The sequence below is a fragment of the Spermophilus citellus genome (genome assembly GCF_964194105.1).
Source record: "Spermophilus citellus genome assembly, chromosome: 2".
In the NCBI taxonomy this organism is placed as follows: Eukaryota; Metazoa; Chordata; class Mammalia; order Rodentia; family Sciuridae; genus Spermophilus; species Spermophilus citellus.
This window is the reverse complement of record NC_138183.1, coordinates 136001582-136062529: the sequence shown is the minus strand read 5'-3', so window position 1 is coordinate 136062529 and position 60948 is coordinate 136001582. Positions and strand designations below refer to the sequence as shown.

General features: G+C 42.7%; 3 pseudogenes across 3 annotated transcripts; all 3 read left to right on the top strand.

Moving 5' to 3' along the window:
• Nucleotides 1–6257: 6257 nt before the first annotated feature.
• On the top strand, nucleotides 6258–37290 carry LOC308641592 (von Willebrand factor A domain-containing protein 5A-like; annotated as a pseudogene). The gene is made up of 14 exons: nucleotides 6258–6294; nucleotides 23287–23364; nucleotides 23947–24185; nucleotides 24484–24688; nucleotides 24800–24975; nucleotides 25260–25374; nucleotides 28901–29055; nucleotides 29298–29386; nucleotides 29572–29715; nucleotides 30087–30166; nucleotides 31231–31363; nucleotides 32204–32368; nucleotides 32610–32710; nucleotides 37284–37290. The product of its transcript is annotated as a von Willebrand factor A domain-containing protein 5A-like (transcript).
• Nucleotides 37291–37648: 358 nt separating this feature from the next.
• LOC308641322 (olfactory receptor 10D1B-like) lies at nucleotides 37649–38556 on the top strand (annotated as a pseudogene). The gene has a single exon. The product of its transcript is annotated as an olfactory receptor 10D1B-like (transcript).
• Nucleotides 38557–42940: 4384 nt separating this feature from the next.
• On the top strand, nucleotides 42941–43871 carry LOC308632971 (olfactory receptor 8G50-like; annotated as a pseudogene). The gene has a single exon. The product of its transcript is annotated as an olfactory receptor 8G50-like (transcript).
• The last annotated feature ends 17077 nt before the right edge of the window (nucleotides 43872–60948 follow it).

The following is a 60948-nucleotide window of genomic DNA, read 5'->3' as shown; positions in this document are numbered from 1 at the left end:
TCATTTACGTTTATAGAGTACCTTTTAGTGAGATGGACCCCCAGAGTTTGCCAAGAATTCTGGACAGATGAACAGACAGGCATGAAGGGCTAGGCACTGATCCCTTCCTCCCACAGTTCTTAGACGGGGCCTCCCTTGGGCCCTCTTTGACGTTTGGCATAAAGATGGAAATCAGGCAATTTTTCTATCCAGTCCTCTGCTTCCAAACACAGTTAAGAAAATAGTGGATGGAAACACATCCTGCTGGTAAAATTCCATGAACTATCTTGGAAATGGTTAATTCCTTTATGATACACCCTAGCAAGCTCTACCAATGAATTCCTAGTTGTCTGATATTTTATTAGATTGTGTTAAATGCCCATTACTGGGACTCTAGCTATTGATAGTGATCCATGTGTGGTAGAGATTTCTGACCTGCAATTTGAAGGGTGTCATGGTGGAGAATCTTTCCCCAAAATCTAAATAAAACTCTCCTCCCGGGGCTGGGGATGTGGCTCAAGCGGTAGCGCGCTCGCCTGGCATGCGTGCGGCCCGGGTTCGATCCTCAGCGCCACATACCAACAAAGATGTTGTGTCCGCCAAGAGCTAAAAAATAAATATTAAAAAAAAAAATTCTCTCTCTCTCTCTCTCTCTCTCTCTCTCTCTCTCTCTCTCTCTCTTTAAAAAAAAAAAAAACTCTCCTCCTGCTTCACTGCAGCCCTATGGGTCTGAGGGAGAGGGATGGAGAGCACCAACATCTCTTATCCTGAGCACCCTGGCATAGGAGGAGTAGAGATGAGCCCATGTGGAAAGTTTGGAAAGGCCAGCTATGCCACACACCACCTACCTTGACAGCCAGGTTGGGTACCACCCATAGAATTGGACTGAGCCAGAGAAACATACACAAGATGAGTTTTGAGACCACTGGGGTAACATATCCAAAAAAGAGGAAGGTGATCATCTGAGAATCCAGAAAAAAAGAGGAACAGCTCTCAGAAAGAGTGAACTTTGACAAATTCCAGGGACGGGCAAGAAAAGAAAGATAGGAATTGGCCACACCGTGTAGAGCTGTGCAGAATCTAGATCTGGCAGCAAAGAGACGAGAGCCCCAATCCCTTACTTCCAGAACCCCAACCTCCACACTCCCTCCTACTACCTGAATTGTGCTACCAGGTTCATGTTTATTGTCTGTTTTCCTTGCTCAAGCACACAGCCCAAGCCTGCAAGCATGCACCGGTACCCTGACCGCAACCACCGTGTTGAATTTCTCAAATTTCACTCACGAGGACGGCTTTGTGGCAGATACATCATCTCATTTTCTTGGAGGTCCTGAGGGGCAGCCACCAGATTGTACACGCTGAATGTCAGCTACATTAAGCTAACACATTCACATCCTTGAAAAACCCTATTTACACATAATAAACATGGGGATAGATGCTGTGGAGGAAATAATATAGTATTGATTAAAACAATGTCCTGTAATGCCTTGTGAAAGGCGGCAGCCACCAGCGGCTTCATGGCGGCTCCAGACAGGCAGCCTCCCTACCTGGCAGCCTGAGGCCTGCCATCAGCTGTCACTCTCCAAATTGAGAAGACAGGTGGTGATTCCACAGGCCACAGGAGCCTCTGTTGATGGAGCCCTCTCTGCGTGCCAGGTACTGTGCTTGTTCAGTTTGGTCCCATAGCAACATCTTGAGGTGAGTGGCATTACTGTTTCCATTTCACAAAGAAGGAAGTAGGCTTAGTGAGGACTCAGATGTCTTGCCCAGGGTGACACAATTAGTAAGTCCTGGAGCTGGGATAAACTTATGTCTGTCTAACTCCAGAGCACATACAATACTGTACTCATCATGCTAGACACCTTTGTGTATTCAGTTTCTATCTAAATATGTAAATAGATGAAGAGGAAGAGAAGCTCTATGAGCTACACTGTGTATGTGGTGCTGGGGTCCGGGATGGGTTGTCATCTCTGGTTTGGTGGAGTTAGCCAAGAGGGGACTCTAAGCAGTTCAACCTTGGCTATAATCCCAGGCATCCTGAACCAGGAAGGACTGCAGTTTGGCAGACATGGAGTTTCCAGAGTCTCTAAAATGGAAAACCTCATTTTAGAAAGATAGCTTATTGCCCTAGAGCTGCAGGCAAGCCTAGAGCCAGGGCACCTTTTTCCTGGTAACTGCCCGATCTCTTCAGTTGGGAAGGAGACCAAACAGTCAACTGAGGACAGCAGGAGGGACCACAGATCAGGTGTATCAGATGGAGGAGGCTCCAGAAGCACACAAGAGTGTGGGCCCCGGCAGCAGGCTGACTATATCCAGGTAATTTTCCACGATGCCAGGTAACTAGTATGATCTAGGGGACACAGAGGAGAGCCTGGCTGTCAAGGATAGATAGTGGTGTCCCCTGTCAGCCTTAAGCAGCTCTGTTCTGCTCTGCCATTGACTGATTGTGTGACTTTGGGCAAGTCATTTAGGCTGAGCCTCACACCAAAATTAAGGATGATCCTGCTTCTTGTGTCAATGGTGTGAGGACTTAATAGGAAAATGTGCCGAGCTGCGCTAGCACGTCCTGGCAGCCGGCAGCTGCAGGCAGGGAGCGAGGGAGCTGGCTCTGCTCTGACCCTGGCCAGCCAGGAGGACTGGCCCTATGCAGGACCCAATGAGACAGCAAAGAGACGCCCAGGGAGGTTCAAGGATTTGCTCAAGATCACTGAGTAAAGCCAGACCATTCCCACAGGCAGAATCAGGGTTAAGTCAAGGGGAGGAGCCTGATTGGGGTTGGTGGGCCTGGTTTCCAACCCCTTGGTCATTTAACTGTGTGACCTTGGGCAGTCTGCTTAAGTCCCAGGAGTCTCTGTTTATCCTCTGTGAAATGGAACTATAAATACCTGCCTCATAGGAACAGGGATGCATAAGGCCAGGTCTGGTCTCTTATGGGGACTCAGCAGGTGGACGATTCCTTTCCAGCACCCTCCTCTCGGCCCCTGAGGTTCTTTTCTCCCAGTTACTGGGACCCCAAGGCTCTCCATGCCAGGAACTTAGTCTCCCACTCTCTGCTTATACCTGATCCTTGCTCAAGAGGAGTCTCCTGCCTACTGTACAACAGCCTGATTGTAGATAAGTAATAACCATGGATTATATCATTGAAAATTGCTAGGAGAGTAGATTTGTTCTCCACACCCCCCCAAAAAAAAAATTTATATGTGAGTATGTGAGGTAATGGAGACATTGATTTAGTTGTCCCTCAATGTATACATCTTTTAAATATATACAACTTCTGGCTAATAATTTTAAAAAATAAATGAAAGCCTTCAAAAACAAATATAACATGACCAGCTCTAAACTCTCAAACCATAGCAAAATTATTTTTATAACCTAATTAGTGAGTGGATGACCCAGCATTATCACTGAGCCTTGTCTCTAAGGTCATTGTCCTTCCTGTGCAAACTGTAAACTCTCACTGGAGTCACAGTCTGAGAAAGACTCTCAGACTTATTCAGGAGCTAGGGTATGGTGTATATATTCATATCTACCTAAAAAAAGGATGCAGATCTTCACAGATTTATTTATTAGGAACATGCAAAGATTGATAGGAGGGACCACTGAAGGACAAGTGAAACTAAGTAACTATAAGGAAGAAGGAAGGGAGGGAGAGAGGAAAAGAAGGAGGGAGGGAGGAAGAGGAAGGAAGAAAGGATTGATTCTCCTCGTATAGGCAGGGTCAGGCAGAGGTTCCCTCAGAAGAGTCCACACCTGGTACTCCCTTCTTGGGCTCAGAAGGGCAGAACAGTCCTAGGCCACACATGGCCAAGTTTGTCCTGGGTACACAAAAATCATGCCACCTACCACAGGATACTCATGGGGAGGGCAATGAAGGAATGTCCCTGACACGGGGTTTGGCCTAGGTAAGCTGGAGACTCTCCATCATGAAGGAGGAGAAATTCCAGGCTCTACCCTCTGCAGCAAAGTCCTCCACAGTGTGCCTGAACCTGCCTTTTTTTTTCCTAGAGACAAAGTGCCTGCCTTCCTGCCACATGCAGTACCTCCCTTTGCCCATTTCTACCCAAACCCTAGCTCAATCCATTCCTCCTGGCTACAGTGCCACCCCCTCTGTAGCTGACATTCTAGGTGGCCCAGTCTATTCCCACCTTCTCCATGAAGACTTCCTGGCCAGACCAGCTCTGGTGGTTTGGGTTGCCCTTTGAATATGCATCATGTCACCCAACTAGGGTGGGGGACCCTGGAGAGGCTGAGATGGAATCCAGCGCATTTTTATTCTTTCAGTTTTTCTCTGCAACTGGCCCGTTTCAGCAAATAGATATTAAACTCCTATTGTGAACCAGGCACTGTGACAAGTATAGAAAGACAACTTGGCTTCTGCTCTTAAAGATGTTACAACCCAAGGAGACAGACACACAAACAGATAAATGTAGCACAGTACTGGAGAGAGGCAGGGGGATTAAAGGGGCAGTGAGGAGGTTTGAGGACAATGGTAACCAGCAGTGGTAACTTGTAAGAACTGTCCAGATTCCAGGTACAAATCTGAATGTGGAGAATGACATAAATGCTACCCCACTCAGCAAGCTGACCCTTTGGTCCACCTCCCGTGAGCCTGTCCTGTGCTCTCCAAGAATGAAAAGCACATATTGGAAGGTAATGAGCTCCCTGTCTTTAGAAGGATCCCAGGGAAAACACATGACTATATCTCATAGCTGCCATAGAGGGACTCCTGCACTGGGTGTGAGGGTAGGACTGAGTGACCTTGAGGCCCCCTTATATGTGAAGAACTTAGAACTAGAAAGTTGTCACTCAATCCCTCTCCCTGAAATGCCCCCTGACAAGGATTGCCAGAACAATTTCTTGGATACTAGTTGCCAGCTAGGACCTGGATCCCACCCAGGTTAATGGACTCTCACAGGTCCAACAGGTGTCCCCGACCTACTTCCCAAGTAGGCATTCCCCAGGTTCTGCCTGCATCCTCGGCCATTGACCTGACCTACGTGCAGAAGCCCAGAGACTAAATTTGCTTCAGGTGACATTTTGATGAATTTAGATCCAAACTCACTCGGCTTATTGATCCCAGAGAAAATGTTCATCCTTTAAAGACCACCCAACTGCATACTTAATCCGTGTGCCACACACCAGGTCGATATGAAACACTGCCAAGACAAACATGTTGCTGAGACCTTTATTGAAAGAGGGCTCGTGACATTCTGTTTCTCTCTTCTTTCCATGCAATTGGGAGCCCCCACTGACATGTGGAGAAGTGTCCCACAGAGACTGGCTGTCCACCATTCCTTTGCTTACTAACTGTGGGACTTGCACACCTAGTAAAACTCAGCTTCTCTGCGCCTTCACTTTCTCATCGGAGAAGTAGGGAGACGACGCCTGCCTCTCCAGTTACAGGGTAGTGTAAGGCATCACCAAAAGTGTGTAATGGCCCCAAGCACTTGGCAGCTGCCCAGTGATGCTGGTCCCCTGTCCCTTCTGCATTCCAGCCCAGAGAACTTCACTGCTGCTCAGGAATCCTTTGTTCCTCAGCAGATTAAAAAGGGTCTTTTCAATATACCTCCAAAAACAAAGCACCAGGAAGACAGGAAACAAATGAATTAGCTCTCACGTGTTTTACATCCAAACCAACTGATGTTACCAAGTCCCAGCCACAGGCCAAGGCATGGAGAGTGACACATGCCACCCCTTGAAGCAGGCATTAATGAGAGCATTTTGCAGATGGAGATACTGCAGCCCGAGCACATTAGAAACTTGTCCAAGCTCACAGGAAACTTCTCACCAGAAAGTTATATGCATGAGGATAGATGCTGTCTAAAAGGGAAGCTCAGGAAAGCAAAAATTGTTGTCCATCCTGTTTGCCACCCATATCCATAGCCACTGACACAGTGAGCTCTCAACAAATGGTGAACGTAGGGATGGATGGGAAAAGCTCAAGGACCAAAACCAGAATTGCCTGGAAGGTTAAGGCCAACCCATGCCTGCGGCTGACTTGTGGCATATTTCTATGAAAAGGCAAGTAATGGTAGAGAAGGTGCAAGGTCAAAGAGCCCTGCTCAGAGTCCTGTTCTCAAACTACCAGAGAAGCTGCCAGATCTGAGCTCTTGCCCTGATTCCCATGATTTTGAAGGGACATGAGGTACCAAATCAAATGGTCACCTGTTGAATATCAAGGCAGATTGTCTCTTGAGTCACCCACCCCATATGAGTATTCACAGTCCACTAGGTGCCAGGCTCTGTGCTAGGTATCAGAGATGCAAGGGCTAATCAAGATGGCCCCACCTCTCAGTCAGAAGGATGGAGCAAAAGGTAAGAAACCAGTGGGGCACAGTAGTGATACCTGTAATCCCAGCCACTCAGGAGGCTGAGGTGGGAGGATTGCAAGTTCAACATCTGCCCAGGCAACTTAGGAAGACCCTGTATCAAAATAAAACAAACAAGTAAGTAAGAGATAGAGGTGCAGCTGACAGGTAGAATGCTCTTGTGTTTAATTCCCAGTATAGGAAGGGAGGGAAGGAGGGACAGAGGGACAGAGGGAGGGAGGGAAGGAGGGAGGGAGGCCTTAGCCACATCTGTGGAGTCTCATAGCAAAGGTTTATCCAGTTAGTCCTCTGTATCTTTGGGTTCTGCATCGACAACCAACTGCAGATCAAAACAATTGTGTCTGTACTGAACATGTACAGACCTTTTTATTATCATTATTCTCCCAATGGTACAGTATAACAACTGTATACATTGCACTTACCTTGTGTTAGGCATTACAAGTCATCTAGGATGATTTAAAGTATCATGGATATGATGGATATGCAAATATTACACCATTTTAAGGGACTTGAGCATTTGAGGATGTGGGCTTGCAGGAGGAGTCCTGGAACCCATTCTCCCAATGATGCCAAGGGATGATGGTGCAAGGTGGAGGGGTAGGAAGGTGTTGCCAGAGGAGGGAGTGTCCACCCATCTGGATGGATGAGAGAGACCACACCACGTATCTTGTTAGGTCTTGAAATATGGGTGGGATGAGAAGACTACAGTATCTCTGGTGGAAGGAACATGTCAAAGGCACAGAACTGGAATTGTTGGGACATGTTCTCAGAACAACTCATGCAACTAGCCCTGTGGGGTGGGGGAGAAAAGGGAGGGTCAGGAGCGAGACTGGGGAGGTAGACAGGCAGGGGTGCTCATTCTTACCATTCAGGGTGCTCGCAGGCTACAAAAGACAGAGCTCTGCCCTGGGTGACTCTGGACAATCCATTCCCTTCTCTGAGCTTTCGGTTGCTTCTCTGTGCAAGATTGGATAAGATGACTGCTGAGGTTCCTTTCAGCTTCTAACATTGCATGACATTTCTGACTAATGCCCAAGATCAAATATGTACACAAGACCAGAGGCATAAGAAAACACACAAAGAAACATGGGTTAATCTAGTGCAAACTGTGGAAGACCTGTAAGGACTAGCTACACTGGTAAGTCTCAGAAATATCTGCAGAGTCATCCCCTGGCTTCCAGAACCCCATAGTTCCTCCCTCAGCCCTCAAGGAAGGAGGGATCCCAGATGTCACCTGCAGCAGTCTCTCCCTGCAAGATCTCAGTGCCCCTAGCAGGAATTACAGGAAGCAGCAGACAGGAGGGCTGCCTTCTTGCCTCAGTGCTGGTCCAAGGGCTCAAGCAGAAATTCACTTCACTCCCCAGATCCCAGCACTCAGGGAAGAGGTACTTTGGTAAAAAGTCCTAGGAATCCTCCCCCATGGCCCTCAGTTCCTAAGACTGACTTTATTGTCAATCTGCACTCATCAAGGGAGGGGAGGACTTGGAACCCAACAAATCCTAAAACTGGAAGGATTTTAGGAAGGTTCTTAGTTTGAGGGCTGCTGTGGTATGAATGTTCATGTCGCCTCCATTCATATATTGAAATCCCCCCCAGGTGATGGCATTAAGATGAGATGTTTCCTTCCACAGAGTAGAGCCCTCATGAATGGGACTTGTGTCTTATAAAAAAGCTCCAAGGAAGCCTGTCCCTTGTATCATAGAGGGACATAGTGAAAAGACACTTGAGAGTCAGGGAATTGGCTTCACCAGATGTCAAATCTGCCTTGATCTTAGTCTTTCCAGCCTACAGAACTGTGAGAAATATAGTTCCATTGTTTGTAAGCCATTCAGTCTATGGTATTCTAACAATCCAAATGGATTAAGACTTCATTCTTTTGAGAATCATAAAGGTCACCTGAGCTTTCTGTAGAAATACACAAACATATTTGGTTTGTATACAAGTTCAGAAGTGTCAAAACCCCCTTTGCAGAACATAGAGGTCCTCAGACATGGGGTTCAGGGTTTAAGGTCCTCCTGCCCTAGTTTAATCTATTTAGCTCAATGAGGAAATTGAAGCTGAGAAGGATTAAGTGACTTCTCCAGTGTCACACAGCTAATTAGAACAGAGCCAGGTCTCAGAAAATCAGGCCAGCATCAGTCCTGAGCAGGGAGAGTCCTGGGAGGTACCATCACTGTGTCTGACCCAGTGCTAGGCCTCTGGCAGATGGCGTGGCTCAGCTCTGGCAGGGGGCACAGACAGGGCGAGGGGGCAACCAAGCTGGACTGCCAGGTGCTCAGCCTTGATCATCAGCCATCCCCAAGTTTTTCTCTGCTGCTTCATTCACTCTTTGTGACAGCTGACCTTTCCCATAGCCCCAGCCAGAAGGGACTTGGATAATGGTTCCCTGACTTAGCACCCTCTGAACAGCCCCTGGGATCCATCCCACTCACCACATAGAACACTCCTCTTAAGGAAAACCAGAGGACCAGCTCTCCTCACTGGAGTTCTTCTGGCTTCCCACATTCTTGTCCTCATAATGTGAGCAGATTAGGATCTGTGCAGGGCAAAGTCTACTCCTGGGATGAGGAGTGGGATTTAATAGAACTCAAGCTCTGAAGTCAGACAGGCTCAGATTCAAATCTTGACTCAGCTACTTTGTAAATGAGCTGACATTTAACCTTTACAAGCCTCTGTTTTTCCATCTAAACAATCAGGACCATCCTAGTATCGCTTCATAGAGTTGGTGTCAGGATTAAATGAGATAATGTATCTAAAATGCTTAGCACCATACCTGGCAATATATTGTAGCTGTTTTATCACGCTGCCCAGTGGTTCCCAGCAGAGTAGATCCTCTTCAGGATCCCAAATCTAGCTACATATTGTCTCTCTAAACAATGGAGAAAAAGGAAGACATCTTCCATACTTTCTAAAATTTGCAGAGTACAAAAGACTCCAGAGAAGACTTGGAAGAGCTTGATGCCATTGGCAGCTGCTGCCCTTGAGATGTTATAAGTTTGCTCTTCTGGACACTTTAAAGGCAAGTTGTCACCTTTATGGAATAGTTAAATAGTAATGCAACAAGGAAACAAGGGAACTAGTCACATGAGCTCTCATGGCCGCCCACCTACAAGTTTATATAGCAGGAGCTTCACCTCAGAAAACACAGGATGAGGCAAAAAGGGCAGGCACTCACCTGAAAGGGAGCAGAAACCATAGGTGAGGTCCTCAGTCACACTTACCTAGAAGCCAGGGCTTGGGTAAACCATTCTCTCTTCAAATATTGAAGCTCAGCCAATGCTGTGCTAATAGACAAGCTCCAGAAGGGAAGGCAAGGAAAGGGAAGGGAAGAGAATGGGAGAGAAGGGAGGGGTGAGGAAAGGAAGGGAGAGAATCCTGACTCTAGCTCTGCCAATTCTCTTCGTGTAAACACTCCCGCCTTGCTGGATTTGGAGATACCACTGTGCCATTGCTGAAAGCAGAGTTGGGAAGAGATGCACACCATCGGCTCTTCCAAGCTGGTACTAGGTGGCCACTGCACTGATGGTAACCTCCAAGCCCAGCAGGGCAGGACAGGGGACTTCCATCCCCACCATCTGGTCCTGACACTTTCCCTAAGGACATGGTCTCTCTCTCCTTCCTGCAGTTCCCTCACCTGTGGCTCTCATGGCCAGGCTTTGTGTCCCCAGCTTTATCCAGGTGCTTCTTAAAGCCTGGCTGACAGAGCTGGCAGTATCTACCTCATGATCTGATCTGTGCCCCATAGAAACTTTCAGCAACTGCTTGGACTGGATATGTCATGAGAGAGGTTTTTTTAGCTCTTTCTGCCTATATGTAGTGCCCAGACGTGCCTTGGGTTCACTGTGCGGTTACTCAATAGCTTCTGGTGAGGTTGACAATAACCATTTCCAATAATCTGTTGCTCCTCGGCTCCTGCAGAACACCAGCCTGGGACCCACATTACCATGCAAGCCAGGGGTGGCAGGACCAGCAGGACACCCAGTGCCAGTCTCTCCCAGAGAGTGACAGTGTGAGTTAGGTCAACTTCAATAAGATGGAAAGGAGCCTCTCCTCAAACTACAGAAGCAGAGCTCTGAGGCCCACCTTAGAGTACATACTGTTTGTCCTGACTTTTAGCACATCCCTTTCTTCATAAGTACATATGATATAGTTATTCTTACAACTATCTGCCACTTACACTGCACTTACAATGTGTCCAGACTTGGTTCTGTACCTTTGGACAGATGACAAGAATGCCCCTCTCCTCACCTTTACCTCCTAGTATTTGACATGCATTATCTCAGGAACTCTCCATTCTGCATTTTGAGGACACTGAAGGTGGACACCTGAGATCAAGAGCCAAGCATCAGTTGGAGGGACTGCTCTGCTGTGTGGGAAGTCTCAAGGGCTTGCAGGGGGAGGGGTTACGGTTTAGATCTGGAATGTCCAAAAAGTTCATGTGTCAGACAATGATGCAAAATGCAGAGGTGAAAAGATTGGCTCTTGAGGGCTCAGCAGGAGATTAATCCATTTGTTGGATTAATGATCTGAATAGAATTCTGGGTGGTAACTATAGGCAGGCAGGCATGGCTGGAGGATGTAGGTCACTGCAGCCTTGGGGACGATATCCAGCCCTGACCCTTTCCCTCTCTCCTCTTCTTTCCCTTCCATTCCCATTTCTGCACCCCCGCCCCCCACTCCTCCCTTCCCTTCTCTCCTCTAGTCTCCTCTCCTCCTCCTCCTCCTCCTTCTTCTTCCTCTCCCCCCTCCCCTCTTTCTCTCTCCCTCCTCCCACTCCCCCCCTTCTCAGCTGCCATGAGCTGAGCATCTTCCCTCCTCCACACCCTTCCAACATGATGCTCTGCCTTACTTCAGGCCCAGAGGAATGGACTTGACTGACCATGGACTGAAACCTCTGAAACTGTGAACAAAAATAAATTCTTCCTCCTCTAAGTTGTTCTTGTCAGGTATTTTTCTACAGTGATAAAAAGCTGACATGATAACACAGGGGATCAATGGCACAAGCATCCTGAGCTGGCTTTTTGTGGACTCAGGAGCTAGGAGAAGACCTGGCCTATAAGAAGGAGGGACTTTAAACGACCCTCCCTTTCAATGACCCTTTCTCTCAGACCAGCCTCCCTCATTGGCCTCTCTGGCCAGAGAACTTTCTCAGGATGAATAAGAACTGTGAATCCTCATGCAGTTCTGGGTCTGGACCACCAAACTCCTTTTCATTGCTATGACCCCTCTGTGGATCAACTAGAGCCTCAAACAATGTCCCTGATGGTTTCCCATGGTCAAACACATCACCAGAACACACTGATGCCCACCTCCATCCCTCCTAAAACCTTGTAAACTCAATTATTTCTGAACAAACAGGAAATAGCTAGTGTGCCCAGGGCTTTTCCAGTACTACTCATTCCTATTCCTAGTATGAAACAGCTCCTGAGTGGCCCAGTGAATAGGTTGGTGGGAGTAGTTAAGCAAGGGTAAAAGTGGTGAATAAATACTATTTATCTTCAAAAGGAGTTAAGTCTAAAGTCTCAGCTCTAGTCTGGAATTCCTTCCCATTCTCCCACTATAACATGTGAGCGGGCACGTATGTGTGTGCTCTCATACCTTCCTAGCCACCCTCATCCTCTGCTCTGACGGGGCTGCTAGGTGGGATGGCCCCAAATCGGGTCACCTCTCTGGGGCCCAGCTATTGATGTGCAAGGTTTGTGCAATCCCTGGTATGCCTATTAGCAATCAGCCTCCCACTGGGCCAGCCTCTTGGAAAGTAAACTTTCATGTTCGAATTAAGTGATGGCTGGTGGTTCAGAATCACTCCCCTGGATCTGTTTGAAGCTGAGTCCTTAATCAAAGCTAGCAGGCTCTCCCTTCGCCCCCTCATCACTGAAAGGTTATCATTAAAGGGAAGAAAGGAACTTTGGTTTCTGTGATTGGGCTGCCTTGTTTGGATGTGGGACTCTGAGAGAAGTAGGGGAGCTTGGTTTTACCCACAAACCTTGTGTTCAAATCCTAGCTCTGCCATTAGCAACTGGGTGACTCTAGGCAAGTTGCAGGGCCTCTCTGATTCTCAGTGAATGTTCCCAGGTGCTGTGAGGGTTGAAGGAAAATATATGTTTGGTGACTGCTTATTCAACTGCCAAGCCCTACAGGTGTGTTTGTTGCTAATAATCCCTATTCACAGCCTGGTTTCCACATTCTCTAACCTGTGTTCTAGTCCCTCAGGCTCTTGGCTCCAAAAGCCTTCCAAGGAACTTTCTAGAAATAGTGGACTTCATTGGCCTCTCTGGCCAGAGAACTTTCTCAGGATGAATAAGAAGTCCATAGCAGGAAAAGGGGTGGTAGAATCAAAAGCAGGATCCAAGTTGTAGCTGGCAGCAAAGCTCCCGGCCTGTGACCTTCACCTAAACCATTTCAGGGACAGATTTGTACTGTAGACTGGCAGCTACCCAGCTATCCCCATCTCTTCCCTCCTCTCCCTGAAAGTGACACGGGAGAGACTCTATTTGAGCTTTCTTGTTTTTGAAGGCAAAAGAAATATTGGTCTAGGGCCTCCATCTAGCTATATAGATAGCTGGATAAATAATTGTTAAATAAATAAACAAGTGGAAATAAACAAAGAAAGCCTCCAATGAGCCTGAATTGCTGCCGTGCTGAGAGGTAACTGGCAGATTCCATTTAATTATAAGATACAGAGTTGTAATGGAGCGTGTGGCGCTCGAAGAGGATCTCCATAATAGAGGGCAGCAGGGTTCCTGCCTGTTCCACTGGGTCTACCCCTCACCCCTTGCTGGGGGCTGAGGCTGGTTGCAGGAGCAGCAACTTCCTAGGCCTTGCTCTGCCAGGTGAATAAGGTCTCACTAAACCCAGGCTCTATGATCCTTGGTGGCCTCAGCTCCCAAGGTAGCCTGGATTAGGACACCCTAGAGAACTGTGGCAGCTCAGGGCATGAGACTGTATATTTAGACCCCACCCTCCTTCCACGCCAGTGGAGGTGCACAGTGTGGATGGACAGGGCTCACCCACAAGGCCAGTCCTGGCCATTAGAAGGCAAATGGAGGCAACTCTGGCTGTGTAGTGGCTAGGGACAAGAGCCTACCATCAACACTTGACCTCCCTCCTGTGCTGCTTTTCTACCCAGAAAGTGGAATGGGCATTCCCAGCCCACTGGAACCCAGCTTACCCTCTTCCACCCAAGGTCTCTAAACACCCTACACTCTCCCATTCTCAAGAGAATTTTTCCTTCTGTCTGTCATCCTCCCTGTACCATGTGAAAGCAGACATCTCCCTCCACCCCCCACCCAGGGGTCTCAAGAGCAAAGGTTGGCCACTCCTGATGACTCCCATGGTGAACTCTTAGGGACTCTCAGTCAATCCCCCACATTCCCAATTTTATTTAGGCCATAAGTGGTGGCGAGGTGGTTTGTAAGCACATCACTCAACATCAGTCTTGCCCTACTGCCAGCCCACCCTGAGCAGGCAGGCGCCTACCATGCTTCCCGACGTCTCCCCAGGAGGTAGTTCACCCCGACCCGTCCCCTGGGATCCCAGGAGGGTTTCCGGTGCTCCTGACCACTGGGCTGCAATGCCCATGACCATTGGCCAGCACCTTCTAATGGTCCTCTCTTCCTGGGTCTCTCCTGGTCCCTGAGCAATGCCGAATCCTGGGAGAAGGGGACTGGGGCTGGACTCTGGAACCAAACAGGCCTGGGTTTTTATCCTGGATCCTTTACTTCCCCATTGTGCAAGCGCAGTGAGGCAGAAATTCTATCTCTTCATTAATCTGTGTGAAGACTGAATCCTCAAGTCAAGTTTATATTCACAGGTTCTTATTGGGCCTCTGCCTTTGCAAAGATCTAGACCTCAAGAAAATGGCCATGGACAGTACAGGAGCACTTGGCAGCAGAGTGGGACCCCTCATTGTCCTTGTGCTGAGTCTTTTGGGGACTCTGTTGGTATTATAAGAAAAAAAGAAAAATAAGAGCTGCCCTCTCTCTGCCTGACCTGCTAGCCATGACTGACTGAACATCCCAGGTGGAGCTCCCCAGGGGCAGGGCACACAGCTGCTGTGCATCTGGCCCCATTCAAACATCACTCACTGCCTTCCAACTTCCTCTAACAAGAAGTCTTAAAGGCTTCCAGGCATATGGCCCTCAGCAGCTCCTGCTCCTCACAGGGTACATAGTCTGATGACAGGCCAGGAGGCCAGAATGACCTTCATGATCCTATGTTTCCCCACTGAGCAATTGACCCACTGGGGTTAGACATCTTAAATAGAGATGGCCTGAGCTATTCATGTCCAATTTCTCATATAATTCTTTAATCAACATTATTACCATCACCCTCCTCCCCCAATCCTCCTCACAAAGAGATTTCATTTAATTAATTTTACTGTGCTCAACACGTACTAGCTATAGGGCCCTAAGAACATTACTTAACCTTTTGGAGCCTCAGTTTCCTCTTCTGTCCAATGGGAATACCTTATAGTTTTTCTGAGGATTAACAAAGATAATACATGCATAATTCTTAGCTCAGAGAATGATTATTCACAAGTAAATGAAGTAGGCTTTGCCCCAGGTGGGTAAGCCCTTAGTGACTGCTAACCATGGAAAGGGACAAGGCTTGGCTGTGTTCAGCCCCCAAGAGGGATAGCCAGTGTCCCAATTCCAGTATGCAGAGGGAAGTAGTGGACTCTGCCAACCTGGGGACCCTTCCTGATGGCTAAGCATCCTGAGGAAGGCCACATTGTGCATCGGCTGGTGGCCAGTTGGAATTCTAGGCAGTTCATCAGTTGAGAGAAAGAGCCCAGGCAGTGTCTGAGGGGAGGGGAGAAGCCTAGCCCTCCAGGAAAGAAAGGTGACAAGAGTCAGCCAAGGGATTGAGACTCAGAATGGGTGAGGGGTTGTGTCTCACAGAGAATGGAGTCAGAGCGTGGTAGGATTTACCGAGCAGTGGGAGGGCAGATGGGGCTATTCCAAGCTTCACCTCTTGACAGCTGTGGGCACTGGGCAAACTCCTGGCCCCTCTAAAATGTCAGTTTCTGGGCTGCAGATGAAGCTCAGTGGTAGTGTACATGACTAGCAGGTGCGAGGCCCTGTGTTCAATCCCTAGCATGGGAAAAAAAATCGAAAGTCAGTTTCTTTATAAATAAATGGGGATAATAGTATCTATTTTCAAGAGGTTGTTGTGCAGGTGGAACAAGAGGAGAATGTTCATTGCCACTCGGTCAATGTGGACATTCCTCCCACCCCAGGATGTATAGACTCAGGCCAGTAGAGCAGAGATGTGGAGAAACCAAAGGATTCATGACCACATGGGCACCCAGATTTCCTGCAGGCACTTGGGATCTGGAGCCAATGGCAACACAGCCCATTCTAGACCCCACAGCTGGTGGTGAAGAGTTGCTAATAATGCTCCTGCCTTGGCCAGACAGTGATTAGGGCTGTGCCAGCCAGAAAATGGCACAGCTGAGTCAGGCTGAGGAGGGCAGGGCTGGCAATCAGCTGCCCCAATGTCAGTCATTGCTCCTGCTGCACAAAGCCACAAGCAGGTGCCTGAAGGAGCGTTGTCCCCACCAGAGTAAGGAAGGATGGGCTGGTGGTCACAGAACCTTTTTGGAATGACCACAAATGATTGTCAACTCTTCCTTAAAAAACAATATCTCAACATGAGCTTTCTGTGTAATTCATTATTTTAAAAACTTAATTTAAGACCACAGCTGTTTCAAGTTTCTCTTATAAGAATTTAATTGGTATGTAATAGCATAGTTAATTAAATACAAATCAATAGTTTAAAACAACTAATTGATACTTAATATGAATGGGGGGAAACTTAGTTCTAATATAATTAACTCATATTAAGTAAGCTATGAAATAGCAATTATGTCTTTACAACAATGTAAAGTTTATAGTTCTTTAATAAACTTAGATTAGCAAGCAGTGAGACTCAAAAATTATGAAACAGGTATTATTGGGCTATCAAACACTTATTATTTGTCCTAGAGGGCCACATCCAGGCACTAGTCAAAATTAATAAACTACCTAATCCTCTTCCTTAGGTCTCTTTACTATAGAAGTTGATCAGAAAACGGTGATCTTTGCATGATTTATGGACATCATTATTGCCTGGGATGTGAGTAATTATGCTGAAAATAGAAGTAGGCAGAATGGAGGCAGAAAACAGGAGTTTAGCAGAATCAAGGTGGAAGCTTCCCCAACACAATACTCCAGTGTCCTGCAATCAGGAAGAAATTGCAGGGCAGAATGGCTACTAATGGCTATTGATAGACGATCGCCTATGAGAGACAGGTGACGGGCACCCAACAAACACCAACCCAGGACAATCTCCAGCCCCGCGGCCCTGTGTGGGGAACCCCTCAGCAGCCTGTGGCTCTGCTTCCCCCTCAGGGCTCCAGCAGCAAGGATGACCACTACTCGAGTGGAAATAACTTGTGTGCTGCTCATGACGCTTTCTCTGCTGAACTGTTACTTGTCTTGACTTTCATTTACCTTCTCACAAGTGCAGGTTGAGCACTCATAATCCAAAAATCCAAACTCCAAAAGGTTCCCAAAGCTGAAATTTTGTACCCCAAAAGTTTTGAATTTCAGAGCATTTTGGATTTTGGACTTTTGTATGAGGGATGCTCAAAGAGTAAAATCTATGTAAATATTCAAAAGTCAAAAAACTCCAAAATTGAAACACTTCTGGTCCCAAGCATTTGGATAAGGGCTACTCAACCTGTCTGTGCCTTTGGGACAGGAATATGGCCTTACGTGGTGAGGTGGTAGAAATTTTAGGAGGTAGTAGTTGATGGACTAGTTGAAGTAAGTAAGTCACTGGGGGCATGTTCTTGATTGATGTATCACATAGTCAATCAACCCCTCCCTTTCTTTCTCCCTCCCCACCCCCGACCCTCACTTGCTGGCCATTGTTAGGTGAGCAGATCTGTGTTATCATGTGCTCCTCACAGTGCTAGGGCTAAGTAACTATGGACTGAAACCTCTGAAATTGTGAGCCAAAATTAACCTTTTCTCCTTTAAGTTCTCTCTGGTATTTTGTCATAGCAATGGAAAACTGACTAACACATGCATGGCAGCCTGTCAATGAGTGTTTGTGGGGTGGATTTTATTCCACTCAATTTTATCATTAAGTGCTGATTGTGGAGGGTGCATGAATGCTTGCAGCAAAGGCTATCCATAGTGCCCCACTGTTGTTTCTCCAGAACAAGCCATTCATGCTCTGAGTTCAAGGCAGCTGGTTAAATATGTATTCCCTCAGACTGAAAATTCTGCTCACATTATCAGCTGGGTCCTCTTCGTTGGGGACCTCATCATCTCAAACACAGGAAGTCTCCTTTGTCAGCACCCTGCTTTGATTTTGTGCCAATCTTTCCTGTGAAAGACATTGGTCATCTTTCCCCCCTTTCTCTGATTGACCCACTCAGTCGCTTAGCCTCAAAATCTCTCCTTAGACTGTCTCTCAGACTCACCATTTCTTCTCTGTTCCCAGCACCTCTAGTCCCTTAGCCTCCTCTGCTTCTGCCCATTAGCTTATCTTCCTGACACCCTTCATTTTTTCAGTCCATCTGACTTATAGCTACTGAACAAAGACCACCTAATAGTTCATTGCATGACCTTGGCAAAGTCACTCTAAGTCTCTGTGTCTCTGCTTTCACATTTGTTTAGGAAAAAAAAAAAAAGATGTGAGGATGGTCCTTGCTGATCTCTAGACCCCACTCTGATATTGTTTCTGGTTACTGAACTCAACCTTCTTAGGTACTTCATGCCCAGCACTTTTCACTACATGTTGGCTCATTTGAACTTCATAGTCATCATGCAGACAGGGTCTCAGTATCTGCAATTTATAGATGAGAAAACTAAAGTTCAGGGAAGCACTGAGGACTGCTCACTGTTAAGTGCGCAGCACGGCATCAGAAAGCTCTATTAGTTCAGCAGCATCCGTGGCCTCCCAGTGACTCCAACCAGGTCCAGCTGGCATCTTCTCCATATGGCCTCAGGCACCATCTGGGGAATTGAAGCTATTTTCAGCCCCTCTGCTGCTCTCTGTGTTGAGGTGGCGGGGATCTGGAGGCTCTGAGTGTCCTCCTGAGAAGACTCAGCATCCTTTCACTTGCTTTCTGATCTCTGTCTTCAGAGAGCAGGAAGGGGGAGCAGCTGGAAAGCCATCATCTTTCACCTGGAGTATGGCAATAGTCTCCCAGCTGGCTCCCTCCTTGGGCTGTTCTCCTTTATCATCTGTACTCGTGCTAACGTGATCTTTATTCAATGCAAGGCTAGCCTCTCCATCCCTGGCTCAGCCTTCCTCTTGGCTTCCCACCCCCTATAGGAGAAAGTTGAGACTTCTAAGGAGGCTCTCAGCTGCTCCAGGATCTGGTCTCTGCCTATGTTTCTTTCATCTCTTTTCATTTCCTCCCCAAATCTCCGCCATAATCACGCCAAACTGCACACCAATAATATTCAATTTCTTGTTTGGTGGATCTCTAGAGACAATAGCTCCAAGTGGAAAAGATGAGTTTTCAGCAACTGAATGAGATTGTGAATTTGATGGCTTCCAAAAAATAAATAAATAGCCCACACAACTGTGAAATTTCCATAATACCTGAACTATTGTAAGTGGACAATCTGGGGACAGGATAGGAAGTCTTCCTACAAGCAGACATCCCAATGCACTGGTCAGCTTCAGACATGGGGAAGGAGCAGGGGCTGGCTCCTGTCTTAGCCACAGTTACTTGACAGCTCATTAGCCTCTGGATGGGGTGATAAGCAAGCACTGTGCTGGCCAGCATGGTCCTCGCAGAGGAAGCAGGAATTCCAGAGACACCCTGGGCTGCCAATGGGTGCTCTGTCAAGTCCCTATCTACAAATGAGATCCCATTCCGAAGTATTGGTATTAGGATTTTAACACATGAATGTGAGGGTCCAATTTGACCTTTAATACTGCCCTTTCCCAGACCACTGATGTCTATTCTTTGGTCTGTCTTGATTTGTAGCAACTGCAGCCCTGTGATCCCACATCTTTCTCTAAGAATTAAGCCAGAAATCAGCCCTGAATTGTGGGATGAGTGAGAGCTTTGGCCTTGAATTGTCATTTCACTTCTCTGAGTCTTGGTTTCTAAAACCAAAATGGAGGAAATAATTTCTGCCTAGCCTGCTTCACAGAGCTGCTGAGAGCATTTAATGAGACAGTGAATGTGACAATATGGTGAAAAAAATAAGTATCTCACAAATGTGAAGTAGTATCACTGCATTATTATTATTACTAAGATTAAAGGAATTCTATAGCTAGAAAAAGCCCCATCTACACCCTCTGAAACTGAAGAAACCCATTGCATTTATAAAGCCATCCCTTTTTATTCCTCCCAAGAGGAAATCCCACAATGTTCCCTGGTTGTGGAACTGTTCTGTGTCCCAATGAATTACAAGTTTCATTCACTCTACAACCATCCTCACCTCCCTAAATGCATTGTGCTACATCTAAGCTGACCTGTTTTCATTGTGACCTGGACTGGGGAGTAATGATCACTCCTCGATATTTTTAGTCAACCCTTTCTTTAAGCCAGCAGATTTTCCCCAAACATTTGCCATGTAAGGAACATTGAGCTGGGTACTGAGACTGAGAGCTGAAAAAGGCACAGTCCTGACCCTTCTTTTGCTCACAGTCTATAAGCCAAGAGTTCCCAGAGGTGCAAGCTTCCTTTCTCCCTAAAAAAGCATACCTTGTCCTGATAACTGTTTTCTTGAATAGGCAATATTGCCTAAACTTTGTTCTCCCAAATACTGTCCTCCACACCCTATTTGCAGATGACCCTGAACTTCTTTGCTATAAATTTCCCTTTTAAGTTAGGACTTCATTCATGTAAATCACTTTCCATGAATGCCATCAGTGTATCTGGGTGGTTCTGCTACTGATTGAGTCAAAGATGTCAGCCCAGAGCCTTCTTGGAGAAGACCCCATCATCTTGCTGTTCCAAAATGGGCATCTGTGATCTGACTCAACCATCTCAGTGCCATATGGCAAGGAAGGTGACCATCTGGTGGCTGATCTACCTCACAAAGTGAGAGATTCCTGTTCTTTCTGCCATATTCTTTCATCTCTCTATTCAGTTCTGTTCATTTACAGAAGTCAATACCCTAGTTATATTGACTTTGTGGAATTACCCCCAAGTCAAAGTGGTTACTTCCTGTTCCTTCCCACTTCTCTCTGCAGTCTGTCTTTAACAATGGCCCAATTCCCCAACTTGTTTCCAGATTCTCCTCCCCTGAGCCTTCTGTCCCTGCATCATGCCTCCACATGTGGACTCAGTGACCTCTAATTTAGCTCCACATTCCTCTCCAAGGAGCATCTCAAATTTCCCTGCACAGAAAACTAGCTAATTCTCGCTTGACGAATCCTCCAACCTGCTTGTTCTTGCAGAGATTCCAGTGGTTTTTTCCCACTTCTCAGCAAAGACTCTATCAGAGAGCCCTCTCACTTAATAAATATCTGCAGTGTGCTTATTAGCGCCGTGTAATGTAGCCTCCTAAATAATTAAGACTAACCCACATGTGTCAAATTAAATGAGCCAAATACATTGAGAAATTACCTCGTCCTCAATTTCTTTTATTAATCAGGGCTTTTTTAAAACTTCTTTTCCTGCTCATTTACAAAAATCAAACATGGTTAGGGAGACTCTTGCTCATAATAACTATGCACATGAAACATCTCCTTAGGCAATAACCCCGAGAGGACATTTTAGCATGTGACAAAGGAAAAGTTGAGTTGGACTGGGAGAGACAGCCAACATAGATAATCAAATACAACAAGTTGCTTAGACTTTAAGTTTTTAGGAGGATTATTCCCCCTTCCACTTTCCTGTGAGTTCAGGAGACTATTCAGAAGACCAATTGGAGCACGGGCCAAGTCCATCCAGCACCTCTGCCCTCCTTCCTCAGAACTCCCCTGGGCTCAGTCCAGGATCTCAGACTCTCTTTCTCATTAGCAACCACTGCCAAGGTTCCTATTTGCTTTAAATGGGTATAAGAAGTCAATGGCAAATATAATAGGAATCATCAGCAATTGTATCCTTCCAATGATGGGCAACGCCTAGAATTCTAATGCCTGTCTTCAGCATGCTGAGGTTTCAATACCATCCCCAGCAAGAAGCTATTGTTGGATGAAGCTCAGCGCCTCCTCACAGCTTGTATTTCCGCTGGCCCCCTCCTGGCATGCTGCATTCCTGCCTCTTGGAGGTGGTTGTTAGAAAGAATCCACAAATATAGTAAGTAAACATCAAAGGGGTTTTGATCCACACAGCCCTCGACAGAGCAGGAGCCCCTGAAGAAAGGGCCAAGGCCTTGGATGGAAGAACTTAACATCATCAATTTGGGTGCCTGAGATGTGATGCTGTTTGAAGTGAGGGCGGTTTGGCTGCGCCTTCAGATCAGCGAGCGAGTGTGCAGGGGAAGGAAGAGAAGTGAGTGCCTTTGGAAACAGCACCCTCAGATCTGCCTCTCTGCTCTTTACTGATAGTCAATAAACCCCTTTAAAGAATCAGGAGATCAAAGCAGGCGACCTCCTTAGGCCGTGGCATTCTGCCACCGCCTGCCACGCTTTGTTTTTCTCTAGGGCAGGAGCCCCCAAGCTTGACTTATCTGTCTCTCATGGGCCCTACACTCCCTTTTATCTTGCTACCTTGGAGGGGGGACCTGAACAGCAGAAAGTGGATGGAGAGGCAGGAGGAGGAATGAGTCCACTCTGTCTGTCCCTAACAGCCCAGGCACCGACTGGCTGGAGCTCAGACACATGCAGAGTCTCCTGGAGAATTTGCATGACACCCCACTCACTGTCCTCTGAGAAGGGAGGAAGCAGCTAGGTGCCTGGGAATCCTGGCAAGAACTCGGGGAAACAGTAGTCACTTTCCCTCTTCCAGAAATCACACTCCCCATTTTCCCAGTTTATGGCAGCTGTCACATTTGTATATGTACACAAAGAGGTGGAGATGAGGAGTCTAAAATAATCAAGGGTAATCATTTAACATTGTTGAAACTCAATTTTCCCATCTGTGTCACATGAATAGCATTAGCCCATCTGCTTACCTCCAAGGGCTATTGTGAGCATTAAATGGGAAATTGGGTATGGAATTGCTTAAGAACCCTGATTTGCTTAAGACAAATCAGGATCAAAGGATAAATACCAGAGAGGAAAGCTTGCCGTTCTCATCTCATGAGGCATATGTACTCTACTCTAATGCTCCACACAATAGGCACTGATTTACAAAATACTATGAAACAAATAAATAAATGTCTCTTGCATTTGTTACCTGGGTCAAAGCTCTGTGGGTTCTTGTGTCTCTCAGCTCTCCAACCTCTGAACTCTTAGTCTACACTTCTTAAATGCTGGACAACAGTGCTAAATTGGTGTCTCAAAATAGGGAAGTCCCAGAAACTCACCCATTCCGAAAAATACCTCAACCCCTACATCTTCCCTTGAACTCACCCAATCACCTTCACCCTGAGGTACCCACTATGTCTGATTGTACTCTCACCTAAGATACCAGAAACTAGTCCTGCCTCTCCTCTGGCAGATCTGACCATAATCCCAAGGTGATCTTGTCACTTTCCCTAAGCTTGGGTAATAAAGGTCCTCAAGAGCCCAGAGTAATGGTTATGATCATGGATTCCAGAGCCACACGGTGTAGGTTCAAAATTCTGTCTCTGCCATCTGCTAGCTCATTCATCTAAGGTTACTTATTTCATATATTCGTGAATGGGGATGATATCAAATGGGAAATGATCTTACATGATGTTGTGAGACACGAATAAGAACTACTGACTTGAAATTATGCCTGGAATATAGTAAGTGCTATATAAATGTTTGTTAAATAAATAAGAAACCCTGTTTATAAGAGCAACAAACTTCACAGCCTCTTACAGAGGGGCTTCCCCTGATATCAGACTCATTCTCAACTCACCCACCTATGCTTTCCTTCCAGAGCTGGGCCTCCAGAAGAGAGGATGCTGTCTGGTGCTGGGCTATATGGCCAAGGACAAGTTTCGGAGAATGAATGAAGGTCAGTGAGAACCTCTCTACTGTCTCAGGGGTGATGTGGAGGGAAGGAACTATGCCCTATGGCTATGATACAGAGGAACCTGAGACATCTCAGAGAGTGGGTGGCTCCACTGGATTATCAGGAACCTGTCTGCATAGTAACATGGGGAAGAGCAGCTAATACCGGAGACACAGGATGCTGACCCATAACCTTTTCTTTTTGCTATCAACCCTCTTCCCTTTGGGTCCTCTACTTCTCTTCCTATCTCTTCCCTAGATTTGTCCCTCACCCACCTACCCAGCCATTTAAATCTGCTTTTCTCATCTTTCTAATCCAAACATCTCTGTCCTTCTCTTCAATCATTCACATTTCTTGAATGCCTATTGAATAAATAGCACCTTGCAGAGCACTTAGGAGAATCCTAAAGAATAAGGCAGTGCCTGGACTATAGTAAGTGCTATGTGAGTGTTTTATTCTCAAAGAGCTTGCACTTGGAAATCTGTCCTTTTCCAACTCCATTGACCTGCCTCTCCCTCCTACTCACAAGCCATTCTGCTTTCCTCTTGTACCTGGTCTTTCCTCTGAGGCTTGCCTGAGTCACAGAAGACTTGGAGAAAGTATTAACATTGACGCAGAGGCTTGGATGGAAGAATTTCTCTGTAACTTTGTCCATCCATGAGTTTGTGGCCAGTGTGTCTGCAACCTTAAACTGTGAGAATGAGGAGAAAGTCCCTTTGGAAGCCTCCTTTATGTACCCAATGGAGGAAGACTTTGATGTCTTTAGCTTCAAGGACATGATGGATGGGAAAAAAATTGTGGCAGAATTACAGGACAAGATGGAGGTACAGGAGATGGGTTCTTTGTCTTCTCCCTTCCTTTAATGATTAATGTGAACTCTTTAAGATCTCATTCAAATGCACCTTCACTAAAAGTGCTGGTGTTGGACGCTTTTCCCTCCACTCACGTCTAAATGCTGATTTTCCTGAAATCATTTAAGGATAAATCACTTAAAGGCATCAAAACTCCAGGTGTGAAATTGAGAAGAACCATTAATTTCTTTCTCTAACAGTCTTCATTTTCTTCAGTCCTGTCTTTTCATTTGTTGTTACCTTTCATTCCCATCCCTCCTGTTTTCCTTAGGCCCAACGCAACTATGAGGATGCCATATCCCAGGGACTTATTGGAGGAGGACTCATACTCCAGAGATGTTGCAATGTGGGGAACCTCCAGCCTGGGTCAAAGGTGGAGCTCACCCTGAGGTATGTTCAGGAGCTGCCCTTGGACGCTGATGGGGCCCTGCACTATGTGCTCCCAGCCATCCTGAATCCTAGATTCCATCTCCCTGGTGAATCCTTTTCCCCTTTGAATACTGGGGTGGCATAATAGGGGATTTTTTCCTTCATTTTGGGGTGTGCCAAAACTATTAGAAAAACAGAATGAAAGTAATTTTTTGTAGAACATCTTATAGATAGTTGCCTTGATATGAAAACTCCTCTAGTCCCCTTGGAGGAACTGCCCTACACACTCAGCATGGTTGCCACCGTCAGCTCCCAGCATGGCATCCAGAGGGTCCACTCCAACTGCCCCTTGAGTGCTGTTGAGTTCCTTGCAGATGATAAGACTTCTGCTCAGGTAATCAGTAAGAGAGGACTGTTGTTGTCAGGACCCTATTCCTTGGGTCCTGACTTTGTCCAACCCTTCCCAGGTGGTCCTTACTTTTCCCTATTAACCCAGAGGGGGATGCACTGTGCTCCCTCTTCACCCAGGTTTCATATGCTGAGTCTTCTCCTGATTCTCCCACTGCTCCTGGTCATGCTCACTGGTGGAAGAAGCCTGTGGCCCTCAGCTCTGACCTCAGCTCCAGGCAGCAAAGAGTGAAGATTCTAACCTGACTCCCTTGATAGTCCCCAACTCAGGTTTCCTTGGCTGAAGAACACAAGTTTAACAGGGACGTGGAACTCCTGGTTTACTACAGGGAGGTGCACAGCCCCCGAGTATCTGAGGAGATGGGGATGCCTGAGAAGAAGCCAGGTATTTTTTTATCCCTTTTTACTCAGTTTTTGGCAGATGACTGTCTTAGAATCACTCTCAAATATCCTCACTTCCATTTTCTATCCAATAGCAGCTAAACCTACTCAAGTGAAATATTGAAAGAGCTTCACTGCAGCACACAAAGAGATTGGCTTGGGTGTGCACTGTGGCATTGTCTTATAGGCAAGTTTAAGTAGTAGATAGTTAGATGAATAATGTGAACAAATAATTCATAACAGAAAAGACAGGCATTTATATATATGCAGCAGTGATCAGTCCAGATATAAATGCAAATAAAAATGAGCATATGACATCTTTATATTTTAAAATAACAAAGATTTGCAAATATAATGCTTCATGTTTCAAAAGGTATAGTGAGTTTGGCACTGTCATAGATTACTGTGAACGAAATGTTTTGTGTCCATCTTTTCAAGACAAATTTTACCATATATATCTAAATAAATGCTCAATTTGGTAACTGCAATTTTTGGAATGTTAACTAAGGACATAAATCTAAATACAAATAAAAATATGCACTGGATACACTTTAATAACAATTTTAATAACATCAAGTGTTAAATGATTAAAATTATTTCATTCACTATGCTGTGCCCTCATTAATGTGATAAGTTAATATGTAGCTACTGAAATATTATACATTGGCATTTTGGAATAATTTGGAAGAAAGGCCTCCATGTAACTGGAAGTAAGAAATAAGTCTCACAAGCAGGTTACCACTATAAAATAACATATGCCATAGGAAAAAAACATTTTTAAAAAAGGACGTATGAACATAGTCATTGGGATTAGATTAAGACAATGTTTGGTTTCCTAATTTCTTTTTTAATCCAGTGAATAACCCTTATTGATAGATTCTTCATACATACATGTAATATTCCTGAAATTCTTTCTTTTTTTAAATTGTGACAAATAATAAAATTTAACACCTTAAATATTTAAAGTGGACAGTTCTGTGACCTTAATTAATTCATCTTTCACCACAATCACCACTATTCATTTCTAAAATTTTATATTTAGCCCTAATTATTAATTTCTAATACTGTTTAGTGTCTTAGTAAGTTCAGTTTCTTACTTTTCCCTAATTTTTCTTATTAACTAAATCTTCCTGAACACATATGTGCTTTTCCTAATAACAAAAATTGGTACAACCAAGTCAGTCTATTGTTCTCTTGGGCCTTCCTGGCTGCCTGCACTGGGGTGCAGGGACCATAAAGTGTTACTGGAAAGATACCTCCACTCAGCAGCATTTTCCACATGGTTAGAATGGAGGCATTGTTGGGGACAGTCACATTCACAGTGACATGGTTGGGACTAGACTCATGCTTACACAACAACAAAGCTGTGCAGTTCTCTGGAGTCACTTCCCACAGGCCATCCCAGGCTCTCATTACTGATATGTGGCCAAGGTAGTTTCATACACTTGAGCTTGCAAAGTGGCATTCTTTGGTGGCCTCACTTGGCAACCATAATTTCTTAGGGCCAGCTGTCCATGATGAGGTCCCATCCTCAAAAATGTTTGCTATACCCAGTTCATCTCCTATGAAGCTGCACTCTCTGCCTTGTACATTAGTTATCTGTGTTTAATTCCTATTGGTGAGCTCCTCATGCCTGTGAAATGCATTATTAGTGATTGGTTCTCAGAACATTATTTCATAATGTTCAATTTTAGAAGATAAGGATTGAGATCTCTATCTCTTTTCTTGTCTGATATTTTTCTAGGCCCCATGCAGATGTTCTTATCTACTCCCATGGCCAGTTCTATAGACCACAGGGGGACATCAAGGACATCCTTATCACTCTCATGAATCTCTTCCAGCAGAGATATTCAGGTGCAGCTTTGTAGCTCACATATTTGGTCGATTTGATTTGCTGTACATGTAACCACAAGGAAGCAAATGAAATCTTGGAATGGCAACCTGGCTCAATAAAAACGTTTTATTGTTGTGCCAAATGAAGCATACCAGTAAAGAGGGGAAAGCACAACATTATTTTTTAAAAACTTAGAAGAATTTACTATATTAAGGGAATGATGTCTTTTTAAAATTAAAATTTAATTAAAAATAACTGTATAAAAATAACTTTTAGAAATAATTTTATAAAATTATTAAGAGTTCAATATGAGTTCAGTCCTCAGCTAAGTTTCATAAGGGTATTGTATCACTTAGCCAACAAAACAACCATATTAAGTAGATATTATATACCTTGATTTTTCAGATGAGGAAACTGATGATAGCAAGGGGTAGGGTTAAGGTTTGAAAAACCTTGTTTGAAAACAAGGAAGCCAAGATTGGTGAAGTTAAAGATAATTTGAAGGAGGCTGAAAGAATTATAGTAGACAATACACATGCAGTGCTCACCATGTATCTGGTGGTATTCTGAACAGTTCATATGTACTAACTCCCATCATTCTTATTCAACCTTTCTGACGTCTCAGGACAGTGGCAGCCCAAAAAAACCTGGGTGTCTCTTGTCACAGAAAAGTATCTACCTTACTCATCAAAATAATGCTGCATTGTATATCCAGATGTCTGGATATACATCATTTTTTCAATTAGTCTTTATCAAATATTTTGTGGATGATACCTACTATATTCAGTAGCCTGTTTGATTAGTAGAGTATCCCATGAATAAAAGATTAAACTGAAACAGGATCCATGGTCATATTTTATCTCAGGCTTCTAAGGATTTAATTCTACCATTCTAGATTCAGTTTATAAAAATACAATAATGGTACCTCATTCCATATCCTCTTATATTCTCTGAACTATAAAAGTGGAGTTAATATAATCTAGTCATTCTCATTTCATTTCCATCTCAATAATGATGTTTGAATTCCAGCATCAATTTTCATTCACACCTAAACATAAAATCAGATATAGCTTTAAAAGTTTATCCACTCAGGATGGTCTCCTCTGTTCTCCCTCATCCCATGGTTTATGTGAAGCTATTTGAATTCAACATGAACCCCAGAACTTTCTTTTCTTAGAGAGAATATCAGTGAGTCCTTCATACCAAATCATGCGGAATTTCATTGGTGTGTATATTGCTTATAAATACTCTTATAATTTATGAGCTTCAAAATTATGCATATGAGCATCAACCTTTCAAAGCTGCAATTAAAGACTTAAACAATGACCTTTGTGATAAGATTACCATCGGTTTGATATGAAGAAGGTGTGCCTCTGCAGATAAACTTATCTGCTGCTTCTTTTGGCAAATGCTAGAAAATGTTCATCTCATGTGTCTCACTCATTTGCTAAGCTTCCAGGAAAATAGCATTCAGGGACACTGTTAAAAGGGTTGATTATTCTTCCCTTACTTATTTATATGTTTATGCCTCACTTGCCAAAGCCCTTTATAAGCTAATACTGCCTAAGAATCAAACACAGAAATTTAGATTTGAGATTTTCCTGTTCACTATTGAGTTCACTATAATTGATTCCTGGATGCTTTAAGATTCTTGCCCTTTTTTCTCACAGGATCTTTATCCATTTTGTATAGGGAGATCCTTCTGTCATGGTGAGTTTCTATCCAGACATTCCTGAAGATGAGGCATCCATGACCTGTGCAAAATTTGTCTTCCTTATGGACTGCACAGGAAGTATGTGGTGCCCCATGAATAACCAGAACCAGTCTCAGTCACGCATAGAGGCAGCCCAGGTAAATTTAATTTCTTCCTCTGAGTCAGATAGACAAGTGAGGGTGAATCTGAGGGGTTAAAGTGGGGTGCATTTGGAGATGCAGGTCTATTTTCCACCTGAGCAGCAGCTGGTATGACCCACTCTGAGGCCTTGGAAGGTAAAGTGGCATGGAACCAAGGTGACAGGCTACAGCCCCAAGAGTTGGCTTGGCAGTGTCTGAGGAGGTCCTGTCACTATATCCTTATCCTCTCTACCCTTCAGGAAACACTGATTCTGCTGCTGAAGAGTTTGCCCATAGGCTGCTATTTCAACATCCATCAATTTGGATCTTCCTATGAGAACTTCTTTCCATAAGATTCTGAAAAGACCAGAAAATTAATCTTTTAAAGGAAGGGATTAGATTTGTTAAAGATATTACTGAAGAATTGATCTAGGCTTTGGGGATTTCAGGTGGGATTACTATTTGACTTGGATTTCTCAGCTATGTGCAATGTCCAACTGCTGTTCTATCCCTGTGTGTGTTTGTTTCTTTCAGGAAGAGTGTGAACTCTACTTAGAAAACAATGGAGGAGGAGGGAAAGAGTTAAGATCATGAGCAAGGTACCTATGGGGCACTGAAATCTTGGCACCACTTCAGAATATTTACAGGAAGCCCTCCATCCCTGGCCACCCCCTACAGGTAGGAATTGGAACAGTCTTAACAGAAGGACACAGGGAAATGAATCAGTCCCTGAGCTTCACTGCAGGGGTTTTAAAATGTGATGTATAATTGGAAGACTCTATTTTATAATACTTAACTCAGTCTGTTGGACAGGGGAACTGCCTTTGTGGATTGCCCCAAAGCCTCTGACAAAGTCAGTGTGTGGAGGAGCTGAAAATCCCCAGAGTTGCTAACAGACCTGTGAGGATGCTGTGCAGTGCCAGGGGAAGTGCATGCCTGTTTGTAGAGCCCTGAAGTCTCTGGAATGAAGCAATTAGGGTTTTCAAGATCAAATTCTGATACCTTACGGTGAATTTAAAGTTTAATGTGTATTTTCTTTCTTTATACAGCTTTTTGTCTTCACAGATGGAAAAGTTGCAGAAACATTTAGTGTAATTTAAAAAGTTCAGTTTAACCATGAGAAACATAGGAACAATCTGAATGTGATTCCTGCTGGGGTGACCAGACCCTAATGGTGCCACTTGCAACCTATATCCTCATAATACCAGTGTTTACATCAGGAATTGTCCTCAATACAAAATATGTATTGTATAAATTTTTGCTATTACTATAGTTATTATCTTATATTCATCCACACAGAACATTTTAGGGAGTTCTAGGCAGAGATCAATAAAAACATTTCAGTTTTGATTTCATACATGAAAATAATGTAAAAGTATGCATGTAAGCACTATATATATAGCATAGGGGACACTTCAAAGTTCATGTTGGAAAAGTACAGTGAGGGCATCAAGATGCTGGCAGAATTTGGTCTTCAGAGAGAATGATACCAAATTAATTGCATTCATCCTAATGTGATGTCACTAGATTTGAGGATGATGACTCACACTAACCCAAATGAAAAAAGACTTGTTATGTAAATCTAAATCCATAGTATTAATTTACAATGGAAACTATTTTTTCCTGCTGTTTATATTAGTATTACCAAGGCATTCTCTGTTCATAGATACATTTATTTGGGAAATTAGACAGTTTAAGTATGTTCTGGTGCACACAAACTAGGACACAGTAAGATCTTTCCAACTGAAAATCAGAAGACCACATATTAAGAATGGCCTTCCTGGGCAGATCCAGTGCCCTAATAGTACCAGGAAGGTACACGGAAAACGTTTCTATATTTTCTTTCCCTTGTCAGAGTAATGTTCTGCTCAGCATAATGCTTAGTGCCATGTTGAGCATTTGGTAGGGAAATGAATGTGGATAGATTTGTTAAGTTTTCAGGTCCCCAGTTCATTATCTGGGAAATGGAAGAGAAACCTGTTGCTGAAGAGACTCAGCATGCTTAAATTCTACTATTAATTTCAGGTTTTTTTAAAGTTCCCTAAATATACAACATGTTCAGTGATTGGCTTCTATTACAGTTCTCATCAGAGAAGTAGATTAACTTATCCTGTAATTGTCACCATTCCTTGTTAATTGTGTAAGTCCATTCTTGAGTGCCCATGTCTAACCTCCATTTATTTATAATTGCAGATGTTTCTCATTTGGCATTGGAGAAGGAATTTCCACCAGCTTAATAAAAAGCATTGCCCAGGTGACAGGGAGCACTTCAGAGTTCATCACAGGTAAAGACAGGATGCAGTTCAAGCTGAGGGGAAAGCCCTGTGTCCAGAGATGGGCAATCCAGACCAAGTACACAGCAGGGTAGGGGACACTGCTGTAAGGGCAGGAGCCCAACTTGCCTCCAGTGTGCATTTTCCCAAAGGCCTGGGCTTTGTCCTTAGCAGGGCTACATGTGGTCTCATACAAATGTGTCCACTGTACATGTGGAATATGGCCCAATTAGTTGGAAGACCAGAAATAAGAATTTAAAAGAGGTTGAGTCTTTTGTATTTGAGAACAAATTCAGAGAAACTGGGAGCTTTGAATGTCATGTTTGAGACTCCAGACCTGTGCTTCAGGACCTTTTTTAGTGTTAAATTGATGGTCCCTTATCAATGCACACAAGGAGATATCTCTGGTTCTATTTCTAAACTCCTCCTTCTTTTTCTTTCTTTTTTTGGTACTGGTGATTGAACTGTATTTTAATTAGAGACAGGGTCTCATTGAGTTGCTCAGCACCTTGCTTTTTGCTGAGTCTGGCTTTGAAGTTGCAATCCTCCTGCCTCAGCCTCCTGAGCTCCTGGGATTACAGGTGTGCACCATTGCACCCAGCTCTAAATTCTTCTTTCCCTGTTGCTGCCATGTCTTCTTTAGTTCCATTATCTGGATATCAACTTCCCCTAGCATATCTTCCTTCACATTTATGCTATTAAATCTCTTAACCTTTGCTTTCTCATGTGTAAAGAAAAAGAGATAATACCTACATCCCAAGATAGTATTAAGAATTAGGCATAACATGTGTTATGTCACATAGTACCTGATACATAATAAACATTCAGTTAATTGTGGGTATCCTTCTCATCCTTATTTGTTTCTGCCTATTTGTTTCCCTTTCCTCCATCAGGCTCTTAGGTCCCTGAAGCACTCTCTACAGCCTGCTATATGCAATATCTCTCTGGGCTGGAATTTGTCTCTTGGTGTGCCTGCTACCATGCTTTCCACAGAACCAACAGCCATGTTTAAAGATCAGAGGTTAATCATATATGCCCTGCTCATTGGGAAAATGCAGGTGAGGCAGATTAGCAACTGTCCTGACAATTTCAATAAAGTTGGTAGGTAGATTTACATTTCAGCAAGACTGCAAATCCCAGGGAGAGCCAGACCACCATCTTCCCCATCATTTCAAGTCTCTGATTTCCTGAGCTATCTGATGGCTATTTAGAGATTTTAATATGCTGAGCTGGGGAGGTGCCACTGTTCCAATCATTTGTCTGGTCATGTCTGCCTTCCATCACTTCTCTAATTTTTAGGCAATTGAGTCTACAGGAGAAGTATGCCTCAAATACATGCTCCAGAACAAGAGTTTTAAGCATAAGCTGACATTTTCTCTACAACCCATGCCAGATGCCAGGTAAGAATTCAGTTTCCCTATTCTTTTCCCACATTTCTCTTCATTTTTCTTCCCTTTTTCTTTTTTCTGTCATCCTTGCTGTTTGGATTCCTTTTATTGATTTTGTCTTTAATTGTTTCTCTACATTTGGCTTTTTCTTTATAAAACATTCAGTCTTGTCTCTGCTCTTCTCTGCCCTTTTCTTCCCTTTGCCGTTCCTAACATTTGGAACCCAAAGTAACTGTGGGTGTTTTCTGTAAGTCTCAGAATGTTTTGTTTCATTTTTTTCTCTTAGATTCACCATTCACCATCTTCCTAAAAATTCCTTGACCAGAGAAAAGACTTGGGTTTCAGTGAGACCCTAGTTAAAGATAAAGAACTCGTGTTGAAGATCAGCATTGAATCTGGAGACATCAGCTCCTTTACAGAATATATTGCTATAAACAAGGAGCTTAAGCAGCCAGTTCAGGGGACCCTAGCTTACAGGCAGAGTCCAAGGCCAATTCTGTTCAATGATACCTGTAGGAGGCCAAGAATGTGTTTTTCTGGTGAGTTTATCCCATTCAGACTCCCACAGAGTAAGTGTCCTGGATATCTGAGTATACTATTTAAAGGAAAAGCTTGTGAAAGACCTTAAACTGTCTCATTTTCCCTGTGCCTCCACATCCAAGGTTGTCTGGTGAATGTTAAACATTTTTTTTTCTGTACTAAGGAGCTAAAATGTGGCCCACTGGTAGAGAGATTTAATATGGAAGGATATTAGAATATAGAAAATACAGAGAAGCATCAAAAAACCAAACTATTGCCAGGTACAGTGGCACACGCCTATAATCCTAGAGGCTCAGGAGGCTGAGACAGGAGGATCTTGAGTTCAAAGCCATCCTCAGCAAAAGTGAGGGGCTAAGCAACTCAGTGAGACCTGTCTCTAAATGAAAGACAAAATAGAGCTAGGGATGTGCCTCAGTGGTCGAGTGCCCCGAGTTCAATCCCCAGTATCCCCTCCAAAAATAAACCTGTTTAAATCTGAAGCTAATCTATCAATGATATGGTAAATTATCCCCCAGATGGCTGGTGTTGGTAATGTCCTGATACTAGTAGTGGTAGAAGAGAGGACTCAAGAAAAAGAAAAAGAGCCCCTGAAGTTAGTTGGAAAGTTTCTACTTCTCCCCCAGGGAGAAGTAGAAACATTTGTATAGAAGAGGGTCCAGTATCTCAATTTATGTAGTGGAACCAAACTACTAAAAAGAACCATAGTGTATGTGAATCTTTTCAGCAGTACTCAGCAGATTTGGCATAAGAATGGAGCAAGTAGAAAGTTGGGCTAATTTCAATGTTGGAAGTTTGCTAGATAGGTGTGATGAAAGCAAATTAACAATATGGAGTTAAAAATATCAGTAATGGAGTGGCAACTGTTGGACTTGAGATTTAGATTGCATACAGAATAAAGATGAAAGGAAGTTTATATATGGGAAAAATAGAGAAATCAAGACTTATATGTTTTAGATGAGGTAAAATAGGAATGTCTAGGTAAGAAACTGGAAAAATTAATATTTTAAAAGTAAGATTTTTTAGTTTGTTTTTTATAAATGGCACAATTCTGCATGATAAAAGGCTTATCATGCCTGGAAATGTAAAATTGAAGGAGAAAATAGAGCCAAAGTCATTGAATTTGAGGAGGTTAAGAAGCTTTGCATCAGGAAACTGGGTAGGCTATCTCCATGGGTATGTTGAAAACCTTCAAGATGATGGCAGACCTTACAATGAAGAAGAAGTCTACAATCTGGATTTCAGAAGCCTTAATTCCTAAAAAGGATAATGCAAATCAATTGCAAATTTACCCACTAGTTGTATCATGCCAAGAGAGCTCTCTTGAGAAATATGTATTGAATGTTCTGGTGAGATTGATCCTCATGAACAGATTGTGAGCTAACACATTTCCTCCCCCGCTGCCGCCTTTTTCTCCATCTCTCCCCCATACTTTGTTCAGGGAAACACTAGTGATTCTAAGGATATACAGAACACTTATCCAAATCCCTAAAATGAATGGATTAATAATAATCCTCTCTCACAGGGTCAGCTGCAGTCATGCTAGGAAGCAGTAGTGATATGGTGGAAACTGAGCTAAGCTTGGGAATGCCTGGGCTCTTCTGTTGTTTAACCTTAGGAAAGAGCTCTGAGTTCCTGTGTTCATATTTGTAAAATTGGGTTAAGACAAAGCATCTTACACATTTTTTGATAATCAATCCAAGCAACATGAAAATGCACTGGAAAACTACAATAACCACAGATGTTAGATGAAATTGCTTATGAATGAGTATTTAAAATTACAATTAATAGTGAATTTGTTTTTCTTTATAACTCAAAGAAGGAGTCATACTGTTTTTGATTTGAGATACAGATTTATCTTTAACCAAGTTAGTTACCTCAGTTACTTTGATTAAACACTTAGAGACTAAATTACTAAATTGTATACCTTAAAATATAGGGGAGATACTACCTGTCTAATAAATTTACGGTATTAAGTGAAAGAGATTGTGTTTACAGATCACACAAGCCAATGCCAGAACATAGCAAATGAACAATAAGCCTTAGCTATTATTAAAACTATTGTCTAGCTGGGCTCAGTGGTTCATGCCTGTAGTCCCAGTGGCTCAGTAGGTTGAGGCAGGAGGATCTTTGCATTTTAGGCAGCTTCATTGATGTTTCTGAGTTTCAGTTTCTTATCTATGGATCTGAATAGTAATAATAATGGTAACTTATTCTTATTAGTACACTTAAAAAATAAATCACACTTTTAAAAGTTTGATCCCATTCTTGGAACATAATAAGCATTCATTATATGGGTGTGTGTGTGTGTGTGTGTGTGTGTGTGTGTGTATGTTCTATTATTATTACCATTATCATTACATATGTATTCAAGTATTATTACTATTATCTTTATATATATTCAATTATTATTAATACTATTATCATTACTAAGTGAATGATGAGAAGAAGAGAAACCAGTAGAGGTTCTGTTTTTGGGATTGAGGTCTCTGATAGCTTCATGACTGTGGCATGCTTGGTGGCTAGGAAGTTTCTGTGCAAAGACACAGAATGCCTGGCTGCTGGGAAATCTTCTGTGCAAAGACACAGGATGCCTGGCTGCTGTAGCAATGTTCTTCATGATGAGGCTCTGTGTTAGTCTTATCAGCCTCAACCTTGATCCCAGGCACAAACTCCTGGGAATAAAGGAACTCTCTTGTTAGACAACCATAATGTATCACTGAGCCTAAACCTGCACATATAACAGTAACTTTATACAATGAACTTTCTTGAGAGCTATACAAAGCTCCTAACACATTGCAACTTAGTTTATAACTGAGGAATACCCTGCATAATGTTGCTAAGTCTGTAACCTGCCTAGTAATACAATGACCACTACGTACTAATGATGCCAATGACCTAAAGTAACCTATTGATATAAATAAGGCTTGGCAGCTTGACCTCTCTGCCATTCTGCCATCTTTCTTTCCTGCCTCTGCATTTTGTCTCTGTGTCACTTTTCATTTTCCTTACAGGAACTTACATGTCCCAGGCACCACACCACACTTGACTTGTATAACCTTCCTGATTAGCGGTGTTCTTTGCTTTTATTCTACATGAGTCACCGTGTTTCCCACTTCATCAGTAACATGAATTTGACACTTTCCTTGCTGCTGCTATATTTTGCTAATATTTTCAAGTTGCTAAAGTCCATGTAGAATAGATTAAAGGGATAGAAAGAGCACTTTCTTGAGATAGAATTGTGGATCTTAGCATTATCAAATCTAGAGGAATGTAATCTGAAGAGGATGTGATATAAGTCTACTCAATAGTGTTAACAAGACATATACTTGAAAATAATTACAAAATACAAGCATCAATGGAAGGTGCTTAACAAACTATGTTTCAGATGTATAAAATAAAGAAAGATTTTTTCTTAGGATTTAGGGGATTTTTAAAAGAATTTTTATTTGTACATTGTAATTATATAGAGAGAGATTTATTAGTCATAATCTAACATGAAAATCACAGGATTTGATGAGTGTCATTTGCCAGTATCTTCTCTTTCTCTCTTCTCCTGCCTTCCTTGATCTACTTGTTCTACTCATTTCATATCCCTTCTACTATTATAATTATGGCAATTATTAGTATTATTTTAATTAATGGATTATTATAATATAACTTGTATATATAATATACATAATCATACAAATATGATTATATATATATATTTAAAAATAAAACATTTTTAAAATGCTGAACCATTGCTTGGAACATAGTAAGCATTCATTAATTCTATATTAATATGTAAAATTGAGATACATGTACATCATGTACATATGATTCATTGTGGTATATTTGTATATGGACATAGCATAATTTGGTAGAATCTGTTTCTCCAAACTTCCCCATGTCTTCTGTTTTCTCCCTCACTCTTGGTCCCCTTGCTCCACTCTGTGTGACTCCCTTCTATTTTTATGAGATTCTTTTGTAAGGCGAATAACAGGCAAAGCCATTATTCATATTGAGTGCCTAGTTTCCTAACACTATTTTTTTCTGCTATTTGCAGAGTCTAACGGATAATTGGAGTTTGTTACTTAAAGATATGAGAATTAAAAATATAACTGTGATCAAAAAGATTATATCCATGGGAAAAAGTCTCCTAACTTGGGGATATTTTGAATATTTCTGTAAATTTCTCCTCTTGTCATAGTAAACAATCATTTCTCTTAAAAATAGTTTTTCCAATATTGGATTGACTGACTCTGAAATAGCCACATCTTTTTACCTGAAATTTTTACATAGATTTTGCTCTTGACTTTCATATGTCCAGTTGCTTCTTTTTAAAAATATAGTCAAAGCTTAATAATATGACATTGTTGTACAGATTTTGGTGTTTCAGACTCCTTCTCAGGGTTAGAATTTCTTACAGCTATGAAGATTCCCTTCGTGGTGACTGAGTTTGTCCTGCTAAGAGTCCCAAACCAGAGGGTCTGGAGACCATGCTCTTCATCTTGTTTTTGTCCTTTTACGTCTTCAGCTTCATGGGGAACCTGCTAATCTTGCTGGCAATTATCTCCTCCACTTGGCTTCATACCCCCATGTACTTCTTCCTGTGCAAGCTATCTATTTTTGACATATTTTTCCCCTCTGTGAGTTCTCCCAAGATGCTGTTCTATCTGTCAGGGAACAGCAGAGCCATCTCATATGTGGACTGTGGGTCCCAGCTCTTCTACCATTTTCTGGGCTGCACTGAGGATTTTCTGTACACAGTGATGGCCTCTGACTGCTTTGTTGCCATATGTTTCCCTCTATGCTACACCATAATCATGAGCCACAGAGTGTGCACCATCTTGGCTCCAGGGGCCTCATTTTGGGGCTGCATTCAGGCCACCTTTCTGACCACTCTCACCTTCCAGCTGCCCTACTGTGGTCCCAATGAGGTGGACTACTACTTCTGTGACATCCCAATGATGCTGAAGCTGGCTTGTGCAGACACTTCAGCCCTGGAGATGGTGAGGTTCATCAGTGTTGGCCTCATGCCCCTCAGCTGCTTCCTCCTCATCCTCACCTCCTACAGCTGCATCCTTTGCTCCATCCTGCAGATCTGCTCTGCAGAGGGCCACCACTGTGCCTTCTCCACCTGCAGTGCCCACCTCACGGCCATCCTGCATTTCTACATGCCAGTGGTCCTCATCTATCTAAAGCCAACCCCAAGCCTCTGGCTGGATGCAACTGTGTGTGTCCTGAATAATCTGGTCATCCCCATGCTGAACCCCATGATTTATAGTCTCAAAAATAAGGATGAGGAAGGTCCTCCACCTTCTGGACTTCCTTCCTGAATAATTGTAGAGAGAGATCAGTAGCTAACACTTCAGCCACACATCATAGCTGATGAAATACTTTTATTTGGATTGCATAAGGTATTATTATTATCTCCATTTTACAACTGGGGGACTGAGATGCTCTGAGTTAAAGTGACTTGTCTCAGGATGTGTGAAGAACAAATAGCAAAATGAAGACTCCAGGGTTGGTCTTCTGACACTGGGAACCATGTTTTTTTGTGGACATTACAGGGCTCATAAAGAGAAAGAGAACATTTCCCAGAAGGCAGAAAAAAAAAAATGGACCTTCTGCTTCTCAGTCTTAATTGTCTTCATCCTTTTTCATTCCTAAACCTCATATTCTTCTCACACTGATATTTTTTCATGTTAGCTACAGTGTTTGTCTCCCCAAACCATTAGACAAGCCATCATTTTATTGGCTAAAGGGTTGTTAGGGAAATGAGAGAGATGTATCCTCATGGCTTCCAATAGCATCCTATTACTTCAGAACTACAAAGAATGTGTATAAAGAAAATGCTTCTTGCTAGGACCTTGGGCAGGTTTCTCAGTGAAGCAGAAATACCAGTATTCTATACCACTTACAAACCATGACTTTTGGGCTTAGACCTGGATATAGGCATTGGTGGTAGACATCAGCTTGTAAATGGGAAGAGAGAAGAGATAAAGGGATCCATGGAGAGGGGATTGGGCTGTGATTCCATGTGAGAAAATCTGGACTTGTCTTTGCCTCATTCAGTATAATCAATGGGCAATGCTGAGTATTGCTGGGTTCCAGCTATTGTTTTGCTGTGTTCTGGGCTTCTTTGTTTTACTAAAAGGGTTTTGCTCTGATTTATCTTCCTCTATTTATTGATTTTTTTGGTTCAACTAGGCTATGAATGAGAAATATTTCATTTCAGTCAGGCCAGGTATAATTTTCATGATCAAATTTTAAAAGTATACTATCATGCTTGGGAAACGCTGCTGCTGTAAAGTTTGTTGTGGAATGAATTTGATCAAATTATGTCATTTCATTATATATGAATATATCACAGTGAAACCCCCTATTGTGTATAATTAATATGCAACCATAAAAATGTTTTTTAAAAACCAGATGTGTCTGCAAATTAAATGGAAATTATTTGAAAAAAAAATTATAGAGAAGAAAAGATCCTGGTAAGAAGGTGATAGAAAAGGAGTGGGTAGAGACAGAAGAAAGGCTTTTCTTTTGTCTTCTCTTCTCATAATTAGAAAGCAGCCAAGGAACCTGCCAGGCCCAACCAGCAGTATGTGTCTGCCTGTAACCACCAGGGTGAACTGGCCCATGGTCCAGGAAGGTAGGCAAACTTTTGCCTGATATTATGGTGAACCTCCTAAAATCCTTCTATTGCAGCAGTTTACCTTTTCCTTTTCAGTAAACAAAAGCCTAAAAGGGAAGTGGAAATACATCTCAGGTTATTTGAATTTTACTGCATCACAAACCCTTCTCATTTCTCTTAGGATCCACTCTAATGATTCCCTTCCTCAGTTTCCTGGCCACATATGGTCATTCAAAACAGAACAATCTATAAGAATAAAATATGGGCTCCTGCTTCTTTTCCAATTCCTGTTTCCAAGTAGAGAAAGATCATTTTAATTCCAATTATTCTAGACCCTTTTACTCTCAGAAGGTAAGAGGACTTTCATGAACTTGAGTCTCCTTATAATATAACAGTGATTCCATAGATCTACCTGAAAATGATTATTCATTCTTTCTGCAACAAATCTGAAGGCAGAAAATTATCTTTTTTAATAATTCAACTCATACAGCTTCCAGGTATGTTTAATGGTAAACATATAAAGATAAAACATATCTTTATGGCTATAGATCCTTCCTTTGAGGTTTCATACAATAGATGTTTGTTTTTACTGTCATATAGATAATAGGTGTAAATTATTTTGATCTAAATATTAAATTTTTCTGAATAATTGCAATCTATATACCACCATCATAAAATATAGCCTTCCAGAATTAACACAACTCACCAGATACAGTTTCTCTTGGGTATCTACCACTTCCCTCATTTTGAATACTCTCTTTCTTATAAAGAAATTACTGGTATTTATAGGTGTTTCTTCTCTGGATCCAGGGACTTTGATATGGGGAACTCTCAGGTCATTGCTTCTCCAGTTTGAATGTTGTGCAGAGCTCACTCATTTCTACTTATATGTCTACACTCAGGTTCCCTTAAAAAGCCTTCTTTGATCCCACTCTGGGCTAGCACCGTAATGACCATGTTCCTATAGGACCCCACAGTCATGTTCAGCACAGTAAATTAGTGTTGGCCTCCTGTCCCCTTCAAGATGGTATCATTCTGAAGATGAGGAATTCTATAGCATTTGTGTCCTTATGCTGAATGCCCACAACAAACATTTGACTTATCCTTGTCAAATTTGTTTTAAGATTAGTTCACATTCACAGCCCAATACTATCAACTTGAATCATTACAATTGTATAATTTTCCACAACTATTTTCTACTTGGGAATTCTCTTCAACCATACTGATTTCAGTCCTCCTTAGCTATATTCATTTTTTCACTTTTGTTCTAGTGGATTTTTATCTCTGATAAAAGTCATAGAAGAAAATGTTTGGATTGAAGACATGCCTGCCTTATGTCTGTAACTTCTTTTCTTTTTCTTTTCTTTCTTTTTCTTTTATTATTTCTTATTAATTGTGCTGCTCTAAACATTGGTATACATCAAACTCTATAGTATATTGACCTTAATTTTTTTGGATAAATACCAGAGTGCTATAGTTGGATCATATGATGTTGATATTTCTAGCCTTTTGAGGAACCTCCATGCTGATTTCCATACTGATTCTACTAATTCATATTTCTACCAACTGTGTAGAAAAGTTCTTTTTCACTCATTCTTATTATGTTCAACTTACTATTGTTTTTTTCTGTGTTAGCCTCTGGTTTGGGGATCTTATCTAAAGCCCTTACCATCAAATCCAAGGTCATAAGGATTTAGTTTTGTGTTTCTTTTCCTAATATTCTTAGAGTAATAGATCTTATATTTAGTTCTATGGCACATTTCTAATTGCTTTTTGTGAACTGTATGAAAAAGCAATCCAGATTAATTGCTTTACATGTCCCAATTTAATGGACCTTGTATCATTTGTTGAAAAAAAAAGTTTTTCCTCATGGAATTGTCAATAAAACCTTATAATAGCTTAATTCTTCATAGGTATGAGTTTATTTTTTGTATTTCCAATTCTATTTTATTGAACTGTGCATCTGAACTTATGGAAATACCATACTATGTTGATTATAGTTACATTGTAGTAACTTCTCAAGTAGGAAATATGAGAACTCCAAGTTTATTCTCCTTTCATCAGTTTGCTTTGATATTTTATGACCCTTGAATTATTGTAGGAATTTTACAGTTTGTAATTAACTGCTACAACATAGCCAGGATTTTAATAGAGATTACACTAAGTTTATGCATCAATTTGGGAAGTACTGCCATTTTGACAAAATTGAGTATTGTTGATTCAGGAATATGGTATGTATTTTCATTTAAGTAGGGCTTTTATTCCTTATAACAATGTTTTGTAATTTTAGGCAAATTGCCTTGCATTTATTTTATTTAACTTATCACAAAATATTTTATTCTTTTTCAAGTCATTTCAAATGCAATTTTTTGATTGTTCATTGACACTGTAGAGAAATAAAATTCAGTTTTTCTATTGATCTTGAATTCTCCATATTCATGAACTTTAAAATTCATCCTCATAATTGTTTCCTAATGAGTCCTTAGTATTTTCCATAGACAAGCTTGTGCCATTTAAAAATAAAGATGGTTTTACATCTTGCTTTCAAATCCGTTTGCCTTTTAATTTTGTTTTCTTGCCTGATTGCACTAGCTGGATCTTGTTGTATTCTGTTGAACAAAAGTGCTGGGTGTGGACATCTTGACATGTTCATTACATTCGGGAAAAGTATTTCAAACTCCTTTCCTTTTGTGATATTGGTTGTATGATTTTTGTGTTGTTGTTATTTTAACATCAGCAAAATATTTGCTCTACAGAGCATTTGAAATTATTAGAAATAAGGCATGAAAAGTTCTCAAAACAGTCAATCATAGTTATCAGAACAGTTCTTTGGATTATCAGGAACTAGTTACTAATAACCACTCTTTTGCCAAATAATACAGATTAGGAAAATGCTGCTATTTATTGACATGTCCCATATTTGGGGGATCTCAAGGTTTTGGGCTGCAAACACAGATGAACAGTGGCCAAAGAAGTAGAAATATGGCTGAAAAAGCTTGAATTATGGCTCACACTTCAGTGAGATAGTAAATACTTATATTAAATTTGTTTTTTTCTTCCTCCAATAGGGTTCGAAGAAAAAAATGACACAAGGAAACCATTCCACCACAGTGACAGAATTTATCATGGCTGGATTAACAAACAAACCAGAGCTCCAGCTGCCCCTCTCCCTCTTCTTCATAGGAATCTACATGTTCACTGTGGAAGGGAACCTGGGCATGATCATGCTGATTGGGCTCAGCTCTCACCTGCATACACCTATGTACTATTTCCTCAGCAGTCTGTCTTTCATTGACCTCTGCTAATCCACTATCATTATCCCCAAAATGCTGGTAAACTTTGTGGTGCAGAAAAACATCATTTCCTACACTGAATGCATGACTCAGCTCTATTTCTTCCTAGTTTTTGTTATATCAGAATGTCACATGTTGGCTGCAATGGCATATGACCGCTATCTTGGCATCTCTAACCCTTTGCTTTACAATGTTACTATGTCTTCTCAAGTCTGTTTCTGGTTGGTAGTTGAAGTGTATAGCATGAGCTTGATTGGTGCCACAGTTCACACAGTCTACATGCTAAGAGTGCTTTTCTGTAAAGCTGATATAATCAACCACTATTTTTGTGATATACTTCCACTATTAGAGCTTTCTTGCTCCAGTACTTTTGTGAATGAAGTACTAGTTCTGTGCTTAGTGTGTGTAATGTCCTTGTCCCAACCCTGACCATCCTTAGCTCTTACATCTTCATCATTGCCAGCATCCTGTGCATTCGCTCCACTGAAGGCAGAGCCAAAGCCTTCAGCACCTGCAGCTCACAGCTGTTGCTCTCTTCTTTTGTTCCATTGCATTCATGTACCTGCAGCCAATGTCAGTTAGCTCCATGGACCAAGGGAATGTGTCCTCTGTGTTTTATACTATTATTGTGCCCACGCTGAACCCTGTAATCTATAGCTTGAGGAATAAGGATATGAAACTTGCCCTAAATACGTTCCTTGAAAAAAAAACTGCCCCATAAAAATAGTATTTTGCTTTAGTAAAAATTTACAATTTCTGGAGGTTTGATAAAGAAGCAGTCCAGAGATAGCGATATATATTCACAAGTCGTGAGATTAATGCTAGTGTTTGATTTCTTGGAAGACAGATGCCAAGGATAATACTGGATACCCAGGATCAGATACAGAACAGCACCTCTTTAAGATGTGCCATGATCCATCTGTGCAAAATAACCTGAATCACATCTAAACACATTTATAAACCTTAAAAACACTCCTTAGGGTTGAATATGCCTCATTTTAGGCAAGTTTTTTTAAAAAATCTTAATTCTGGGAATAAATATATTTGGTTAGTATCCTTTTATATTCTCAATATTTTGTATACCTGTTCTTTTTACCTAAGTTTATTGGCAAACATTTTTGAAAGTTTGAGCTCTAAAATAAATAACCAAACATAACAATTTGTAATACCCAAAGTATAATGCCTAATTCTTACTAAGTTTATAGAACACTATTAGGAAATATGGAAGCATGTGATGAGTGACCATTGTTCTAACTCACAAGGAGACAGCACTATAGATGGAAAGATTGACAATAATATACATGATGAATAATACTAGGAATACTTTTACATAAATTAAGCAATAATCCTTGCTCCTCAGTTTAGGGATGATGTTACTGCCTCTACTTTCTTCATAATTCTATACTCATTTTCCCTTAATCCAAAGAGATAATTTTTTCCAAACTTCATTATAGAATCTCTTAGTTGGAAATGATCGTTTTGTTATTTACTTGTGCATATAATATTTCTTCCATTGGAAAATTTAAAGTTAAAAATTCTTTTTTTACTAATGACAAATATCATTTCTAACCAAAGACTATTATTCACTAAAAATATATATATATATATTTAGGGTGAGGGGAGCAGGGATCAAGGAAGAAGACTTCCAAGAAGTAAATTTGCTTCTTTCCCCCTTTCTCATATTGATGTCTTTTCAAACAGCAAACAGAAAATTTGTGTTCTTTTCCTGGAGGCAATTTTCCCCTTATTAAGTCTCTCTTGGTGGCATCTATTAGGTGTTCAGCTCCCACATATTCTCTTAGTGGTAGTTTAACCATGTCCACTTTATGCTTTGAATATAGCCCTTGCTGTTCTGTCACTGATGCTTATTTTTAAGTTGACATGTTTTTTCCTCTTCTCCCTCTCCCAAATTAGCAAGTGAATTCAATCCCCTGTCTGAGCACACCTGGAATGTAACCTTTGAATGACTTCATTTAAAACTCTCTGTTTCAATGGATGGGCAGAATCTCAGCCCCTAGGTCAGGAGTCCCCTGTGTTTTTCCTTTGCTAGCAAAGCTGTAAAACTTTTTACCTTTTTCTCAAACCATGTCCTCATTATTGGATTGGCATCAGGGACAAGGACCAAACTTTTGGTAATAAATTGGCAACCTAGATGGGACCAAGTGCAACTCCTGCTCCAATTTTCTTGGGCAGGTCTGGCACATTGGACACCCCACCCCCTTCCATGCTGAGGATTCAAGGTACCTGGTAAGTTTTTTGAAAGGTGACTGCTAGGGAATTAGGAAATGGGGTGAATTTTCCTTCAGCTAAATCAGAGGAGTTTTTCTGTAAGTAAAGGGAGTGACTCAGGGACTCTCCTAGCAGCTGCTGAAGCTCCTTCTCTTCAGAGAATTTCTGACTTCTTTCCTTGAACTGTGCAAAATACTCCCTCAGGTTGGTCTAAGAGAAGCAATGTGTCTGTCACACAAAAGGACTAACTAACTTTGCCAAGAGATCTGTAAATGACAGTTAAAGGGATTCCTCTACTAAACAGAGACAATGCTAAAAAAAAAAAAAAAAAAGCTATTTTACAGAAATCAAATGGCATTACATAACTACAGCTCAAGGGGACACGGACACCTTGGCCATTATAAAAACTAAATGCTTTGTGTGTTTCTAACAAATGTGTTAATGTTCTAAAGTCTTAAATGGCCTCCATTCACAAATCAGTGTCATGTCAGTGCCATCTTAAGCTTTATTGAATTACTGACTTCATGGTTTTCAGAGGCCAGCTAAAATATTAATTGTTTTTGTGCTAATTGTTTACCAAAAAATAAAGTTTTGCTTGTTTATTGTTGTCCTAGCATAATACCTGACCTATGTATGCCTTTTCTAGTAATGAACAAACTGCTACCATGGACCTCTGGACTGCCCAGATGCTAAATACCCTTAATTGTCTATGTCTCTCGAGGTAGAAAACAAGGACTTGGGGTCACTTCTCCCCAACTTTACCCTCTGTCAACAGAAAGCAGCTTGTAAATATTACCACCCACTTTTACTTAGAAATGGAAGGCAGAAATTGACAGTGGGGAAATGTAACAGTGGTTTAAATGAAGTTTATTTTTTTATTTTTTTTATTAGTTGTTCATGACAATACAATGATCTTGACATATCATACATTTGAATCAAATGGGGTATAATTTCTCATTTTTCCAAGTGTACAGGTTGCAGAATCACATTGGTTATATGACCACATATGTACATACAGCAATACTAGTGTCCATGAAGTTTAAATGAAGTTTTTTTTTTTTTGCTCTGTCACTGAGGCTTATTTTAAAGCAAATATGTTTTGTCCAATTCTCCCTCTTCCAAATTAGCAAGTGAATTTTGATTCCCCAGGTCCATCCCAGTCAGGGCACACCTGAAATATAATCCTTTAATCATCTTTTTAAAAATCCTCTGTTCCAGTAAATGGAAGGAGTTGGAGAATGTATTGCCAAGTGAAGTTAGCAAATCCCCAGAAACCAAATGCCGAATGTTTTCTGATATGAGGAGGCTGATTCATAGTGGGGTTGGAAGGGTCTTGGGAGTATTAGAGGAACTCTAGATAGGGGGAAGGGGTGGGAGGGGAAGGAAGGGGGCATGGGAGTAGAAAAGATGGTGGAATGAGATGGACATCATTATCCTAAGTACCTGTATGAAGACATGAATGGTGTGAATATACTTTGTATACAACCAGAGATATGAAAAATTGTGCTCTCTATGGGTAATATGAACTATCACATAACAAAGTAGAATAGAAAATAAATTATAAATATCCTCCATTCCCCCAATGAGCAGAATCACAGGAGATCCTGGCATTTTTCCTTTGCCAATAAAGCAATAAAACCTTTTTTTCCCCATTTTTCTAAAACCGTGTTCTTGTTATTGGATTAGCATCAGGAACAACAATTGAGATTTTGGTAACAATAAGAGTATACTTTTTTTTTCTTTTTTGTATCTTTCTAGAAGAAGTTCTCATATTTTTGGAGACAAGGTGTTTCTTTTTCACTTCAGTGCCTCTTCTACATGACAGGCCATTGTTGTATACTTTCTGACACCTCTAAGCTTTGAAGTCTTCAAAAACTTTGCATTAAGGAAAAAAGTATGCTCACCTCCAAATAACATTGTGCTCTTCCCTGCTCCCGTCTCTTGCACTATGTCCACAGATACAGCAAAGCGACACTTCTACTTTCAAAGCTAGCGTGAGAGTTTAACCTTGGTTAAGTTGCTTTTCTCTCATTTAAAAAGCATAAAACTGTGCTTGTGTTGTCATCAGCTGACCTTCTATGTGACAGAACACCTCAATGCAAAATCACCTTTATGTCACCCTATAAAACTAAAACTTATAATGACAGAGAGAAGGCTATCCCCCCTTTGAAAACTATAGGAAAACATTTTCTGAATTTTCTATGTGCTACTCATTTCTTATGTTCTTACCTCATTTTATTTTCCTAGAAAAATATCTATATATCTATTCATATCCATATATATATACAAATATCTGATCCATATTTTTGTGGAGGGTAACTTATAATACATGTGTATATGTGAGGATTGTGTTTGTATTGCTTGATCTGTTTTACAAGATTTATGTGTATGTAATTTCCATTTTATTATGTGAGGTATTTAACAACAATTTCCACTATATTTTTTCTTATTACTGGAACAAAAGATAGAAATGACATTTATAAATTTTTATTATGTTTCAAAGCATTCAGTTCTATGTTGAAACTGCTAAAAATATTTATAAGAATTTAACTCCATCAACTTGCCTCAATCTTCTATTCAACTGTAAATTAAACTTACTTCTCAGCCACAATGAAAATACAATTTTCCAATAGTGATTTTCAATCCTTCTAGTTTGCATTTGACTTATTATTGTCCAACTGTTCTGGACAATAATCTCCATGAAGGATCCCCTCTCCACAAATACTTTATTACCACACCTCTAAGATATAGAACACATCTTGCCATCCAAAGGACCCTTATTGATTTTCTTATATCTATCTCATACTAATAAGAAAATCATATCTACCTTATAACATATATATTAATATCTTATCAATCTCAAGAAGTTACATATGTTTTTTACACTCACCCTTATTATGCTTAACTTTGTAGAATAATTCCAGAATTTGTAAAAATAATGATGATGTTCTGAACAATAGTTTTCAAAGATCTTGAAGGAATATTCCTGAGCTTCTTCTGTGACAATTTCTAGTCCAGATGTGATAACTTTTGAATGTTCTTTTCTTGAAAACCAAGGAGTTGTTAGAGAAATATGCACTTTTTCTTGATTTTCATTCATGTGTCATGAATATGTAAAAATAATAAATATGTTGACACCTGATGAATAAACACAGAGAATCTTGTGGTAGAATGATAACTGGAACTCAACTCAATGTGAACTAACACATTCTTCACACACAGTGTAGAGCATAATTTCATCTATGCTGGCATTGAAAATTTTTTTACTATGTAGATGTTCAGTACATTATATAATATATAAAATGAACTAAAATTAAATTTCTAAGAAGAAAAAGAGAGAACTATATTGTTAAGTAAAATAACCTGAAATTCTATAGCCAGGAAATATATTTATCTGCCTTTTTTAGGGAAGTGGGGATAGTTAAATTCATTTGATTTGATTCCAGGTAATAAAGTGTACTTTGTTCATATAAGTTTATACACAGACATCTGTTAATCCAAACTGCAGTTTGTTCACACCTTTATTTGATGTAATATAAGTGAAGTTATTCAGGGTTGTCCCATGGAAGATCTAAAATTATGTCATATGTCAAATTAAGCATAATTTGAGGAAATTCCTTATCAATCATGTCATCTATAAATCTGAGTCTAGGAGGAACCTGCTGTCAACCTATTTCTTTCACTTGACACTAAGTTACTATGAGTAGTGATAATGAGTGAAAAATATTTTGAGTCTATGGATAGTGTTGGGTACAAGTGTTGTTCAGTCATTTAAAAGGAATACACATTGTGGTGGTCGCAAACATACACCTGTAGGATGAACTTGCAAATATACTAAGCCACATGAAGGCCTCAGTGTGGTTTGTCAAGATCATCCTGATTCACAAGGACCCGTCTTTCCCTCGCCTTAGAGGGAACAGAACCCAAGTCCTGGAAACTGCCTTTAAGACTCCAAATTTGTTTTGGAGAGGGTAAAAGAACACCAATGCTGGAGAGGACTATGATGAGTTTTAGTTAAAAATTGATTTCTAAATGTGGAATCAGAATAAAGTAATACATGTGTAATATAAGCATATATCATTGTTTCTAAATTATCATGTTAAATTTCATAAATATCTATTAGATCTCCTAAAAAGTTGATATCATCAGGAAAAAACTCCACTTTTATCCTCTTCCTGGGAAATATTTTCTATTCCCACACTGAAATTTTTTCCTAAACTTGGTTTCAGCTTTTATTTTGACACCTGTGTTTGTATATTCAGTTTTTTTTAAATCGAGGATTACTTGCATATATCATCTAATCACCTGTTTTTAATTCAATGTAATCATACACACACACACACACACACACACACACACACACACACACACTGATCAGGTGTTATTACCATCTTTTTTCTTTATGAGGCAGCAGAAGCAGAGAGAAGATACAGAATATGCCCAAGACTGCACAGTGCATTCCCTACTGAAGGTTTGTGTCTCCTCCAAATTCATGTTGAAGCCCTAATGCCAATATGATGGCATGAGAAGTGGGGCCTTTGGAAGGTAATCAGATTTTGATTTGCTGGGCGGAGGGCATGTCTCCCAAGATGAGATTAGTGTTCTCAGAATTTCAGAAAGAGACCAGGGCTTACTTGCTCTCCACCAAGTGAGAATACAGTGAGAAGCAGCCAGCTATGAGCAAAAAGAGGGCTCTTTCCAAGAATTCAATCTATCAGTACCTTGACCATTAACTTCCCACCCTCCCAAATGGGGAGAAATAAATGTTTCTTAAGCTTCGAGTATTTTGTTTAGCAGCTAGAACTGACTAGGACAGTCAGTGAAAGGACTTTGTGAATATACAATGAAATAATGTATGCAAAGTGGTCTATGAATATAAGCTATTGCATTATCACCTTCATCATCATTACCATTTTCCTGACCAAATGGCATAGGAGCTATTTTTCACACCTAATTCAATTCCAAAAGAAGCCACTGATATTTCTCCAGCAGAAAGGTTATGACTGCTCCAGATGAGTTACTATCTAGATTTTCAGGTTGTTTGTGGCCATTTTATGGATCTACATAGACCTTTGGCTGCTCTGTAAATGAGTTTTCTGGCCCATCATGAGATTTATACCCCTGTGCCATCAATACCATCCCCTTTTAGGGTGTCCAATTATGACCAGTGATTTACATCTTGAGCCATTCTGAAACCCATGTGGATTTTCTCTTTCTCAGAGGTCTATAAAAACATGAATGACAGGTGATGTCACTGAACAACAAAGATGGGAGAGGACAGCTTGAAGAGCCTGGAGAGGAGCCAAGCAATCAGAGAAAAAAATAACACTAAGAGTGGAGGAGGCCAACCTCTGTCCAGAGGGCTCTGGGAAGAGCCAGCCTGATTTCCTTCTGGGACCTGCTCATGGGCACTGGCCTGGGCAGGCACCAAGATGTGGTTTCACCAGACTGAGGTTCTGATGGAGTTGGTGTCTGGTGCAAAACTTTAATTCAACTGTTAGCTCTAAAAACGGGAAAGCATATGTTCTAATCAATAAAATTTTCCCTTTTGGACAATATTATGATACAAAATTCTGATTTTTTTTTAAGATTTAAAAATGTAATAATAAAATACAATATTATTACAGCATAATATTTAAAACAACACAAAATGCAAGCATGGCTTTAGATTTCTCACAAATCATATTTTTCCCCAGATTAAATTTTTATTCAAATATATCATTTATATATCTTTATGGGGTATATTATGGCAACTAAATAGACGTACACAAGTTTTATCATGCAACTTTGATATTACATCCAGGAACTCCCTATAATGAAACCTGAAATTAGTTTCATTGTGATGAATTACTTTTCCTAGAATTCATACTGTGACAGAGTCTGAGAGACTGTCTCTTCAGGCCCTTCAAAAATTAGGACATTATAGCATTTCAAGTAGGCGGCATTGATGCAGGAAAGATGAGTCTGGACACCTGAGGAATTTGGAGGAAGCAGATTTATTTAAGCTGCAGCAATCCAGAGGAGCTAACACCAAACAAGCTCTGGACCCCAGGTCTGGAAATTCTCTAAGATTTCAGTGGGTGGTTACACAGCACAATGTTTAATATAACTTAACTTTGTTCCACATTCATAGGTTGGACAGAGGTTTCACAATTTTTTACACAGAAAACAGAAATTTTCGCACATCAAAAAACTTGATTGGTGACTTTTTTTTTTTTTTTTTTAGGATGTGGATGAGCACAATACCTTTATTTTTATGTGGTGCTGAGAATTGAACAAGGGGCCTCACATGTGCGAGGCAAGTGCTCTATCACTGAGCCACAACCCCAGCCCTGCAGGCCTAACTCTTACAAGAAAGAGAAACCTGGCCTTTACAACAAAAAGGAGCTCAAAGCACAATGAGTGCTCTGGAAATTTTGTTGACTTCTTAAAATAATCTCTTCTTGATTAGGAGAGAGACTTGTGTGTTACAATTAAGGTGGGAGTCTTTTGGAAACTACAGCATTACCCCCTTTGATGCTCATTATTTAATCCTCTAAGTCAAAGGGCATTATTATCTTCTTGGCTTAAAGGTTTATATGATGTAATATCATAGTTGTTGTTTCTCTTTTTTAAAAAAGAAACCTGCTTCTATTGTAGAACCACTAGTTTTAATGAAAAGAGGAAACAAACATGGAAGCAATACACAAGTTCATAGCACAATCCATGCCATGTCAATTAAGCTTTTGACTCCACCAAGAAAAGGAAACCATCCTCCCAATAGTGAGCTTGGATCTCAACTGCAATGCCCTTTCAGGATTGAACTGGTACATGTGTTTGTTTTCTGATATTATTAACTATGTGTTTGATTGTTATCAGTCCTAGAGTCAAGACAAAACAAGGGACTCTGTATATGACAGAAGTAAGGGGTGGCAATGACAGTATAAGAGCTGTCTTAAAGAGTGAAACAGTCCATTTTCCTTTTGGCTAGTATATCTTTCACCTTGTACATCCAACCCAGAGTGGCTGAAGCAGGGCTGATGTTCCCTCTAGCTTTGGGCACATTCAGGCTAGTCAGCTTCCAGAGTGACTTGAGCAGGGTTGGTGTCCTTCGGATCTTTGAGTTTCTCTGGTGTTTCCTTCTTCCTGATGCTCAGCTTAAGGGGTACAAGTTAAGGAGGGAAAGCTGCAAAAGAATGTACGTAAGAATAAGAGATTTTATTTTCAGGAGGTTCCAAAGCAGGCTAAAAGGAACAAAGTATTACATAATGTATATCTCTGCATATGTACATACATGCATTGACATATTTGGTGACACTCTAAAAATTAGAGTAAGGGATTGTAGATAGTACTCTATGTGGGGGTGTGACAAGAGGTGGGGGATATCCCAGGAGGCTTGAACTATGTAGACTTAACTCAATGTAACTTTAAACAAATTTAAAAGCAGCCTATAATCTCACAAGCCTGACCCAACATTGGCTTATGATCTTCCATATATTATCATTTCATCTAAAAAATGAAGTAAATTCAATCGCCTGCTCACAGGTCAATTGCCTTCCAAAGGTGCACCTCTAAGTGGGTTGACTTTAATCTCAGAATATATTTCTGCATGGAATTCATGTCAAATGCCTTCCTGGCTCCCAAAGTTTAGGTACTGCTCAACAGCTTAATTTTACCCCTGGCTTATGCTCCTCACCAACTTTACTTTACCAGATGCAAACCCAAGGTTGTACCTAGTTCTGCACCCTGGTCAAGGTCACCCAGTTAAGAGGGATTTAAATCCAGCTCTACCCAATCTGAAGTCTTTACTTCTCCTCACACTACCACTTAGCCAGACAGACTTGCTTACTTATATTTTTCTTTTCTTGATAATCTCTTGGAAGAAGCCAGTGTTAGGCTAAATTTGGTAGATCTAGGAGGGTATTTTCCCAATAGGCTATTTTTCCTACAAGTCCAGGTATGGCCAGTCTGGCTGTCCCCAGCCTGCTGCAATGTAGTGGGGCCTCACACCACTGCCCAGAGACCCTGTGCCCAGATGACCCTATGTCAAGGACACAGAGTCTCCTCAGGGAAGAGTGGAGGAGTAGGGGAAGGAGACACCATGGAAAGTTCAGGAGAAAGGACCAGAAGGTTCTTCCAGGGCTAGACTCCAAGAGCAGCCAGAGATCCCTCTCTATCTTGCCCTACAGGATCAGGTCTAGACCTGGCCAGCAGCTACCAGGCTCTAACCCCACCCTCTCACCAGTGAGCTGGACCCACCTAGCCCCACCCACTGCCTGCTGTGAGGACTGCAGCCTTTATTTAAAGTGCTCACTTGTTTATTTGGATGAGTTCCCTCAGTTAGAGCCACAACTCCTCAAGGGTCCTAAGGACTGGTGGCTGGTCCTGGGGTGACAAAAGGCAGGCAGCATGCAGTGGAACTTGGTGACGTGACTGTAATGGAGAATGATCAGTTTCCTGGCTCTTATACATCTTGAGCAGAGAAGCATCCTTGGGGTCAATTCACTGCAATGGCACCATCATGAAATGGTGGCATATGGTGGCAAGAGCAGCATCCAGCTCTTTTGGGCACAGGGCATCAGGCGTCAAAAGTCAGGAGTTGAGTATTGGCGTGGGGTGGGGACGACCGTGGCGGTGTCAGCATGCAGCTGCGATTTGGGAGTTCCGTGCTTCCTACTCATGGTGGCGGTGACAGTCGAAGAATCCAGAAACAGTGGTTGTAACAACAGATGCATCCAGCCATGAGTGTTTTCATCTCCCCTAGTGACAAGGGTCTGGCTGCAGTTGCAATGAAGTTGACCCCAGTACTGAGTGTCACTGTCTAGTATCCATGTTAAAGTCTGGTGGCAGCAGGGTGGAGCTCCAGAGTCTGGCAGGGGCGGGAGCAACATGCAGCTGCATCAGGGGTCCAGCCTCAGTATAGGGGTCAGGCACCAGGTGTGGGATAAAGTACAATGACACTGGGGCCTTGGTGGGCAGTGTTGGAGTTCATCTGGAGTTTGGAAGTTTGAGTGCTGCACAATGGTGGTGGCACCATAAGAGTTCAGAAGCAGGGGCAGCAACAACAGGCAGCGTCCAGCAGTGAGCAACTTGATCCTGCAGAAGTAACTGGCGTCCAGCTGTAGGACAGTGAAGGTGGCATCCAGTGGCCATGTGGGGAGTCTGGTTGGCTACAGCGAAGAGCTCCTGGCTGGCATGGCAGCAAGGGCATGGGATAGTGGGTGTCAGAGTGATAAGGTAACCAGTAGATGGGATGTCCTCTGTGGTGGAGGCTCCAGGACCTGGTCTTGTGCCTAGTTGACTGGCCTGCTCAGGAAGAAGAATGCGGGAGGCGGTGGTACCCAGGCAGCAGCCCAGGACCTTATACTTCCCAGAGCTGCCATGTCTCGCTCTGGCCATGAGCCCACTGTGTGTCTGCTCACCCCATCACCTGATATAGCCTCTCTACTGAGGAACTAGGCTGTCTGCTAGGTTGGGGCGGTCTTGGGAGAGAACCTCACCATCCCCAGCCACATCTTGCATGGACTGTGGGTGCAGAAAGCAGAGGTCCTAGGACATCTTCACGCCCAAAGTGCATTTCTGTGGCTGGGGGTGGCAGAAGACCAAGACAGAGAACTGCTTGCTCTTAGACTCCCACTGCCACCTGTGCCCTCCACCCTTGTCCCGCCCCAGGGATGCACTTGGAGGGTGAGGATTTTCTAGGCCCCCCCACCTCCCACCTCTGCACTCTGCTACCACAGCCCAGGGGAGATGTAGCTGGGGAGGGTGGGGGCCTTCTCCCAAGGCTGCCCCAGCTGGCAGCAGGCCTACTCATCCCTCAGAGGCTGCATGTCAGGGAGGGGCAGAGTAAACTCAAGGATTAGGTGAGCAGCCTGGTGGACTCAAGGCCAATGCCAGGCATTGCTGGAATGAGCAGCATAAGGTCCTCAGCAGGTGTCTGGGTACCACCAGGTCCTGCGCCCTGCTTCGTGGGCAGGCAGGCCCTACCAGGAGCAATACCAGTTGCCTGGAGGAGCCACTGCAGAGGCCATCACAGCCTCCAGTCGCCGTCTGACTCTGAGGCCTGCTGTCCCAAGCTGTCACCATCACCGCTAACAGAGCTCCATACTGAAGCCACTGGAATCCCCACAGGGCCACCAGTGATGCCGCAGCCACCATCACTGCACTGGGTCCAGAATCCTGCCACTGCCAGAGGATGAGAATGCAACTCTCTGGATGCCTGGCTTGACGTTGCCACCTACAGACTCCTCAGTTGCCTTTGCCACCACTGCCATAACTGCACTTCAGACACCAATACCTCCACAGATTCCATACGCCAAGGCTTCACTGCCCAGGCTCCTGCCCATGGCTGTCCTCCAAGCCTGAGGCCAATTCTCCATCCTGCTACTGATACATCTGGGCTCCTCAAACTCCCTTAAGACACATAGGCTTGCTCTTTGACATTCTCCCCACAGATGGATGCCCCTGCTACAGGATTCTGACACTGCTCCTGGTCACTGGGAACCTCCAAAAGAAACCCTGCTGTGGAACGCTGAGTTTGGCTTCTATATGCTTCAGTCCTAGAAACCAGACTTCTTTCACAGCCACTAGATGCCCTTGCAGGTGCCACCTATACCTCCAGGCTTGGGAAGGGTCCAGCACATGCCCTTCCATGCCTGCTGCCTGTTCATATCTGTCAGGGGAATTAACCGTTGATTGGGTTAAAGCTCTCAGAACTGAATCATTTCACTGATAATTCTTGTATTGGCTCACCCATGAGCTTCTGGGGACACCTACTATGTAAAGCACAACACATCTTCATCGAATAGCTTAGCAAGACCTTCTAGATAACTTGCAAGAGCTTCTACATCAGCACTTGTTTCTTTGCCTTGCACTTTTAATTCATGGAGAGGGGCCTCTTGGCAAAAACATAATGCACCAAACTCTGGCAGTTGCAATGACGTTGGCCCCAGTACTGAGTGTCACTGTCTAGTATCCATGTTAAAGTCTGGTGGCAGCAGGGTGGAGCTCCAGAGTCTGGCAGGGGTGGGAGCAACATGCAGCTGCATCAGGGGTCCAGCCTCAGTATAGGGGTCGGGCACCAGGTGTGGGATAAAGTACAATGACACTGGGGCCTTGGTGGGCAGTGTTGGAGTTCATCTGGAGTTTGGAAGTTTGAGTGCTGCACAATGGTGGTGGCACCATAAGGGTTCAGAAGCAGGGGCAGCAACAACAGGCAGCGTCCAGCAGTGAGCAACTTGATCCTGCAGAAGTAACTGGCGTCCAGCTGCAGGACAGTGAAGGTGGCATCCAGTGGCCATGTGGGGAGTCTGGTTGGCTGCAGCGAAGAGCTCCTGGCTGGCATGGCAGCAAGGGCATGGGATAGTGGGTGTCAGAGTGATAAGGTAACCAGTAGATGGGATGTCCTCTGTGGTGGAGGCTCCAGGACCTGGTCTTGCGCCTCGTAGACTGGCCTGCTCAGAAGAACAATGCGGGAGGCGGTGGTACCCAGGCAGCAGCCCATGACCTTATACTTCCCAGAGCTGCCATGTCTCGCTCTGGCCATGAGCCCACTGTGTGTCTGCTCACCCCATCACCTGATATAGCCTCTCTACTGAGGAACTAGGCTGTCTGCTAGGTTGGGGCGGTCTTGGGAGAGAACCTCACCATCCCCAGCCACATCTTGCATGGACTGTGGGTGCAGAAAGCAGAGGTCCTAGGACATCTTCACGCCCAAAGTGCATTTCTGTGGCTGGGGGTGGCAGAAGACCAAGACAGAGAACTGCTTGCTCTTAGACTCCCACTGCCACCTGTGCCCTCCACCCTTGTCCCGCCCCAGGGATGCACTTGGAGGGTGAGGATTTTCTAGGCCCCCCCACCTCCCACCTCTGCACTCTGCTACCACAGCCCAGGGGAGATGTAGCTGGGGAGGGTGGGGGCCTTCTCCCAAGGCTGCCCCAGCTGGCAGCAGGCCTACTCATCCCTCAGAGGCTGCAACTCAGGGAGGGGCAGGGTGAACTCAAGGATTAGGTGAGCAGCCTGGTGGACTCAAGGCCAATGCCAGGCATTGCTGGAATGGGCAGCATAAGGTCCTCAGCAGGTGTCTGGGTACCACCAGCTCCTGCGCCCTGCTTCGTGGGCAGGCAGGTCCTACCAGGAGCAATACCAGTTGCCTGGAGGAGCCACTCTGAGGCCTGCTGTCCCAAGATTGACCTTCTGGATGACTTGCGAGCGCTTCTACATCGGCACTTGTTTCTTTGCCTTGCACTTTTATTTTATGGAGAGGGGCCTCTTTCCAAAAACATAATGGACCAAACTCTGGCACCTTCAAACTTCTTATGCAGCTTTCTCACTTCTCTTGTCTGTATAACAATCTAAAGTGATGGCCTTATCTGGATTTGACTTCATCTTCATAGAACGTGGTTGTTTCTTATTTTCTTCAGAATATAAAAAGTTTTTCCAGATCAGCAATAAGGCTGTTTTTGCTTTCTAGTCATTTACATATGCCCTGGAGCAGCAATTTAATTTCCTTCTTGAACATTTCCTTTGCATTCTCAGTGTGACAAAGTAGTGTAAGATGCACAGCTTTTTATTTGAAGTGCAAAACGTAAGACTCTTCTTTTTATGTAAACAATACAGACAGTTACTGAGTCATTAACGGTTCTAACTTCAATATTGTGTCTTGAAGAAAAAGATGATGGTGAGCCATGATCTGTGGAGCAATAAGAATGTACATATTAAGGTTTTTATCTTATATGAGAAGGATTTGTAGTGCCACATGACAGTTAAAGTAGATCATAGTATGAGTTATAATGGCCTGAAATCTTCAACACTCATTAGGCAGTCCCTTCTGCTCCATAACAGGGGCATCTATCTCACCTCCTCCTGGATGGCCTGTTTGTATCCTCTCTCACAGCACCTATGAGCTCTACATGGGCTCCATCAGCAGCTTTGTAGTACTGGTGGTGGCACAGCCTGGTGAATGGATTAAGCACTTTTAGGTCAACATAAAAGAATGTCACTAAAAATACTTACAATGCCATAAGAATTAGCATCACAAAAAATAAAGTAGATAATCTCAGAGGGGAGGGGAAGGATAGCTGTGCTGGGGTTATGGCACTGGGTAATGCTCAGGAGCTCACATGTGGGAGATGCCATTGAAAAGTTCAGAACTAGGGAAGTGAGGATAGATTCTAGGAGATGTGGAGGGCTGTGGCCTAATAGTTTCTTGACCTCCTGCCTCTATTGTTTTGGACCCTGAATTTATATTGCTGCCAAGAAAGGTGGTTCTCTTTCAGAGGATGGGATGGCAGCTTGGAGCACCATATGTACCATACATATATACCAAGTGGAAGATAATGTTCAATATCCACTGACCTACTTATTGGCAGCTAAGCTTCCTCCTCTTCTTGAAGGTTCAGTGGCCACTGGTGGCTCCATATCCTCCTGTGTGGTCAATGCTGGTGGAGGACCAACCTCTGATTTTGAGGGCTATTTCTTCTCCTTCACAGGGAATGTGATGATATGCTCCCCCAAATGTAAGCAAGTAAATTGAGCCATGGCTGCTGGAGGCAATTATATCACTTGATATGGTGCTCGAGCTGCAGGAGAAAACACCCAACATGACTGACTTTCCTTGGGCCTTTCCCAATTCACACTAGAACCCTGCCTCTGAGAATAGTCCTGGCCCTCCTCCACAATTGGCCATCTTCCCAGACTAGGTTCCACCAGCTGAAGGATGTCAGAGTTGTGTGTCTTGGGAATATATGGCAGATCCCAGGGTCACCAGCTGAGATTCCTCTGCACACACCTTCACTCATCCACCCCAGACCCCATCATCAGAGAGCTCAGACTTACAGGATCTGTGTTCTTCAGCTCGGGAAGCACATGGAAGTTCCCCTCTGATTCAGGCATAATGATCAACAGGAAGGTCCTGAGAAGCTTCAGGTTGTCCAAGTCTTGGGACCTCAAAAATATTCTGGATAGAGGTACAGCTGCATTTTGATGATGGAGCAGAGGGTGCTGTGGAATGTGGAGTGAAACAGGGAGTCATGACGCACAGGGCCTCTCTTTTAACTGGAACCTCCCAAGGTCCCTGCATCATGGGTTCCCAAACAGTAGCCAGGCAAGTCCATGCACCAGATCAAAAGGGCAACCTGTGAGGCACCTGTGTGGGTAAGGGGCTCCCCACACTTGCTCTCCGGTCTCTGTACAGATAACTAGTGGCATCCTGGGTTTGGATTGGCTGTGTTGGAAAGGGATCCACACAGGGCTTGGCTCTGAGGCCCCAACCACTGCTCTGTTCCTTTGGTGCCCAGAATCAAATGCAGAACAATATGTTCTTTCTACAGGGTAAACCCCAGGGTTGAGTCCTCTGCAGGAAATCACACAGGGTGGAAATTGGGATTTGCCCAGCCATCATTTATAAGAGCTCCCCATGAAACAGGAGCCCTCCTGACTGGCCCAAAGAACACCCCCTTCTTTCCTTGAAGCTACTCCTCACAAACATCTGGCTGCAGGTTTCTATACCTAGAGATGGTGAGGAGGCTGACACCTCTAACATCCTGTGCCCCTCATCTGCCAAGATGGCTGGTGGGCTTGACTAACTTCCTGACAATACTGGAACTCCAGGAGGACTAGTAGGTTTGTCTGCATTGATTCCTAAAGAATAGGCCAAATGATGGCCCATGGTGGTGCTACACATACATTTGAGTGATGACTGAGCCAAACCACCTACTGCCTAGCTCTTGAGGGCCAGGACCCTATTCGTTTCTCCCCAGGTGTCCCTATTCTGGCTACATGCAGGTTGGAATGCTCCCAGATGCAATCCACAGACGCCTTCCTAAATGTGGAAATTGTTTTTCCTGAAGCCTCAGAGTGGTGAGGCCCGAGGCAGAGAACTTTCTCACAGGGAGGGGATATGCCCACAGGGTAAGGCCAGAGCTATAGGCTGCCTATAGTTACACAGAACCAGACCTGAGGCAGACACTCTTTGGGCTCATCCTACTCGGTTTTCTAAACATCCAGGCAGGATGCTCCTCTGAAAACACTACTTTCCCCAGAGCTGACTGAGTTCCCAGAATTCCCAGCACCACGCAGGAGATGGTCATGTGCCAGGGCTTGGAAGACATGCACATCTTTTACACAGCAGCTCCAGCACCTTCTGAGGAATGTCCAAATTTGGGGAGGAATGCAGTACCTTTCAAGAATTGAAGACAGTAGCTGCTGCATAGTAAGTGTGCATACATTTGTATTAGTAGCACCACCTACCACTGTGTTTCTGGCCCATGCTCATGGATATGGTTTCTTCAACTCTTCATGGTAACTCAATGTGATGGGTATATCCCCCCTCTAGAGATGAGGAAAATGAGTCATGGTCAGATGAAATGACTTGCCACAGAATACTCAGCTACAAGTGCCAGGGTGGGAATTCAAATCCAGGCTGTCCCACACCAAGTCTGGAAGAGAGTACCGTTATTCACTCATTCAACAAACCCCTATGGGTGCCTCCTGGAAGTGAGTGCTTCCTGTGTAAGCCCAAAGATTCATAGCACCCATGCAATGTAGGTCCCACTTTTACCATTCCCAAGCTTCCAATGAGGCTGCTGACC